General features: G+C 32.0%; 5 protein-coding genes across 6 annotated transcripts; 4 read left to right on the forward strand and 1 right to left on the reverse strand.

The window, feature by feature from the left end:
* Positions 1-11,707: 11,707 nt before the first annotated feature.
* On the forward strand, positions 11,708-16,089 carry LOC129291174 (jasmonoyl--L-amino acid synthetase JAR4-like). Of its 2 annotated transcripts, none has more exons than XM_054928406.1 (5): positions 11,708-11,812; positions 13,276-13,594; positions 13,675-13,776; positions 13,994-14,793; positions 15,474-16,089. In XM_054928406.1, exons 2-5 carry the CDS (start codon positions 13,302-13,304, stop codon positions 16,013-16,015), a joined length of 1,737 nt encoding a protein of 578 aa, XP_054784381.1. In that variant the 5' UTR covers positions 11,708-11,812; positions 13,276-13,301; the 3' UTR covers positions 16,016-16,089. The 2 variants fall into 2 exon arrangements, with proteins under 2 accessions (XP_054784381.1, XP_054784382.1); XM_054928407.1 differs by lacking the exon at positions 11,708-11,812 and adding an exon at positions 11,862-12,063.
* A 12,310-nt stretch (positions 16,090-28,399) lies between these two features.
* LOC129291598 (jasmonoyl--L-amino acid synthetase JAR4-like) lies at positions 28,400-30,731 on the reverse strand. The gene is made up of 4 exons (XM_054929055.1): positions 30,371-30,731; positions 30,186-30,287; positions 29,263-30,074; positions 28,400-29,169 (listed from the first exon to the last, which is right to left on the reverse strand). Exons 1-4 carry the CDS (start codon positions 30,667-30,669, stop codon positions 28,628-28,630), a joined length of 1,755 nt encoding a protein of 584 aa, XP_054785030.1. The 5' UTR covers positions 30,670-30,731; the 3' UTR covers positions 28,400-28,627.
* Positions 30,732-51,840: 21,109 nt separating this feature from the next.
* LOC129291075 (protein ENHANCED DISEASE RESISTANCE 4-like) lies at positions 51,841-56,796 on the forward strand. Its single transcript, XM_054928198.1, has 5 exons — positions 51,841-52,533; positions 53,062-55,303; positions 55,511-55,571; positions 56,061-56,284; positions 56,373-56,796. Exons 1-5 carry the CDS (start codon positions 52,419-52,421, stop codon positions 56,425-56,427), a joined length of 2,697 nt encoding a protein of 898 aa, XP_054784173.1. The 5' UTR covers positions 51,841-52,418; the 3' UTR covers positions 56,428-56,796.
* Positions 56,797-58,120: 1,324 nt separating this feature from the next.
* Positions 58,121-61,338, forward strand: LOC129289771 (protein trichome birefringence-like 25). Its single transcript, XM_054926527.1, has 3 exons — positions 58,121-58,428; positions 59,299-59,576; positions 60,251-61,338. The coding sequence occupies exons 1-3, from the start codon at positions 58,161-58,163 to the stop codon at positions 61,043-61,045; spliced, it is 1,341 nt and encodes a 446-aa protein (XP_054782502.1). The 5' UTR covers positions 58,121-58,160; the 3' UTR covers positions 61,046-61,338.
* Positions 61,339-67,129: 5,791 nt separating this feature from the next.
* On the forward strand, positions 67,130-68,887 carry LOC129291317 (hydroquinone glucosyltransferase). The gene is given in 5 exon segments (XM_054928605.1): positions 67,130-67,456; positions 67,458-67,568; positions 67,570-68,290; positions 68,359-68,582; positions 68,584-68,887. Coding segments are annotated over 5 exon segments (1,425 nt in total). The 5' UTR covers positions 67,130-67,255; the 3' UTR covers positions 68,752-68,887.
* Positions 68,888-72,089: the final 3,202 nt, after the last annotated feature.

Below are 72,089 nucleotides of genomic sequence, written 5' to 3' on the forward strand. Positions count from 1 at the left end.
CTGCACTCATTTAACACACATGCTTGAGATGCGACTTTTAGCTAATTAGTAATTACTAAATTATAAGACGATCTTTTCTTTCTTCTTCTTCTTCTTTTTTTAAAGCAATTGTATTAACACAAGTAAAAAAGTCTATAAATAGAGGTTAAAGTTTGATTAACAATATGATTTTTTTCTTTCTAATTATTGTTCATTTATAAGCAAAATAATTTGTCAAAAAACTTAAAAACAAATAGAGTCTTTGAACGTTTCAAAAAAAAATATTCTCTTTAATTTGATAAAAAATTGTTAAATCTTTCCAAAATTACTCATTGAATTGTAACCATTTTAATATCTCATAATTAAAAAGTCTTTTTATTTGATAAAAAATTATTAAATCTTTCTAGAATTACTCATGGTTTTCATTTTAATTAAATTTAATTTTATTTAATATTAATCCTAAAGAAAATCAACAGTTTTAATTAAATATGCATATCTTTACTATTTTTAATTTATTCTTTATTTTTTATCACGACATATGTTCTGCAATTTCCCTTACTGCATGTAGACCTATGCGCTTGATTTATTAATTTAATTTAATTGAAAAAAAAACATGAATAAGAATGAAATAATATATGGACGCAGGAATAGCAATTGCCTTGTGAAAAGGAAGCTGGATTTATTTTCTTTATTAGTTTAATGTTGAACTTAAAGAAATATATTTTAAAATAAATTAATCACATTAGTTATATCATATATATCACTTAATTAATATATATTTATATAAATACGTGTGTGTATATCACTACAATTGCAGCAATAATCAAAGTAGCAGCCAAGAATATTCAACCAACAGTGAAAAAGTTACCACAGAAAAGAAAATTTGTTATCATTGAAAGTTCAGAACCTTGTTATCATAGAAACTACACATTAGCAGCGACCTTTGTCGCCATAGAAACTATCAATCAAAAGCCATCGTTGAAAAATAATGCTAGTTTGCCTAGCCATATGGTGCCACATCACCTTTCACGTGACACCCATATCACCTTTCACTTGAAGCCATGTTACCGTTCATGTATCACTCTCACCTTATGCTACGCGTTATCGTGTCACCAATTTATATTTTCATTTTACAAATTACTTTTTTAAGGTTTGAATTCATGATCTCTTCCTTTTGTGTTGCATTATTTTGCCATTAACATGAAATAAATCAACAATTTATTATTGCATAATTAAATATATATTATTAAACTAAAGAAACACACACATATATTAAATATTAAATATTATAAAATATCATTATTATCATTAAATACTTCAATTTAATTCTTTTAATTTATTAAAATTACAAATCATATTATATATTTTGTCTAAAGTAAACTATAAATATAATTGATACAATATCATTTATATTATTTATTTTAGTTTTTTTACTTCTCGAGGTCATTGTATTAAAAATTATACACTATATGTCTAATTTTTTTTATATTTATTTCTCAAGATAGCATAAAAAAATTATATAGCATCACATATATAGATATATTTATGTAAAAGTTAAAAGTAAAATTGTAAAATATCTTACTTCTCTTCCTTTCATCTTTCCTTTTCCTATCAATAGCCATCAAATTGGAAACATCTAAATCAGAATCAAGCTTTAAAATTTATCGGTATTAAATGTAGAATTTGAATTGAAAATTAAATTAGATGAAATATCATTCTATAAATGAATAAATTTAACTACTACATGTCTAATTATTATAAACAAGTAGGGGTATTATTTAAAATATTAATTTAATTAAAAAATATTTAAAAATAGAAACTTATTACCATATTATATGCATTACAAATTAAAATATCAAACATTATGTTTTTTAATGAATTTATAACTTTACATAGGGATATGCATTGGTCAATTCAGTATAAATTTATCAAAACCAATTAACCAAACTAGCTTAAATAGTTGCACTGAATCAAATCAAATATTACTTGATAACAAAAATTGACATAAAATAATACGGTTTAACTTAATTCTTAAGTTGAGCTCATTAGCATTAAATAATACATTAAATTTATCTTAAAATAATTTTATTATTTTAAAGTTATAATTTAATCATAAAATATATTAAATGAAAACTCAATATATTATTTTATATATTATTATAAAATTACAATAATACAATAAAATTAATGTCTTAAAAAATTAAATATTGAATTAAACAAAAAAATAAAAAATTTGATAATGATATGAAAGTCAAACTTTCAATGGCAACATTTAAAGTTGCCGTTGATTGTGAACTTTCAGCGATAACTTATATGTTGCCATTGAAAGTTTAACAATTAGCAGCGGCCATATATTGTTGTTGCAAAAAGTCATCCTTTCAATGGTGACTTTGATTATCACCACATAAAGTTAAACTTTCAGCAACAATTCTTATTGTTGTTACAAATTGTTTATTTTTAATGGTAATATTTTAGAATCATCGTTGAAAATCATTACTTTTGTAGTGTAAGTATATATTATGATCATTATCCCAGCTAGAGCTATTTTATTCCCCACGGCCTTCCTTACCCTATAACAACCCACAAGCTACCCTTAACTAACAAAGAGAGGGTTATATTATCATTATGGAGCATCGTCAATAAGTTATTGATATCATGCAGCCACAAGATAGGAACTTGAATCAAGACTCTACTCAATAAGTTATTGATATCATCCAGCCATAAGGACTTTCGGAATGGAGTTTTGATGTAAGTTTATTCTTTGTTTAATCATTTGTTTTCACTCCTCTTTCACTAACTCAAAAATATTGAAATTGTTGCAACATCTTCTCCTTCGCTCACTACATATAATTAAATTGGTTTAAATTTGTATTTGACATGCAATCATTATAACGCGTACTTGTTAATCGTGCTGTTTTGTCACATTGTGGCTCCTGGAATTGGGGTTTGCATGCTTAAATAGCGAGGTGATATAAGTTATTTATCCTTAATGATTAAAATATTGAGATTGTCTTGTGTTCGTAAAAAACAAATAATTAAGGCGTGGTGTCGCGAGGCGTGCCAGAGACGTGGGGTCTTAAGAGGATGAAAGAACTTGACTTCCAATCAAATGCGGGGAACCCAGGCTCCGTTACCACAAGATGTGAAAATGCGAAATGAAAAACACTAATGTAGATATAGAAAAGCAGAGAAGCATTAATTAAAGAAAAAGAGTGGCGGGCTATACCGGCCATACAATGAAAAATAAAGACTAAAGTTACATGATAAAAAGAAAAATAAAGTAACAGACGTAAAGTTTGAGACTGGTAATTTGTTAATACTGATGATGATTGTTGAGAGAGAGCTCATCTATTTATAGATGATCCTGGCTTGTTGCTCAAGTTCCATGATTGTCACTTTTCTTGAATTTAAAAAGTACTTCCTCCATCATGTTTATTCATCATGGGTGATGGTCTTAATTTAATGGCTAAGATTTCATAAATATTCTTTTTTATATAATTATTTTAAAGTTAATTAAATTGAGTTGAACTAGGACCTTCATGTTCATAATTTGAGTGCAAACATTTTGTAATTAAGGCTTTATTTTTTCAGGTTCCACCATGCCCATTCTAACAAATGTTGTGATGAGTTTGGATGAGTTATTTTGCTTATTTGGGTTGCTTGTCTCTTCAAAAAGCTAATTGATTATCCTAATCGCCTAGAGCTTCGGAGTCATACTATCTTTTACTCTATCGTTGTGATTTTATTAAAAATGTCCAAATATTCTATCATATATGCCAAAGTCAACTACGAAACCAGTACATTATATATACTTAGGCGCGTGCAAACCTGAAAAGTAATAAAATATAATTAATCAGGCAATGAAAGGTGGCTAAGAGGATTAGAGTAGGTTTATTTAATTAAATTAAATATATAATACTTCAGTTTAAAAATATAAGTCATCTTTAATCAAATTATACTCCTCAATAAATTAATTAATAATTTTTAAATTAATATTATATTTTCATATTCACTCTTTGTTAATATGACATCTCACTTAAGAGTAAAGGGTTGAATGACTTACTCTCCCCAATTCAAAATATAGGTAGTTTTTTTTTTTAAACCTACAAATTAATAAAGCCTTAATTCTCATAAAAATATACATTATCTTTTCTTTTTACCTTTAGTTCTAATTATCAATGTATGAATGAGATATAATTTTCCACCAAGATTGGGTTAATAAGTATAAAGGTTAATGCCTTAATGGAGGATTTTTTGTTTACGTATACTAAATTATTTATATTTTAAATTAAGATTAATTAAGAAAACGTATTTATATTTTAGATCAAAGGAGGAAATATTTATTAAGAATATTTTTAAAATTTTTTATTAATTATATATTTAAAAATTAAAAATATTTTATATTTTTAACAAAAATTTAAAAAAATATTTTATATTTTTAAATAGAGCCGGTATAAAGTAATAAAGCGTATATATAAGTGCGCGTGTCCAACTTCTCCAAACGTCACATCCAAGCAATCTCATATCAATCATGCATCTGTAATTTCTGTGTTTGTTTCGTTCTTAGCTCTCTAATATTTTTGGTTAATTATTGTTTCGCATTGTTGGAACGACGTTCGTTTGATCTGAACTATGTTTACTTCACCTACAACTGTACATGATATAATGTTATAATTAATTTATGTCTTGTCATTTTTGATCCAACTTAAACTAGATTAATTTTGAACATGAAAAGGTGTGGGTGTGTTGATTATTTTAACGTTAAGATGTTTTTTTTATATACATTATTATGACGCACTGAGACATTTAAACTTAATAAAGACTTGAGAAAAAGTTATGGAACGCATCCAATTTATAGAAAGTTGTCATTCGGAAACCTTGACTTTCAGTGATGTTTTCCGCTGATTTGCTATTCCTATCCTCTTCTTAACGTAACGTTTAAAATATTTACGTCACTTTAATGTCGCTGTCCGTAATTCGATATCGATGAAATAACAACAGGACGCATTCATTAATTTAAGCCTAATACACGCGATATAAAATATAACATTTATATAAAGACTATATTCATGAGTCAAGATATAACTCATTTCTCTAATATAATGTATGGGGAAAAAGTCTAGTTAATTATATCGATAATATGCAAGAATCAAATATATATCAAATGAAAAAAACAATCGGAGTTTTAATTAGTTATGGAGCAGCTTATAATTCACTATATTACGATTTTATCGAAAACTAGTCTTCATGGTAAGGGGGAAATGGAGGCGAAAATTTAATTTTTTATAATTTAAAAAATTTATGATCAGATCGGGTGTTTTTTATTATCATAATCAGCCACTTTTTTCAACATATATACATATACATATAGGGAGGGAGGGATGTATAGGGAGGGAGGGAGGGAGGGAGGGAAGGGGAGAAAATAAAGTAATTTGCGTCATTTATGACTTAGAAAAAACGATATGATTTGCTGTAGATTATATATTGGTATGTGATGTTGATAGGTATGTACTTTTTTTGCCAAAAACATATATAAAATATCATTGAAAATAAAGAGTTTATTTATAAAGTGGAACAAAGAAAACACAAAATAAGATAAACAATATAACAACAACAACAACCCTAAATTTAATACACAATGTTAACATACAATGATATAAAGAAAGAAAAGAAACGATTCAGGACTATCCTAAGTTTTTTAAAAAAATATAGAAAGTAAGAAGTGTCATTTTTGCCGTGAAAACTTCAAAAAATTAGAAGTCATGTAGAAAAATAGGGATGTGAATTTATAGAACAATCCTAATAGTTACATTCTTATGTAAACAATAAATGTTATCTAAACAATATATTTATCACTTGCATCATATTCTACAAAGAAAGAACCAAAATCACCAACAGTTACAACAAATCAGTTACTAGCATCACAAAAAGTACCTTATCTCTATTGCAAACTAACGCCTATCAAATTGAGAGGTCTAAGCCAAGACCCCTATTAACAAATCAAAATCATCGAGATTCATTTTGAAAAGGCCTCATAGCTCTTTAGTTTGTAAGAAGAAGTCACAAAATTCATGATTAACCATTGTGTAAATTATCATTCCTTCAAATAGACAACCTCTAGCTCCTTGGTGCCAATTGAACTCCCATTCCCTTTTCAACAACTCAGATCGAAAAAAAAAAAACAATACACAACACCGACAAAAAGAAATGAAAAACCAACACACACCAACACCCCCACCCATACTAGAAGCTCCTCTCAAAGTAGAAGCCAGCGAAAGGGGCATCACAGAACAAAGACCATAGAAAACAATTCCTACTTTTAGAGAGAGAGAGAGAGAGAGAGAGAGAGAGATTCCGTATATATGTTTTTTAAGCAAAGCTTTATACGTATATATGTTATTCTCTTATGTTTTCCAGTTTTTGTTTATTTGGTTTTCTTCTATGGCGGAAAGAGGTGAAGAAATACGTATAAATTCTTTTGTCATGTCATTTCTAAAACAAGGCATGTCTTATCCCTTCATGAATTAATATTAATATAATTAAGTATACTTTTCTTACAATTCGGAGATATTCTTTTCAACACAGTACGGGATTCTCACATTACTTGTTAATTTGGAACTCCCTCGGACGTGACTAGAATATTTTCAGAGCAAATAGATTTGACACCATGCTCATTTTGAGATAAAAATCCAACACGATTAAGAGTCAATTGTGATACATCATTTATTTTGATCCAACATTTTCGTTGAGCATCGCCGTTGTTGACCAGACGTTAATTATTAATTAATAGATAGAAGCCTATTACATGTTATAATTTCATTAAATAATTAAATAATAAAAACAAAGAAGTATGCATAATTTTAATTAGCAAATAAATGGTTGGTGAGTTGGTATATACTTGTAATCTGGCGGGACGGAATTCTGAGTCCTGCCCGCGTCACAGGTTCTGTTTGATATCATTTTTTTCCTTATTCTGATGATCGGATGCTTAGTTTTTAAGTTTATCACTTAATTATGAATTGTTAGACTGTTTTCATTTTTAAAGGTCAAAGATCCATCAATCACTTATCTTCCCCCCACAGCACTTCTTTTTAAATAATTTTTTATTATAAAATTAAGGCTAAAATCCATAGACCTCCCCTCAACTTCAGATGAAGTGCAGATAGCACCTCTAACTTTTAAAACCTAATCAAATACTTCCCTGACCTTTTATTTATATGCACAACCCCTCCTTGTCTTAGCAGAACTAACGGATGTTGCCACACCAATTTTTTTTTTTTTGTGATTTTCCTACAATAAGTTTAGTTAAATGACATGTCTGGCATGGCTTAGGGAAGATAAATGAATGTTACGTTCCAAAATAATCTTCAATCTTTTCCTCATTTCCATGCAAATTCCTCAAACCTTTTTAGACCAACAAAAAAAAAAAAAGAGTATGGATCCACATCATAACTAGCCCCCACATACAAACACCTAGGTGCAGCTGACAACAACTTGGAGTTAAGGATGCAAAATTATATGCTTTAGCAACATAGTGGTAGGAGACTCCTTTGAACCTAAAATCTCGGCATCAGATTTGGCCAAGCTTTGAACTCATTGTGACGTTAATGAGTAATTTGTCACCTACAGATCTACTAGGGTTTGTGAGGGATTTTACAAAGTCTCAAGAATGGCCAAGAGGGTTCAATGACAATGTGGAATTGGCCATTGTAGAAAGTTTATGAACCTGAATAGAAATTATGGAGGTTGAGAATTTGATATATAATTGAGGAGTTTATAAGCTTCTATCTAGGCAATGATTAATATTTGGAAATCATGGTCTAGAAGAAAGATTTGGGAATACAGAATCATTTTAATGAAAAATTAGGCACAAGTACCTGATTTTTATATCTCTATCTTTAAGAAGTCCATTAATGTTGATGCACCTTAGCTATGTGTGATGGGAGAGTTTAATTTGGAGATATACTTGGTTGGTTTTTGAATGCTGTAAACCATATTCCCCATTTGTTGATGTTATTATGAAGGTCGGAGAAACTAATGTTAAGAGAAATTGAAGGGTTTCCATGACAAAGGTACAAGGATATCCGATTAGGTGCATGGATAAGTGCAAATTAAAGGGCTGATTCATTTACATTCATAGAATAACGTAACATAAATGCTGACCAAGCCATTTCACATGACATATCAACAAGATGTGGCAATATTCATACAATGTGGCAAAATATGTTAATGGTTTAACTGTTAATGAAAGAGCTTTTATGCATAAAAATAAAGATAAGGAAGGTCTTTAATCAAGTTTTAATGATAAGAGGTGTTAGGTGCACTTGATTTAAAGTTGATGGGTGTTTTATAAATTTTAGCCTAAAATTAAAAGTTACACATCTATAAATCATATGACTCTACATGTCATGATATATTCTTATTATGAAAAATTCAAGACACTCCATTCGAATGTTATATTATAATTATAACTAAAACTATTTTTATAATTTTGTTTAAATACGGCAACCATCTTTTTTGAACTTGTCACTTGATTGGTGAAACTAATTAAAATGCCCCCACCATCCACGTGAAAATTCCAATGCTTAAATAAATACATTTAAGTCGTCTGAACATTTTAAAATCTGTTTCTTAAGAAATTATTTTCTTAAAAGCAGTAAAAATATTATTAACAAATGTTAAATACAACAATTAAAAATAATTATTTGGAGCACTAATATGTTATTAAATAAGTATTTAATCAATACAACACTTACAAGTTACAATCTAAGATGAAATAAGAATCTAGTAAGTAATCAAGCCCGTATCTTCTGGCATAAAATGAATAACATCAAAAATTAAAGATGAGCTTATATATACTTGACATATCAATTTAATATTAATACTTTTGAAGACAGTTAGGTTTTAATTACGACAAATATCCACAAGCATGATTTTTTTTTTGTTAAATTCGCAAAGTTTAATCTTTAAACTCAAAACTTTTCAATTGTCTAAGTACTATTTTTCCTAATTATTATTGCAAGCTCTAGATGAAATTTTAAACGCATGGATTATTATGCCACGAAATGGATCTGGAATAATCTTTGAAAACTATACAGGGTGAAGTACAAAATCCGTTAAATGATAAAGTTGAAATCCATTATAAAGATTTTTCTCCCAATAGTTGTAAATGACTGTAGTATATTTTGTATTTATTATATGGCATCGAAAATAATATATCATATATAATATAGCTATGAAAATTAAATGATCATAGTCGGAAAATCAATTTGGTCCGTTCAATATGCATTTGATTTCATTTTTGGTGTGAAAAGGATCGGCTGGTCGGCGATATAGAAAAAGTCATAAAGTTTAAAGCCTCTGGTAAGTGTAAACCATATACTCCCTCCGTTTCACAAATACGAATTAATGATCGACCGTCAATGCGAGAATGACTTTCATTTTTTATCTTGGTTATTCAATTCTAGGCTAGCTAGTGTGTGTGTTCTCTTCCAAATTTAGAAATCTTTTTAAACAAATTAATTTATTTACAGTTTCACACAAGCTTATTGTTTGTTTCCATTGGCTTTTTTTTTTTTTTCGTTTGGTGGTTCAATTTGAGTCGAGTTTCCACGCGCGATTCGAGTTTCAATTTGAGTCGAGTTTAATTAATCTCTTATGAATTTCCACGCATTTTTATTAAAAAAAAGTGAAAAAAAAAATGATTGGAGCGAGTGTGAAGTGGGGAGGGCAAAAAAAAAAAAAAAACCCTCAAAAATCAAAGTCCTAACGTTTTCCAAAGGTGGGGTCCAGTTCTGGGCTCTGACGCAGACCTCACCTTATCTTCCTTCTTCGTGCGCCGACGATGATCCCCCCACCTCGCCGAAACTGTCTTTCCCTTGTAAATCTTACCGATTGTCAAGGCTAAAATCGTCTTTCTAGCCTTCCAAATATTTCTCTGACTATCTTTTATTCATTTATTTATTTTTTGATGAACAAGGATATCAGACAACAAAACTCTACTCTCTTTTATTTTATTGCCGCTGAAATATGCAGATTAACCAATGTTGGACCGCTTGGACCAACTAATCTCCGAATTAAAATTGAGTATAATAAATATATTAATTTAAATGTGCAAGTTTTTTTCTTTTTGCATAAAAAAATTTTCAAAGGAAATTGAATGCCAATTACTCTGTTGGTTAAAAAATATAAAATATTTTTTAAAGAGTTAGATATTTAAAAATGTAGTGTATTTTTAATCTTTTGATATATAATTATTATCTTTTTTTTAAAATATCTCTATTAATGAATAACTTTATATTATTATAGGATGTTTAATAGAAGTGAATATAAAAGATAGAGTTAATTTAAAAATAGTTAACTATTTTATTAAAAATAAAATTTTACTAAAAATAACTTACATTTTTAAAGAAGTAACTATTAAACAATGCATCAGTGTAAAAATAAGCACGTGCTATTGTCTTATGGCTGTACCAAGGATCCCAAACTGCATTAATGAGGATAGTAATTTGTATTTAAAATATAACAAATATATAGAATGTTAAATCATTACATGAAAAAGGAAAAATATTTAGCCATCCTACTTTATTTTATACTTTAATTTTAATTTAAGAGGACTGTTCACCTTTTATTTTCAATTTTAAAAAGACGTAAGGAAGTTTTTATTTTTTTATTTTGTAAAATCACTGAAAATCTACAATAAAACTAAAATTAAAGTTGCATCTCTTACGGCTGTTTTTTGCCAGCAAAACATTTTCTCTTATCAACAAAAAAAATGCATTGCTGCTGTATTTATCCCTTCGGTATTATAAAGAAGTTTTTGATAAGTACTATGAACTATCAACTATCAAGTTTAATGATATGCGTTAGTTTAAGTTTTTAAAATTCATTCATGGTAAAAAAAATGTAATTAATATATTGTCTTTTAAAATGTCTTTAATTAGTCATATAGTTATTGATTTTTTTAACTGAGATAATGTACTAAATAAATATAAATATAAAGAAGGAAAACAATATATAGTAAAAGAGCCTCTTTTTTATTTTTTGAAATTCCAGTGAGTCGATTAAGGGAATAAATAAGTTTCCAAAGATAACGTTATAGGTGCAATGCAATGTAAATGCCTGTAGCATCCTGTATAGGGATATAAGCAATGGCGGTGCCTCATGTAAATGAAGGTGGGCAAATGCCTTTATTTGAAAAAAATTACATATAATAAGTATTTAATTTTAATTATTTTACCCCTTTTTTTATATATTTTGCAACCCTTTTTTAATATTTTAAATATTAAATTTATTTTCATTCTTTCTTTAAATTTCAATCCAAAATATTCAACTTTTAAACTCAAAATATATCAATATAATAAATCTATATAATTGATTTTCCAATTATTAAATTATTTTAAATTATTAATTTTTTTGAGAGGAAATTACTTCTCTAAATCCTGGGTTCGCTGCTCAATATGAGGAGTGAATAGAATTGGCAAGACTGTAGCAAAAATACGTAGTAAGAGGACTGAATTTGTGCTAAAACTCAGGCCTCACTAATTGATCAGAATGTAAATTAGTTAAAAATGTTTTATCGGATCGATCAGAAGAAGATAAAGAACAGACGGCGCACTAATGTAATTTCAACCAAAATGCAGGGGCAAAATCGTCGATTTGACGTTAGGCAAGTGGACGGCGTTCGGTAATGGCCCTATATAATCAGATGCGATCCCGGTGGAGAATCATAGTCCCCGCCTTCCTGTTCTTCCTCAACGCACACCCCAGTAGTGGGAAGTCAGAGACAGACCGTTTTACGAAGACTCTCTCTCTCTCAAGGGCCCAAAAACAAGTAAGCAACTTTCATTTCACGTCTCTTTGAGCTGAGAAGGTCGTGTACAGCTTCGTCTTTCACCCCCCGTTTCTTCTCCCTCTCTCACTCGTAGCTTCTTGAGATCCCGCGTTTATTTCTTTTCCTTCATTCTATCTGTTTGCTGCCTCCTTAAAAGTACCTCTCCTTTTTCTGTCTCTTCTCTCTCTCTGACTGAGGAAGCTTCATTTTGTCGCCCATACCTGAAATACACCAGGATATCGTTGTCTGGGGTATTGTATTTCAATTCTCATGTTTCTGACTTTCGATTTTCTTTCATTTTTTCTTATCTTGAAAGATTCTAGTTTGCTTCGGTTTGCTCTTGAGAAGTTCTTTACGCAGTCCTGGTGGTTATCGTCGTCGTTTCTGTTGAAATTGAAGCAAACCCAGATGAATTCTGCTGCCTTTTCTTGTGTTTTGTATCAACTTTACTGTGAACCAAACAGGGCATGATTCCGTTGACTTTTTCTTTCTTTTCTTTTTTCTTTGTTTTTTAAACAGAATTTTCTCAAGCAACTGGAGAAGTCCTTGTTCTTCTATTCCGAGTTCTCTCTGTTCTCTATCTAAACCAATACTGCTAATTATCTCTAAATAGGCCTTGATTTGCTATCTCAAAATCTCATCTTTATAGATTACTTTCTGTCGTCGTCTTCTTTTCTTACGGACCACTTTTTTTTTTTTTGCCCTTTTTTACATCTTGCTTTTTTGTGTCTCTACAGTTTGCTTAGTCATTAAATTTGATCACTGTGCTCTATTTCCTGTCAATTCTCACTCTTATTGTAGAAATTCATCGGTTCGATATAATTTCAAAGAATTGGCTCCTCCCTCCTTCTGTGTGTGTGTGAAAGTTGTGTTGACTTTCCTGACTTTCGTCAAAGCAAGAAGAAACGAAACTATCAAAACTGGGTGATGTTATCTAATTTTTTTTTTGGATCATCCTCCTCTGGGTTTGTCTGAATTCTTACTTCATCACCTTCTAGGCTTCTGAATTGGTTTTTTCCCTTTCGCTCTCTATTCCTGTGGGCTGCAATTTTTTTTTCCCCTTCTCTTTGCTCCTTTCAGAGGTTCATTGTACACGTAGAATGTTAATTTCTCTTCGTTCTTGCAGAGTTAAAAATGGACCTCTGTTTTCTGGAGTACTACTCATCTTGGTCCATTAGCGAGGAAAAATGGGCGGCAAGAAAAAGTTAAAAAAAAAAATATCCACAAATGAATCTAACTGTTTGGCTGTTTGGTTTTTATCCTGCTTTTATCTTTTCTGATGCAATGTATGTTTAATATGTTTTGGCTTTTTCTGCCATCACTCTCAATATACTTTGACTTTTTCCCCACTTCACTCTTTCCTATTCGGACTTTTATTTGACGAGTCTGAACGAAACAAGAAAAATAATTGTTCGGTTCATTGTCTATTTAACTCTGATTGCTTTCTTTGCTTTCTGATATAGCGGCGCTTGAAGGTGTGTGAATAAAAATGTTGGAAAAGGTGGAAGAATTCAACATGGACAAAGTGATTGACGAGTTTGAGGAACTCACCAAGGATGCTGAAAGGGTTCAGAGGGAGACGCTTAGAAGGATCTTGGAAGACAATGCTTCAGCTGAATACTTGCAGAATCTCGGTCTTCATGGAAGAACCGATCCTGAGAGTTTCAAGGCTCACGTCCCTCTGGTTACCCACAAGGAATTGGAGCCTTATATCATCAGAATCATTGAGGGCGATGCCTCTTCCATTCTCACTGGAAAGCCAATCACAACAATGTCTTTAAGGTCAGGCTCCCCCCCCCCCCCCCCCCAAACCATTTCAACGGCTATTAGTTGAGTAGAATCTTATAGAGACGCTCTTGCAGTTCTGGAACTACACAGGGGAAGCCAAAGTACGTACCCTGGAACGATGAATTATTTGAAACCACAATGCAGATATATCGGACCTCTTTTGCCTTTAGGAACAGGTATTCAAGTTTATTTTTCCCTGTGGCTTCATTTGTTTAGTATGAAAATATTTTCAAGAGAGGATTTTCTTGCAACAATTGTTTAATAGAAAAAGTTTCTGCTTCCTTGACTTCCATAGTTGCTGCGAAGGTTGGACAAAATACTTTTTCTTCTCTTGTTGCTTCTCTTCACAAAGCTTTTCCTGGGAGCTGTATCTGACATAATCTTATTACGCAGAGAGTTCCCAATAAAAAATGGTAAAGCCTTGAGCTTTATATATAGCAGCAAGCAGTTCAAAACAAAAGGTGGTCTGGCGGCTGGAACTGCCACAACCAATGTGTTCCGAAATGCGCAGTATAAACATGCAATGAAGGCACTTCAGTCCCAATGTTGCAGCCCAGATGAAGTAATATTTGGTCCAGATTTTCATCAATCATTGTACTGCCATCTGTTGTGTGGCTTACTTTTCCGTGAGGAGGTCCAGCTGGTGTCTTCTACATTTGCACATAGCATTGTCCATGCATTTAGAACCTTTGAGCAAGTTTGGGAAGAGCTCTGCAGTGACATCAGAGAAGGGGTCCTCACAAGCAGAGTCACCGTTCCATCCATTCGAATGGCCATGTCTAAACTTCTTAACCCAAACCCGGAGTTAGCTAACCTGATTGGAAAGAAATGTATGGGACTGAGCAACTGGTATGGGCTAATACCGGAGCTTTTTCCCAATACTAAGTACATCTATGGGATCATGACCGGGTCAATGGAGCCTTATTTGGAAAAGTTGAAGCACTATGCTGGGGATTTGCCTTTATTGACTGCTGACTATGGGTCTTCTGAAGGATGGATTGCAGCAAATGTGAACCCAAAACTACCCCCTGAATTGGCCACTTATGCGGTGCTTCCTCATATTGGTTACTTTGAGTTCATCCCTCTCACTGAGCTGGAGCAAACCAATTTCCTCGGTGTTGATCCTCAACTGGTGGGCCTGACTGAGGTGAAGGTTGGTGAGGAATATGAGATTGTTATCACCAATCCAGCAGGTACTGAATTTTTCTCTAGCTATTTATTTCTTTTAGGTGTTAAATCAGGATACGCATTACATGCTTCATTGATGTTGTAATGAATTAATTAATTATTTAAGAATTTGACCTGGAAAATGAAACTCCTTCACATATTCTTTTAGAAAAGTGGCCTGCTGGGATTTTATCTAATTTTCTTTCTTCTATTTTGTCTGTTCCCTATGGGTCGAAAGAAGTGGGTGATGCTCATATTTATTACATGCCCTTCATGGGACCTACTGGGCTTGTTTTTCTCTTGCTGTCTACCTAATCAGATGAATATCACACATAGCATAGTCTTGCAAGGCAGGTGTTTGTTAGTTATTGGCCACTAATATTGGATTCGCACGTGCTCTGTCTTATGCAATGAGATTTTGTACCTTGATCTTATCTTCTTGTCATTTGAGCTTTTCACTTTCAGCATGGTTCAAGCCATTTTTGAACTCATTCTTTAGGCTTTAATTGCAGAAAAGGCACGCTTACAGGATCCTTACTTATTCGTACTTGATATATTTTTTGCAAACTTTCTGGACATATAAGCTGAGTAATTTTACCAAACATGGCAGAGCAAGATTGTGCTGATGACTTGTATTATCCATATATTGGAAGTATAGCTAGTCAATATTGGTCATTATTCTTACAACTTCTGAGACAATGTACAGGTCTGTATCGGTATCGGCTTGGGGACGTGGTCAAGGTCATGGGGTTCCATAACTCAACCCCAGAGCTCAAGTTTGTTCGTCGTAGCAGCCTTCTGCTTACGATTAACATTGACAAGAACACTGAGAAAGATCTGCAGTTGGCTGTAGAGGCAGCAGCCAAACTAGTAGCAGGAGACAAACTGGAAGTTATTGACTACACAAGCCATGTGGATTTATCCACTGAGCCAGGGCACTATGTGATCTTCTGGGAGATCAATGGTGAAGCTAGTGAAGAACTACTTAGTGAATGCTGCAACTGTCTGGACAGGTCTTTCGTTGATGCAGGCTACACCAGCTCTCGCAAGGTTAACTGCATTGGGGCCCTCGAACTCCGAGTTGTCAGGAGGGGAACATTCCAAAAGATATTAGACCACTTCCTAGGATTAGGAGCTGCTGTCAGCCAATACAAGACACCAAGGTGTGTAGGCCCCACGCATGGCAAAGTGTTGCAAATCTTGAGTGAGAATGTTGTGAAGAGCTATCTCAGTACTGCTTTCAATTGATGAAATCACTGTAGAAAAAAATATTGCAATTTGCAAAACTTTCTTAATCTATCAAATCCCACAACTATCTTCAACCTTTTGTCTCGGGACAAAATTTAGGTGCAGTTCTTATAGTAATTGCCATCAGCTTTCCCAGTAAAAATACGCCATCTAGATATTCTTCATCGTTTAAACATTACATGTGGCCATATATATTCAAAAGAGAAGTCATAACAAATGTCCAAAGAACTGTATGAGTCTTGTCCAGAAGCTTTTCGCCATATCCATTTCTCTTTGCTCTGCTTCAAGTCTCTGTCTTTGTGTCAATGGCGTCGTATGCTACAGATATCCGACAACAGATTCCTTCTTGCCGCCCTTATCATCTCTGTTTCTCCCTCTGCAAATGCCAACTATTATTATAAATTATGGGAGACCATTTTGGATAGAAATCCACATGTAATGTTGGTGACGAGAAATTAATGTTGGATCTCTATCCATAACTGTCTGATATGAGGTGAAATACTGGAATATAATATGAATATCGATCTAGTTGTCTCTGAACATACTGAAAAAGAACCCAACAAGTTGGATAGAATAATTCTAGGTAGATTTCCATTTACAAGCAATGAGTAGATTCATTTAATTAATAGTGGCAATATGCGTGTACTCATGAATCATAACTAACCTGTGCTTTTTATCATTGAAAAACCAGGTCAGGCTTCTAGTTAAAAAAAATGTCGGGTTAAATTCACACGTGGGATAATGATGTAAAAACCACCATGTAAACAGCTCAAAAGCCAAAGGAAATATTAAGTACATAATATTAAAGCTGAAGGGCATAAGGGTGACTTAAAATAAACGATTCAAGCAAGCAATCATTTAGTCAGAAACAACTAACAAGTCAAACAATCAAGAAAGCAATCATATTCTTGGAGAGAGAGATAAAAATGAATTAAATTGAAGGATATGGTGCTAAAAGAAGAGGTTGAATAAACAAATGATTGCCAAGTTTTTCCAACTTGCTGCAGAGAGTGGAAGACAAAAAGCAAGGGACAAAGCTAACTTAGCCGAAGTACTAGAAAAATACTGCTTGCGCGTGCCTAGCTATCCTTTTAATTGTGCTCAACGCTCCTAGGACTAACGATGAACCATTCATAGTAACACACGGCAAACGACTAGAACAAAAGACAAATAAGCTTTCACCATCGTGATTCTTCTGCGTAGCTATCCGCTTTGACGTGTGTGCGTGTGTGTGAGAGAGAGAGAAGAACTGCGATTAGAAGGCCAATTAAAAATTCCAAAGCAGTCAAGTGGATGTTACAATGAGCTAGTGTGTGTAGGAGTGGTTGCGTTGTAGTAGACTCTAGAACGGAACAAGTCCTCATCTGCAAAAGTGATGCCTTCATTATTGTTTCCAAGGTGAAAGTTCAGAGGGACAGGCCAATTTATGGCTCTTCTGTTGGCTAAGGCAAAAAAGTTTGAATCTATTAGAAGTTCGAGTTTTGTGGATAAGGGTAAACTTTGTCAATGAAGAATCTCCATACTTTCGCTAGATCTTCCGTGTACTTTCATGAAAACTTCTTTTTCGAATATAGGATTAATAAATAATACTCTGAGAAAATCACATATAAAAAGATATGATAATAAATTTTTACTATAAGAATTAATAACAAACTCCAAAAAAAATTTCATATTTTTATTTTAATAATAATTTATTTTATATTAATCTTTATTTATAGATAAATTTTTCATCAGGTCCTTGAACGTTCCTACTTGCTGGTACTTTTACCATATCAATCATATGAAGGTAAAGACTTACGATGAAAGAGAAAAAATATTGCTTATTCCCCCCCCCCCCCCAAAAAGAATCCTTCTTTTTGCTATAAAAAAAACTCTTGTTTAATTTTTGGTTAACCATAATATTTCCTGCAAATATTGGAAAATTTTTTTGCATAAAAGATGATAACATAATAAAAAATATTACATAATTACTCAAAAAAAGATTACATGAGGTTTCTCGTATTGAGCATATATCTTTTCCTTTCATCTTCAAATATTGAAATTGAAAAATACTCATTGAACGATAATTCACTTTTATTTAACTACTACTTTTGTGAATTACAATATAATATATTTTTTAAAAGTTTTACTTGATTCAAAATATAAGATATTAGATAATTTTTATAATTATTTTTTTAATTATACCCCTACTTTAGTTATTACTTATTTTAAAAAAATGATGGATTAAAATTTTAATTATCTTATCAAAGCATTTATATAGGATATTTAATGAGGGTAAAATATAAAATATGTGAATTTTTTTAAGAAATTAATATTTTAACTAATAATTTTTATAAAATGTGAATTAGTTAATAATGCATTATATTTTAGTCTGGAAGGAGTATGTTAGATTGTTTAAGTTTCTATTTTTTGATTGATTTAAAAATCAAATTTTACATTTGATTTTTCTTAATTTCCAGTTGTTAGAAAATGTAGGATTGAATTTTTTTAAAAAATAATAAGAATAATTTTAGATGGAAATTCTAATAACGCACTGTGCAAATTTTACCCATTGACTTTTTCAAATTTCCAGTTGTTAGAAAATGGAGGATTGAATTTGTTAAAAAATAAAATAAAATAATTTTAGATGAAAGGTAAATGTCCAAATTTGGCTCTCAATTATTTTTTTAAGAGTATTGGATAGCATCTAATATTCTCCGTTAATTTTAATTTAACAAACATTAACTTTTCATGTGGGCCCCATAAATTTTTGATTGAAATGACATGTGACACTCCGCCTCAACAAATAAAGATACTAATCTAGGTATTAACTATTTTTTAAAGAATACTAGGTAGCTTTTACTATAAAAAATAGACCATCCATTACATTCCCATCAATTTTGACCAAATGTCATTTTTTTTGAACTTATGATACCCACAACGCGTCAATATCTTCAGTCTTCTTACGTTTATTCTCAATCCCAACTCAAAAAGAAGAGGCTCAAGGAGTACTTATACAAAAACATTCACAAGGATAATGCCAATAAAAAAAAAAGAAGAAGAAGAAGAGAAGGTTTTGTTTAAATCTTTATAGCAATTCAAGCGAAATAGCAATTTGAATTACAATGCTATTACGTATGGGAGAAGCTTGATTCAATAGCTTCATTTTTTATAAAAATAATTCATGGCTAAATCAAACTTGAATCAAGCTTCTCCCAAGAGTAAAAGCACTGTAATTCAAATTTTATCGAGTTGAGATTGAGAATGAAAGAAAAAAAATTGAAGAAATTGACATGTTGTGGGTCATATAAATTTAAAAATAAATGACATTTGGTCAAAGTTGACAGGAAGGTTTTAGACAGTCCGTTTTTTAAAGTTGGTAATTTTCTTTGCACCATCCAATAGTGGTAACTACCCAATGCTCTTCGAAAAATAATTCAGGATTAAATTTGCACTTTTACCCATCCTAAAGTGGATTGTCGTGTGTCATTTTTAGTCAAATTTTATAGGCCCAACTTAACATTCATCAAGTGAAATTAACAGTGGGCACTAAATGCTCCATTTGTAAAAATTAAAAAAATTATTTTATACCACCTCATAGTATAAGCCATCTAATGTTTTTAAAAAAATAGTTGGTGATCAAATTTTTATCTTTACCCTTGATGAAAGTTCTAATAACATATTGTAGATAAATGAAAACATGTCCTATGCCATGGGGCCGTGAAAAATGAAAGAGACATCTTAATTAAAAAGATTGCATAGCTGAAAATAATGATATATGTATTTATTTATTTATTTATTGAATTCTACAATACTCAAGACATGTACTTATATTTTTTATTATTAAACAAATGGTTTAATAAGCATTTTAGATCTTGAAGTGTTACGTAAAAAGCATTTTAAACTTTAAAATATTAAAATATGTAAAATGGATCATAAATTTTTAAATTCTTAGCAAATCACTCCTCACCGTAGCAAATCACTCCTCACCATTAACTTATATTTAACGCCATTATTATTCATCATTGTTATTCACTATGAGGCCCAGTCAAATACTGATGTGACAGTCTCTTACTGATATGTCATCTATTAAGAGTACTATAGACCTTAAATTATTGTGTGAGTAACTTCTTAGATCTTGAACTTTAAAATTCAAAGCAAATTACCTCCACTATTTATGTATAGAACATTAACTATTGTATAAATGAAATTAGCCTCAACATGGTCCGTCACGATGAACGACCCAAAATTTTGTGAAATGACTTTTTGGCCCTTTTTTTACAATGTTTTTAAATAATTGATATCTTATACTTCTATATACTCTATAACTTTGATTTAGTCTTATTTTGAATAATCTTTATTTATTTAATGGTGAAAACTGATGATCTCATTTAAAAAGAAATTTAAGTATCTTAGAATTTTAATTAACTGGTTAATTTGGGTTTGAAATTCGTAATGAAATTGTTGACTTTTGCAATCCATTGTCTATAAAATTCTCTAATATTTAAACATTTTTTTACATGGGATCTCAAGTTTTTACCATTAAATAAATAAATATTATTCAAAATAAAATTAAATCAGAGTTATAGAATATATAGAAGTATGGGATACCAATCGTTTGGAAAATATTGAAAAAAAAGAGGCAAAAAAGGTCATTTTACATAATTATGGTCCGTTTACCGAAGCTAAAGATGTGTTCACCACAGCAAATCACGCTGAGGCTATTTTGGTCCATATAATAGTTAACATTTTATACATAAATCATAGGGTAATTTGTTTAGGGTGCCTACTCATACAATAGTTTAGTATCTACGGTACTCATTAACCAATTAATGACACATTAAAGGAATTACCACATCAACATTTGACTAACGCACATTAACAAATTAACGACGTTAAGTATAAGTTAATGGTGGGGGTTAATTTGCTATGAGTTTAGAAGTTTAATGCCTATTTTACATATTTTAGGAGTTCAAAGTCCATTATACTTTTTGTGTAATATTTCAGGGTCCGAAATGCTTATTAACTCTAAACAAATTACCAATTGTATCCTTATAAATAGTCAAATAAATATTGGAAAATAAAGCAGATAATAAATGAACTGGCAAGTTTGACTTGAAATGAATTTCACTAGCTAAATGATAATCAACAATGATTTAGTACTACAGATGCGCTTCATTTTTAAAAAATCTCTTAATTTCAAAGCATTCATTGTATTGTTTGTTAGTTTCATCACTTACTTAAAAGAAACATTTATAAATTGCTAGTTGCAATCTAATTCTACAAAGACCTGATGGATTATTTGCTCAATGCGATCTTAACCCAATATTTAAAGCCAATTGATCTGTCATATTCCCAGACAAACCAAAGGCAATTATTTGTAAAGGAAAAACCCTTCCAGATTCTGATGGTCATCCAACACATGCCAAACTCTGGAATCTCAGGAATTGTTAATCTGCTTTGTCCTATTGGATGGCGCATCTAAACTTAAAACGACCAAGACTTTGAGAAACTCCCAGCATTCGCATGCGGAGATTACAGAAGATGACAAGAACTTATGAGAAAGAAGAATCAGGTTTCCCCATATGGGACTGTGGGAGTCCATTATATGATTCTTATGAATTGGTGTCTCTCACTCATCTGATAGAGAGACACATGATGGCTTTACCATCTCCTGGAGGATCAAGGCTGATCAACAGAGAGTTTTGTGATGCAGCGGATTTGAGATCTTCAGGGAAGGCTGGAGGTTCTTCCGTGGCGAATAGAGTCGGTGGGTTTTTGGTGAATTGGGTGTGGAAGAGGAAGAGGAAGAAGGAAAAGCACAGGAAAGTGAGAACCGGGTTTTCTGGGATCTGTGACACGATTGCTTGGTGGAAGAAATAGGAAGGAATGATGCAACTCTTTCTCATTTTTCATTTCGGATCTATTATATCTTGTGTTTTGTTGTGGTTTGTTACTTAGTGTATTACTGTTTATTGAAGCACAATCACTGTTTGTAGCTATCGAGCTTCTATGTAAGCACCAAAAGCGATGGTACGTCCGAAATGGATTAAGGTTTGATTAGCATGTAACTGTAAACATCCCACAGGGTACTGATTCCATCTTGCTCCATCTTCTCTAAGAATAGGATATAACGGTATGCGAATGTTTGGGAATAGGAAAGCAGTCGATTTCTCGGAAGCAATTTTGAGAGATTTAAGTGGGTTGATTTTTTTTTTTTTTTTCCAAGGCAAAAGTTTCGATAATTGAATAGCTCACTAAAGATATTGTTGTTTATGGGTCAAAGAATTGTTACAGTATTACTTACATATCATTTGTTAATAAAGTCTTTATATTAACAGCGAGATTTGAACAGATGATCTTATAAATTATAAATTAAATTTTTATTAACTGAATTAATTTTTATTGGTCGACTCTTGAATCTTTGTACAAGAGTGAGCTTCCAGTCTGGAAGTCGCTATCAGTAAATTGTGGGAGGCAATTTCCGTTACTATCTCCTTAGTCCTTTTTGTGTGAATGACGTTAACTAAATGGGCTGGTGACAGCCCAAGACACTTCGACAAATGTCCAAGTGTAGTTGACTCGGGTTACATATTGGCCCTCAATGAAGGAGAGAGAAAAGAGCCCATAATTTTGTCCACGATATAATCTATGGAAAGCCCCTAACAGTGATGAGTTTAAGAATGACAATAACATCTAAGATTTTACCAAACAAAAACAATTAAGGACCAAATTATCCTGTTCACTGTCGTTTACATCACATCCAACATTTAGATGATTAATAAAATGGGGTGGACTCTAATAATTGTAATTCTACAATAATTTATTTCATCTTTTATTTAAATCGAATCAATTATATTAATAAATTAGCCTTTATGGTTGCTTGTCACTGTTAAATTATGATGAGAGTGAGTGATTGAGTGAATGGGACTGCTTTGTTTAGATTTAAATTTGGTAACTATAAACATTGAATGTCTATATCATTTAAGTTGTTGAAATTCAGATCAATTGTTTAAATAAACTTATCTATTTATTAATCTCAAATAAAATACAAATTTATAATTATTGATTTAAATTTTAACTATTTAAATGTTACATGTTGCTTGTATCAAGTACATTCAGTGAATAAAATTCACTTTATTCTGACTTCTAGCCATTACGCCTAACCCAATAACAATACAGTTCTATAGTGTTCACTGCACTGGATAATGCTCGCCACTCCCTAGCCAATGAAATTAGAACATCAGTGAAAGAGACTTGGGCTTTAAACAGCCCATTAAGTAGAACATCATCCATTAAAAGATAAGGGACATTGTCACCCCGTCCTTTTGGGTTTAAAATTGAAAAAATCATTAAAAAATTACTTTAAAGTCCCTCACAATCTATTTAAATGCTAGAAGATCTATTGATAATTTGGTGAAGCAAAATAAAAACTAAAAGTGTTGTCATTTTTATTTGCAAAATTGTTAGTAAACCTTCTGATATTTAAATGGACTGTTGGGGACTTGGGAATAATTCCCCCAAAAATCATACTAGCTGCCTGCTCATGTAGTCACATGTATGATAGCTAGGGGTGTAATTTTGCATAAATTGGATCAAGCATTCATCATGAGATTCAATATATGACCAAGCTAGAATAGATAATCATCCCTTCCTGCTTTAAAAGCTTTATCTTCTCACGTAACGATCCGAAACCTGACAAATGTATATAGTTGACCACCCTTTTGAAATTAAATTAGATTAAAACTGCAGCCACTCTTTGAATAATATACCCCCACTATCAATCATCATGTGCATGTTATTGGTTGAACCATTTCAAAGCATTAAAAAGGATAACACACTGAATGCGTCCCCTTTTTCCCCTTTTGTTTTTCTCGTGCTTTGATACTCTCTTCAAAATAAACATCATGTTGATGTCAGGTCATTTCAAGATCTCATGAATGATGTATCCTTGGATATATTCAATTCCACGATTTCTGAAACCCCATCTATCACGCATCAACTGCCATTTGTTTGTTTTTCATAACATTTTTTTTTGTGTTCAAACTTTCTTCCTAATCATATCGCATACTGCTTTAATTTTCCAATCAACGTGAATCGGGAAGCAGATCACATTGGAGCCTCAACCAGGTCAACGTTCGCGCCTCGTTTGCAAGCTGAGCCACGCGGATACAGTAACAGTGCCAAGTGTTAATTTCTTGGCTTGCATTAGAACTTTAATTTCCTCTCGTGTGTAGATCACAAGAGGAAAATGAAAGTATAAAAACAACATAAATATCTTATAACTGCAATCGACGACTGCATAGAATTATACATTGGTACGTGACTTCTCTGCTTATCTGTCTTATTCATGTATACGCACGCACGCACACCATACACATGCACGCAGTTACAAAATGAACCTCTTTATATCACAGAGTTGCATCACAGGCATGCATTCCCTTAGGCTATAAGCAGAGCATATTTTAAGTATTCACAAAATTCTCTCATGCTTCTCCATGCAAAAGTCCTTTTCATTTAAGCGTGCACAAAATTTGCAACTGTAGCTAGGTTTTACCACTTGATCATGAGACTTATATTTGCTCCATTATACCCGCATCTCTCATTGAGGAATTTTCAATATCTACCAACACAACGAAAGATGCCTTTTTCCCTGCACATTTAGTATCCAGGGTTTATCCCATATCAAGCTAATGAGGAACATTGCACGACCTTTTTGGGTAGCTAACCTTGACATCGAGTTTTAACGTTACATTCTAGGGCTTGAACCTTAAATCATTGGTTAGGTTGAAACATGAAATAAAGATAACGGATAAGCAGTGTATTGGTGTTCCTCCCCTTTCATCACTCTTTTCCTTCCTTTTGAATTGATGTGATAGTACATGAAAGATGTATTGTAGTGTATAACAATGATTCACTCACAATGTTTATCCTTATCCAAAGATAGACAGAGGAATTTGGCTTCAATGCTCATCAAGTAGTGCTCTGCTCACTTGATGAACAATCTAGGCTGTCTAGATTTTTAATCTCGACAGCCTAGATTTTAACATTTTATATTTATAATTTTATAAAAAAATTAGAAAATTTTAATAAATTTATTTTATTATCAATTTAAACAATACATATTTTATTTAGATGATCTAATGTAATATAAATTTTTTTTATAATTTTTATAAATTGACTATCCAAATGTATTCTAAGCAGTTTGAATTTAAAAATTTTAAGTTGTAATATTTTTTAAGTTTTTTAAAGTTTCAGTTTGGAGATTATCTTTATTTTTATTTTTTAATATTATATTTACTAAAATAAAAATTCTAAAAAAGTTTATTGTTAAATTCAAATAGTTCAAAATATATCTGGATAATTAATTTATAAAAATTATAAAAAATTAATATTAAATTAAATCTGTATTTTCCATATTAATGATAAGATAGGTTTGTTAAAATATTATAATTTTTATAATAAATATAAAATAAAAATCTTAAAATAAAATCTTAAAATTTGGACCGTACGAAGTTAGCACCAAAACCGGACTCCAAACAGAGCGTATAAAAGATTCAAACCAGTGTTTTCAGAACCGGATCGGACATTGAACCGGAAAAGTCAGCGGTTCAGGGTTCGCATGGTTCAACCGGTTGGACCATTCGTAATAATTAAATTAAAAAAAATTATATATGTATATAATAATTTAAATATAAGAAATACATATGAAATTGCTATTTAACTTAAAAAACTTAAATATTTTAAGTTTATCACGACTTAACAAGCTATATGATACACTATAATATCAAATAATTAAAAAAATTAGTCATTTTTTAAAAAAATTTGATAAAAAATAAAAAAAGTTTTTTTTGAACAGTCCGGTTTTTGAAAACTGGATCCGGTTCCCGGTCCGACCGCCGGTTCAACCCGGCTCAACTCTGAAAACGATTTTTTCCTTTGAACCAGACCGAAAACCAGACCGATCGACGGTCCGACCGGCCGGTCCAGTCCGATTTTCAAAACAGTAATTCAAACTCGATTGCTGAACTTGCGGAAGAACCCATATTGAGCATTGAATCTCTTTCATTTTAGAAATAATGAATGTATGACTTGTGCTAGCAACAGTGCAAGGTAGCCCACCACTATTGTAACAACCACTTAACGCACTCTTGGAATCGTGCAACTTTTCAAGTTTGGTGTCTTAAAATTGTGAGTAGGGAAATGAAATCAGATATAAAATTATCTAATTAATTTATTTAGTATGTTAGAATTGTTTTTTTTTGAAGGAATCTGATTCCATCAAAATTGATGGAATTTAATTTTATTATAAAAGCCCTGAAATTGATAAACTAAATATAAAATTGACTTATATATCATTAAAAAAAATAAAATAAAGAGTATTTTAAGTTTTAAAAGTATAATCTTTATTTTTTAATTGCTAAGCTTTTTATCAAATAAAATAAAATAAAGGTTGTTTTAATTTTTTTATTCTAAATATATATACTTATTAAAATTATATCATGATTTTATTTTTATATTAATATATTTTTAAAACTCAATTTAATTTTACTTTTGATTTTAATTCTATTAAAAATTCTTTTATTATATCAAACGGGCCCGCACTGTTTGCCTTGTAATCACAATTCAACTATAGCACGCGCAGACAGCATATTAGTCCTACTCCTTTGGCAGAGGCCTAAGCCAGTTGCGTCGCTGATTTTTGTCTTCCACTCTCTGCAACGATATGGAAAGCCCAGCAGTAATCAAGTGCATCGTGACCTGCGAGAGTTGGAGTCCATTGCCAATAGCTACTCCCTTCGTCTGTGCATATAAGATTTTTTATAACTAAATTTGACATATTAATAAAAGTGTATTATTTAGATCAAATCACATAAAATTACAATAATTTTTTATTTTACCTTTAATAATGTCACAATTAATAGCATAATAATAATGAACAAAGCACACAATTAATATCTTACCTATTTTTTAAAATAAAGATAAAATTATTTAATTATTTAAAAATATCATGCCCCCTTATATTTAGAGATAAAATAAATTTTTAAAAAATATCTTATATATAAAAATAAAGAGAGTACATTACATGAGAAAGATACTCAAGAAACAAGAAATGAATCTTGAATGAAAAACTCTACTTTGATAGATATTCTGTGCTATGACTCTCTTCAAGAATAAAATTATACTCCCTTCGTATTTTTATTATTAGAAAAACTATCACATTTGACTTGCATATTTTTATAAGAAAAATCATCAATTTTAATAATCATTTATTACATATTTCTTAAATCACTCCTCATAATTTACATTAATAAAAAATAATTAATGTATAATTTTGTTAATTAACATAGGAAATTTTGGTCATTTTTTATTTTCAGACATAATTATTATAATTAAGTGATTTTTTTAAATGGTGTGACGTAGTTTTTTTTTATATATAAAAATGAAGGGAGTATGTTATTATTTATTAATTATTTTAAAATCTCTAAATGTGAGTGGATTTAAATTAATGTGAGAATTCATATATTACATAGAGTTACAAATAATATATTCTTCTAATTTTATTTATAAGTCACTTCTAACATATTTCACAAAAATTGAGAAAAACATTAAAACCCATTATCTTTGTCTTACAATTTAACAAGTTCTTAAATTTGTTCTTATTAAATATATATATTTTAAAAACATATTTTTTCTCTTCAACATTTAATGAAAAGTTGAAAAAAATTATGTCAAAAATTTAATAAGATGACTTATAAATAGGAGAAAAAAATATTATCTCTATTCTATATAAACAGGAGTATAGGGAGTATATAAATATGGAAGGATTAAAAAAAATAAAACTTTAAAGCATTGAATTAGTTAGTTATACTATCTTTCGGCTACCATTGATGTTCTAATTTTATTTCAAAATTATAGCTACCTTAAAATTTTAATAAAATATTAATATTAATTTTTTTATATCATTTTACCTTTTACCATTGAAAATAAAAATAGGTATAGGTAAATAGTTCTACAGTATGGCTAGATTTTAGATATTTTAATATTGGAATATTCTATTTAAATACCATTAAATTTATTATAGCCAAGGCTATCTAATAATTTTCTTCATTGGTGTACATTCTTAAATGATAATTATTAGCAAATGGAGTTAATACTTATTTTCTCATATGCTTTTTGAGGAGTTCGTAATTCAAATGTTAGTATTGTAATATAATTATCCCAAGTGTGAATTTAACGCGAGACATTTTTAACTTTCAAAAGACTGACTTATTTAATAAAATATTAATATATAGCCCGTTTAATTAAGATTCATAGAAACACATACCGCCACATAATTAAATGAGTCTACAGATTGTGTGTGAATGGATTTCTACTCTCAATGATAAACCGTTTCCTGTAATAATTTGCATTTGCAGAGATGAAAAGAAAAACAGAGTTGAAGAGAGTGGCAGGAACGAATCTGCTCTGGGATAACCGTTACAATACCAAACCATAAGCACAGACAAACGTGAGGTGTAAACAAGAAGGAATACCTTAGAGACAAAAGGTTCAACAAAGTGGCACGATTTGATGAACAAAACTAAGGAAGCTTTTCAAATTGCTTTATTTCCCATAGACCACAGCACTTCATCAATTGAAAGCGGAACTGAGATAGCTCCTCACAACATCCTCACTCAAGATTTGCAACACTTTACTGTGTGAAGCAGCCACACACCTTGGGGTCTTGTACTGGCTAGCAGCAGCTCCTAATCCTAGGAAGTGCTCTAGAATCTTCTGGAATGTTCCACTCCTGACAACCCGGAGTTCGAGGGGCCCAATGCAGCTGGTTTTGCGAGAGCTAATGTAGCCTGCGTCCACAAAAGACTTGTCCAGACAGTTGCAACACTCACCAAGTAGCTCTTCACTTGCTTCCCCATTCATCTCCCAGAAGATCACATAGTGCCCTGGTTCAGTGGATGAGTCAACATGGCTCGTGTAGTCAACGACTTCCAAGTTCTCTGCTGCTACTAGTTTCGCTGCTGCCTCTACAGCTAACTGCAGATCATTCTCGGTGTTCTTGTCAATGTTAATCGTTAGCAGAAGGCTGCTACGACGAACAAACTTGAGCTCTGGGGTCGAGTTATGGAACCCCATGACCTTGAACACATCCCCCAGCCTATACCGATACAGACCTGTAAATTGCTCATGAAGTTGTAAGAACAACAGCCAGTGCTATTGACTAGCCATGTATACATACAATAACATATCATCTATATCTCTCCTACCTGCTGGGTTGGTGGTAACGATCTCATACTCTTCACCAACCTTCACCTCAGTCAAGCCCACTGTATGAGGATCAACACGATGGAAATTGGGCCCACAATTGGTTTGCTCCAACTCACTGAGAGGGATGAATTCAAAATAACCAAGATGAGGAAGCACGGCATAAGTGGCCAATTCAGGGGGCAGTTTTGGGTTCACATTCGCAGCAATACATCCTTCAGAGGCTCCATAGTCAGCAGTCACCAAAGGAAGCTCCCTAGCATAATGCTTCAACTTCTTCACATAAGGCTCCATGGACCCTGTCATGATCCCATGAATGTACTTAATGTTGGGGAAGAGCTCTGGTATTAACCCGTACCAGTTGTTCAGTCCCATGCATTTCTTTTCAATCAGGTTAGCTAACTCCGGATTTGGTTTGAGAAGTTTGGACATGGCCGTTCGAATGGATGGAACTGTGATTTTGCCTGTGAGGACCCCTTCTCGGATATCAGTGCAGAGCTCTTCCCAGACTTGTTCAAAGGTTCTAAATGCGTGGACTATGCTGTGTGCAAATGTAGAAGACACCAGCTGAACTTCCTCACGGAAAATTAAGCCACACAGGAGGTGGCAGTACAAGGATTGATGAAAATCAGGACCGAATATTACTTCATCCGGGCTGCAACATTGGGACTGAAGTGCTTTCATCGTGCATTTGTACTTTTCGTGTCTGAACAAATTTGTTGTAGAAGTTCCAGCCGTGAGACCCCCTTTTGTTTTGAACTGCTTGCTGCTATATATAAAGCTCAACGCTTTCCCATTTTTTATTGGAAACTCTCTGCGTCAGAAGATTGTGTGTGTGACAACTTACAAGATTTGTGAAGAGGGGCAAGAACGGACATGGAAAATGTGATTCCCTGAGGTTAAGAGAAAAAAAAAATTAGAATACCTGTTCCTGAAGGCAAAAGAGGTCTGATTCATGTGCACAGAAGTTTCAAACAATTCGTCATTCCATGGTAAATATTTGGGCTTCCCCTGAGTAGTTCCAGAACTGCAAGAACATGTCTGTCAGATTCAACTCCACTAATGGCTGCTGAAATGGGAGTATAACCAAAATGAAACAAAAAGCCAGACCTTAAAGACACTGTTGTGATTGGCTTTCCAGTGAGAATGGAAGAGGCATCGCCATCAATGATTCTGATGATATAAGGCTCCAATTCCTTGTGGGTAACAAGAGGGACATGGGCCTTGAAACTCTCAGGATCGGTTCTTCCATGAAGACCCAGATTCTGCAAGTACTCAGCTGAAGCATTGTCTTCCAAGATCCTTCTAAGCGTCTCCCTCTGAACCCTTTCAGCATCCTTGGTGAGTTCCTCAAACTTGTCAATCACTTTGTCCATGTTGAATTCTTCCACTTTCTCCAACATTTTCATTCACACCTTCAAGTGCAGCTATATCAGAAAGCAAAGAAAAAGCGCTCTTTTATATAGACAATAAGCCAAACAATTGGCGTCTATGCTTAGTGCACTTCTTTATGCTAAGAAAGACTACTCGTTTTAAAATATCTTCGTTACTTTTTTTTTTAAGAAAAAAAATTTATCATAGCATAATTTAAAGAAAGGACACGTGGTGAGGAAGCCATAGGGATTTATTTGTACACAACAATTTATCTTTGTCAATTTGTTGTATGTTTTAAGCTCACAGCTGTAATGAACACTCCATATAAACACGCCTCGTCATATGATAGCATGAAAAGATGCAGAGATTCGGTCAAAAAATGAAGAGCTGCAGAGAAATTAGGGATTTATTGGGGCTAATTTGGTAAATGTAAATTATTTTAATAAAAACATTAATTGGTAAAAGGAAGAATATGAGCTAAGGATCCCTAAATAATTTAATATACAAGAAGGATTTCTAATTAGTAAACATTAACATTAACAAATTAATAAGTGAAATTATTATTTTAATAAGTACATAATTTGTCTAGGGTCCTTATCAAATATTAAAATTTTTCAGAGATCTTTCATTAATATTCTTTCTTGGCAAAAAAATGTTTTAGTATGTTTTTAACCAAGTTCAGTGTATGCTACTCAATCTGATAATTTAAAAAAGAGGTAATATTATATTGCTTGCTTGGTTGGCATGGTAGGGTAGTTAAAGTTATTCAAATAGATTAATTTAATTCTATGCAAGCATTTTTAGTCAAGAAAAGTAGAAAATTAGGTGTTAAACAAGGTGAATCTTTTCATTCTGCAAATGAAAGGATCAAAATAAGTTTAGTAAAATCCTTCAAGCGCCATTCCATAGTTTGATTTCTTGATGTGTGTATGGAGAGTATGGTTTGAAAGAAAATAACCTCTTAAATAACACTTATATTCTTTAATAAATTAGTTTTATGATTGCGGAATGTGATGATACTTTAGGAAAATAAAAAAATTGATAAAGTAAAAGGATGAAATTAAGACTCAAAATATATTATCTTTTTTTCAAAAAAATCTATTAGATCAAATCAAAGAATCAAACAGTTGGTTTGATGGGATTTGAAAAAACGATATTTATCTTTCTTTTTTTTTTTTGTTTCCTTTTAACGTTTTTAAGAAAAGATTGTTAATGCTTAATACCTTTTCAAGAACAAAAAATGTCAAGAAGTCATGAAATTAAATTACTAATAAACGAGGGGTGAAAAAGAAGAGGACAGATAGAGAGTAATTGTGTGATTAAATGAAAGGCAGCATCTTCATCTCCCACCTTATTGTCTCAATGCGATGAATGATGATAGGTTATGTTTCTTAACTTTAGACTAAATTGTTTGTATATCTCTTGATGCTTTGTTCCCTTTTATATGCTAAAAAAAAAAAAAGGCAGACATTTTTATATGGCAATGCAAGTTGCGCGATGACGATATTAGTTATTTCAGCACTTGCTGACGTCATTAATACCGGTGACTAGCTCAAGCGTTGACCCAGAGACTTGCTCTCTCCCCTCTCTGCACGTCTCGGTTTTTATACAACATAAAAGTTTTTAAGAAATTTGGAATAATAAATAAAAAAAGACTTGAGAATGGGAAACCAAGATTAAAAATAAAAAAGACAGAAAAAGAGGTCTTTTATAAAACCATGGTGTATGTCTGGCACGAATAACAAATTATGTCAACATAAAAAAATTTTAAAAATAAATGGCAAAAATATTTTTTATTAAAATAGTATCCCAACAGCAAGGTTATTTCTATCGTTCACATTATGGTTTTCAAAAGATTGGACTTTTTTTTTTTTAAAGTATATTGATGCAATGAATGACACAAATACATTTTTATTAAAATGTTATCCGAACAGCAAGGTTTTTCATTATTCACGTGATGGTTTTCAAAAGATTTGACTCTTTTTAGGGACTTCCTACCAATCAATTTAGGAGATATTTTTAACAAAATTACACATACTAATTTCATTTATTAAATATAGTTTATAATCTTAATTTTTTTTATAAACTTTTAAAAATACCCTTCATTAATAATAGAAAGGGAGGAAATTAAATTTATTTAAGGAGTAAAATAATGATAATATTAGAATAATTAACATTAATGAAATCTTTTTTTAAATATTTTATATTCTGAGGCACTAAATCATATTATGAGATTTAGGGACTATATATATATATATATATATATTGGAATATGATTCAGGGACTACTATGTTGATACAAGGGACCTTCCCATGTTCGATAAAAGCAAGCTATTTGGCTTTTTTTAAGAGAACTATTATAGGTGTGGGTGTTTTTGGCTTGAGTGATTCGGCGCATATTTCAAAGCTTCCCCTTAAGTTTGGATCAGGAGTACCAATATAAGTACCTCTCTCTCTCTCTCTCTCTCACACACACATATAATGAAAGAAAATAAAACTGGAAAACGTTTTCCTGATCATACGGCATTAGAAATGTAAATGGAATCATTCAATTTTAACCCAGTAAAAAATCAGGATATGTAAGACTCTTTATATCAAATATATATATATATACACACACACACATATACGCATGCCCTGCTTACTACAATGTGCAGGTTATTGGGTTATCAATTTATAACGTAATCTTATACGATATGTTTTCTTCGTGTATGTCTTTTTTTTTTTTAATGACCCAACTAGTTCTAATATGAGGCTCAGCCCAAAATTTAATTCCTTGTTTCCGAGCCCAACCATGGAAAACGACATGGCGAAACTGGACAATTAAGGATCACATAAGATTATTAATCACAATCAAAAACCTTGAATTATTGATGTCCCAATAATGAATCATGGTCCTTGATAACTTAGAATTAAAACATATATGAGTTTATAAAATTGACTTGAGTACTAAAATTATTATTATAAGTTGAGAATATTGTTAATTTCGATTGGAAAAAACTAAGATCCATACTTAAGAATATGATTAACAATATATAGTCTCAACCCTCAATAGTAATTTCAATAATTCTAATTTATAATAGTAATTTCAATAGTCCAACTATAACACTTGGGATCTTGATTTTTTTAATTGAGATTGATAATAGTTTCAATCCATGATAGTAATTTCAATTGTATCTTTTTCTTTTTATCTTCCAAGTGATTTAATTACCTGCATATTGACAAGCATAAAAATTGACTTCATATTTAAAAGTGATTTTGGTAAATTTTAAAGTAACCATTGTATATTTACAATTACTTTTATAAAGTTTCATAAGTGAATTTTAATTTCATACTAAGAAACAACATATCCTAAGTATGAATCTTAGTTTTTTTAACTAAAATTAACAATAGTCCCAACTCATTATAGTAATTTTAGTAGTGTTTTTTTTACATTTACTTGAGGGAAATTATGTAAATTCATAAATATTTTTAATGTCAAGCAAGGACAATGGTCCATTATTAAAATTTTAATAATTTAGAGTCCCTAATTATAATCAATGGTCTTATAGAATCTTTAATTGTTATTTCTCTAAAAAAATATTTTCTTGTGTTTGAGAAAAAAAAAGCCAACTAATTCTTCTTATAAAAATATATATTTGACAGAACTCTTAAAAGAGAAGTCTTTGCTCGATCTGTGGATATTGATCAACAAAGATGTTGAATCCTTGTGATTATAGGTGGAAATAGGCTAGGTTAAGTTAAATTTTAACCAAATAGGCCTGAGCCTATATGGTAAATTAGATGATTGAGCTTGACTTGATATTTATATAAAACTTTTTTCACAATTCAAGCCCGAGACTATCTAAAGCTTAGCCTCGTTTAAGAGCTTATTTAAAAGCTTACTTAAAAGCAAGCCTGGTAAATAATTTTACATTTTAATTTTAAATATCTCAAATATTTGGAAACTATTAATATAACATGTAATCTGATTTATCAATTATAATATATAATAATTAAAAGAATTTACCAACTACAATACTATATAATAACATAATAATATTAAAATTAATATATAAGTCCACTTTGATTGAAAATGTGAATAAAAAAAAAAAAGATTGATTAAAAATTAAATTGTGAAATTGATTGATGTGTGTGAGATATATTACATTGTGTGTGTATAAATAGGCTGACTTGTTATGCTTTATTTTGCAGACTAAAGGCAAATTTTGAAAAACTAGACCTTAAATAAGTCTAATTAAAGGCATGAATATGACTTGAACTTATTTTATAAATAGGTTAGTTAGATATGAAATAAGCCAGCGCATAGGCCCTTGATAAGGGTTTATTCTATTTTCATCTTTATTTATGATAGAGACGGATCGATATCAGGTACACATTGCTTAAACAGTTATCAAAAGACTGCAATGAATCTCTACGCATGGGGTTACGCAGCCCAAGTGATTACAAAGGAACTTGCTTGCTTAAGCATTAAGTTGATAATATATTTTATCAAAAAAAAAGTCGAAAATATAATAATAAACCAATAAGGTGATTAAAATTCCATGCACGTTCACATTCAACGAAAAATGAATAAGAGAGTTCAATTTCGCAGGCAGCGCCGCTCGAATCCAGTAAGGATTCTTGATCTTTACCCATAAATGAAGAGGCATTCGAGGTCATCAAAGCACCCCTTTTTTGGGGAACTTCTGATAATTATTCTAAGTAATTTCCCTACAAAGCCATTCCTAACATATTTCTCCTAACACAGTAAGAATAATAAAGTTTTTTTTTAATTTTGGTGAAATATGTTGGGAATAACTTATAATTTAATATATATTTTTTAAAAATAAAATATTATAACATTTAATAACCTTATCAAAATTTAATAAAAAACGACAGAGTAAAAAATAAATGCAATAATCATTGAAATATCTTATTTATAAAACTAGCTAAACAAATACTTATATATCTATCCTATAAATAGGATTAAAAGAGCATATGCATGCATAATTATTCTATGTTGATTGGTTTCAATTCACTTCCTATTTTTTGGCCTATCATCTGTTTCATATTCATTTATTGATGTAGTTAAGCCTTGAATAATACACATAATGATATGGTTTCTGGAAATTCTTTGTTACTTGGCTTTGTAACATTCACAACCTACTTAGCTTTATTACCAAAACTACAAAGGGCAGGATTGATGCTCAAACGTGAACGTACAGCCTCAAGCAAGCTAGCTAGTTTTTTGACACTAGTAATCTCACAAAAAAAAAATATAATAAAACCACCCAGCTCAAACATGAATGATATGCTATGTTTTATTGGTGAAAAACATATATACTCTTTTAGTTAAAAAAATGTAAGACATTTTTAATTAGATTTTGCCTTCCAATAAAATAATTAATTATCTTTAAATTAATACTATCTTTTTATATTTACTGTTTTATAATAAGATGTTTTACTTTAATATAAGGATAAAGAGATTTATTTATTATGGGCACTTTTAACAAAAGTATAATAATTATATTTTAAAATATTAAAATACTTTACGTTTTTTAACACAAAAAAGTATTGGTTACAAGTCAAGAGTCATTTGTATGTATGAATTCAAATGTTTAAAAATGTCTCATAGGATTTTGAAGGTTAATATTAAAAAATATATATATCAAGAGATCAAGGATTTGAAGTTCAAAAAACAAGAGGCTTTTGCAGATATAGTCCATGTTATAAGACCAAATCAAACAAATAATACAACATTTATTATATTTTATATCATGATTGATTTATTATATTTGTCAATAATATACTGTTGTATATAAATGATGAATCCCTTGTAAGTTTTCAAATTTTTAATGATAAACTCCATGTATAATAATGATAAACCCCTTGTATATCAATGTAAACTAATTATACCCCAAATTTTCAAAAATTTGATCCATATTTTTGGGTACAAATTTTTTTTAGCTAGTAAGCCAATTTAACCAAAAAAAAACTTGTAATTGATCAACCTTAAAAATTCACCAACGAGCTATGGTGTCCCCAGTGAAACAATCAGCATGAAGCAATTAAAATGTTATCTTGTTCTGAAAATAATTGTCCAATCTAATATAATAAGCAAGCATCTGGACATGGAAATGCATAGAAAATGATACATGTGTGTGAGCGTAGAGGGAGAGAAAACTTAAATGGTATTAAAAAAATGTATCCCCTGCGTTTATTAAATAATGCTGGCGTTTCCTTACAGTTTATCAATAATGGAAATTATTATATAAATTCAAAGACTTCAAGTTTAAGCGAGGCGTGTGTGCATTAAAAAATACTTTGCTATAAATTATGAATTAAAAATAAATATAACTGAATGAAGTGATAGCATGGGATATGGCAATTGGCTTTCTACATAGCTTATTTGCATTTGAAATAAATGAAGAGAAAAAGATGTACAGTAATTAATTGATTTGCATTTGAAGTTGAAGGTTTTTGTTGCTGGCAAGGCACATGGCAGATCTGGTTGGGGGTGCAGTTGTAGGAGCCGTGTATGGAGAATTTGTGAGTGAAGTTTTGAAAGTGAAGGAGCGTGTGAAGGAGTTCAGACACAAAATGAATGAACCGCAAGAAACAGTACTGCTGGCTTTGGCGCCAGCAACACAGGAGATACAAGAGTTAAACACGCGATTGAATCGAAAGAAGCAGAGTGAAATATAATACTTGAAATCACTGATGCAAGAGAGCAAGAGCCTGGTTCATAGGATAGTGGAACATTCTCAAAAAGGTGATGGTGATGGAGGAGGCTGTGATGCTCGAAACAGATCAAAATCAGGCACAGGAAATAGAAACGCTCAGCGCAAGGTGTTGAGGCTACTATTATTTTAATCTTATTTATAAATTATTTTTAGCATGTTTCATCAAAATTAAAAAAACTTTAAACTTCATTAACTTCATTTTAAAATTTAAAAAGTTTTTACCTTTATCTCTAATAAATGTTCTTAAATATCATTAGTATTATTTTTATTCAAAGCATTTAATAAGAACAAAAATGTAAAAATAAACATTAAGAATTGACAAGCGTCCTATAAATAAGATTAATTTTTTTTTTCTTTGCCTTGAAAGTAGGACAAGAGGAGTATACTATATTCATATACATAAGCCAATCGGCTACAAATCAACAAATACAAATGATACATGTGTAAAGTAAATCTGCAAGGAATATTACAACAATTCAGCTGTACAACAATCCAAACTGTACTGTAACGAACTACACTATTAACAATAATCTCATTCTCTAACAGAAACCACGTCTCAACAGCTGGAAGCTACGATTATAGAGCAGATCTGCAAATTAAAGTAAAAAGGGAAGCGCCAGGAGATTGATGGATGAGGGTAAGAAGCTGGTTAGCGAATGCTCCAACATTGCATGGTGGAACTTTCTGGACAAGTGGCGTTACCAGAAGAAGCTGGCCGACCTAGATAACAAATTCTTGAGGTTCCATTGCCTTCTGCTGCAATCTCGCATGGCAGCTCATCAAACATCAAGTATTGGCTCACAAGAGCATCAGAATTAATGTCTCTTAAAAAGGTAAACACAACATCCGGAATTCTGCAGTACTGTGCTCTTCTTTAAGCCCAGGGCTTGTTTGGATTGCATTATATATTTTAATTTGCCCGGACCACAACTCTCTGATGCTAATCCGTTGAAGTTTTGTGCATAAACAATGACGAGATTAAGAGCCCAACAACAAACAGCAGCTCATGTGTAGTGTGATTAAGCCTTTTGAACACATTTGGGTCTAAGAACCAAACATTTAATTTCTCTCTTATTAGAGCGTGTGCTTCTTCGCAGTTATATAAAAATATTGCAAGTCTTTCATGGGAGTAGTCCCAGTGTCTTTCATTCAACGGATATAAAATTCATCTCTCAGAGTGTGAGTTCACAAAAATTAGAACATTATTATTAGATCAACAAATATAAATATAAATTCCAGATAGTTATTAACCGCCGGCAGAATATCACAATCATTGATGTATATGCAAATAATTTAATATCAATATAAAACGTTTAATTCTGCAGAGGTCAAACTCTAATTAAGGTACTGAGAAATTGATTATGCATATAAAACTGTTGGAATTAAAAGCCATAATTGCATTTTGGTCTGTTGAGTCATGAATGGCGTGCCTTCTGATTGTATATATGTTTGTCACTTTCTTCTTGTCAACGACTATTAATTCCAAAAATCATTTAAAAACAATATTATGTTCAGTTACATGCATTAATCCTCAATTACTGCAATTCAAATAGTCAAGGAGCTATACAGTCACACAGAACATACATATGCTTTGCATATATATATATATATATATAGGAAAGTTAAACTCTCAGAATTCACAACCAGAGACTGCATATACATAGTCAGAAAAGTCAAAACCAAAGAGATGGCAGATTTGAGGGTAAGACCAGAAGAAGAAGAATCAGTGAAGGGGAATGAAAAAATGAGTGACATGAAATCTGCAGACACAAGAGTGACGAAGAAAAAGACAGCACCAAAGTCTATGTGGGATTGTGGGAGCCCTTTGTATGATTCGTATGAACTGGTCTCTGTCACTCACGTTATTGAGAGGCATTGGATGATATTCCCAGCTCATCAAGCTCCCCTCACCAACAGCCAATCTCAGGAAATCGGACTCAAATCCGTGTCGTCGGAGAAAATGGTGATGAAGAAGATCGTGCAGACGACGGATAAGAAGGAGCAGAACGGTGAAGCAAGAAAGAAGAAGAAGGAAACCACAAGTGGGTTTGCTAGGTTTTGTTGTTTCTGGATGAACTGATATAATCTCATTATCCTCAAGCACTGCTGTCTTTTCGTTTCGCGTATTTAATTTTCAGCTTGCCGTGTCCCTTCCTTTGTTAATTATTCGATTGCACATCTTAATTTGAAGCTTATTTGACTAATTAATCTCAATGTGATTTAGTTTTTCACTATATTCACCTTTCAATCCCTCTTACGAAAGAATCCAATCTTTCATATGGAGCTAATTATATACATGAACCTCGAAAGAGCTTCCTATATATTAGGCATATCACTAAAGACTATTCAATATCACCTAACAAACATCAAATGTACAACAAATCTAATCAATGAAAATTTAGATTAAATAATAAATATTAGCAGCCATAACTTGTTCATGACTCATTTTGATCCTATGCATACTCTCCTCTTTTAAAAGATCTCTCCATACATAATTTTATCTGTCAATTTAATTATCCATTTGATTTATTGGCCGTATATCAATTATCATTATTTAAATGTTTTTTAAAATAACCTCATAATACCTCTTTATGATAATAATTAAATAATATATTTAGTTTAATGTTGTAATTAAAATTTATACCATTAAACTAAATGAATAATTAAATAGACAGATCTAATTGTGAATTATATAAATTTTGAGAAAAAGTATCGAGAGAATCTAAATCCATTCAAATGAAATATATGAATGGTTACCATTTGTCATCCAGCCATATAAAAATGCTTAGATAAATTCTATACACCACAGTATTTATGATCCATCTAATAAAAATATTACATTCAGATGGCATATATCAAATATAAATTAATGCTAACATTAATGAAAATGGCAAGAGAAATGAAAGGAAATTAAATAGACATTCTATAATAAAAATAAAATGATTAAAAATAATGATAAATAATATTTTATTTAATTAAACTAGTGTAATTTTATTAAATAGACGATGAATGACATGATGCATTGAGTTTGTCTGACAATTTCTCGTTTATAAATAGCATGCGTTGTATAAATTTATATATTGATTACATAAATGAAATACATGTAATACATTGGATCTGAAAAAATTGAAAAAGAATATTGTTTACAGCTTGTGAATATTATACTTGATGTACATTTTATATGGATGGATATTGACATGTTAACTGTCAAAATATTTATTAGGTAATTACGACTTATAGAATTTATGTGATATAAATATCGATGTTGATATTAACTTTTTTAAGAACATGATATGATAAAGTATTGAGCACTTGCTCGACCGTGTGGCTGCCCCACCAGATCTAAGGAGTGGGGATTAATTAAAAAAGAGATTATCATGGGTTTGGTGGCCCTCAATAGTCTCTTTGGCCCATTTTTTCCCCGGCAAATTTCTTTTTAAAAGATAAATATTTTGCACACATCTTGACTAATTTCTGCCAAACAAAAAAACAGCAGATCATAATATATATATATATATACACACACACACACACACACATATACATGCAAACATATGGAAAAATGACAGAAAGTTACAAAAGGTCTAATTAATTTAAATTATTTTTTAAATGTTAAATTTTAAAAATTTGCAACTCAATCTTTCAATTTTGCAATTTCGCTATGATAAATTTACAGCTTGTATTTTAAATTTTAATAAAAAAATAATTTTTTTATTTTTAATCATGTTAAAATTTAAAAAATAAGTTATAAATTCATCACAATATAATTATAAAATTAAAAGATTAAGTTATAAATTTTTAAAAGTTTAACATTTGAAATTTAATTTAAATTAATTAATTTTTTAAATTTTTTTATTATTTTTCCTATAATATATATATATATATATATATTGCAGAAAAGAAACAAAAGGTTGATACTTTTGATTCAGGCCATGACAAAGGTCAAATCCATACAGTCCAGAATGCCATTATAATATGCTACGCCTCTCACATTTAATATGGAAAGTGTAGTTCATAATTCCATTAGCACAACTAAATTATTTAAGTCCAATACTTTCTCTTATTCTTTCTTAACCTTTTAAATGTGGAGAAAAATAGGAAACATTTCCATTTCAAGTATAGTATAATTATTTATGGCGCTGTTAATTGATTAAGAACATTTGTAAATTCAACTGTCTAAAATAAATAAAATAATTTCTTCCCCACTTTGTTTTGAATAGCGTAATTAACCAACAAAAAAAGTGAAAGAAAAATCATATCTAATTGTTTGGCCTAGAATATGCATGAGATGACTTCGACCATTTCATGCCAACACTAATATAAACATTTAAATTATATAATGTGATAAGCACTTGTCGTTGATATCTTAAATAAAGTGAACAACCTAGGTTGAATTCTTTTAGTGAATTAGAATTAAATAAAGTTAGAATGATGTTAAAAATGTGATAAACAGTAACAAAGAGGTTGGTTGAATTATCTAAGTAGTCACTAAAATAAAATCATTCTAATATTTGTGAATTTTTCAAATTTATGAACGAAATAAAAATAAATTAGTATTTGTAATCAATGTGTATGGGATTTTTCGGAGTGAGAGCTAAAGCCTATTCTAGCCAAATTAAACTGTCAAGTCACCTCAATTCATTGGTCAAAGCCTAAGCAATCACTCAAGCTTGACAAAAAAGCTTTGCAAAAATTCTTAGTATCCTAGGTGGATTAATGGTAGTTCTATTTAATCAATTAATACCACCAATGTGCAATAAACACAATGAGATCAAGTATGGCTGATGTACTGCAAGAAATTTAGTTGGAAAATGAGTTTCAATTAGACAAAGCAAGTTCCAAACATCCAAAGTGATGGCAACATAATATTAGTGTAATAACAACCAATATAGTGTCAACAATCACAATATAACATAAAGTTTGAATTATGTCAAGGGGCCAAAAGGAAATTCCAGCAAGCAAAACCAATACTCAATGTGTCATTACAAAGTATCAACTAAGTATTTCATCAAACACATAGCCTACATTAGTCACAAACTCTAAATTCTAATCAAGAAATAGAAATTGTAGCTAGAATCAAGATACAGGTGACTTGGTCTCTTTCAATGCTTGGCTCAAGTGCTTCTCATCTTCTCCGAAGGATCACAAGCCTCTTAGCCCCTCAAAGACATCTTCAAGACACCTCCAAGCTTGAAGAAATTTAGAATCATCGCTGCCATGGAGAGCTCAAAATTGCAAAAGTAGAGGAGAGGCAAACTGGAGTGAATTCGGTATGGTTTTGTAGAAGGAGATGAGAGGAATGTCTGAATCAGTTTGTATTTTGATTTGGTGGAGAATATCTGCTGGGAATTGAAGAGAAAGGGACGAAGAATGAAACTGGAAATGGAGGAGAAAAAGAACGAAATAGAATTGGTAAGAAGAAGAAAGATGATAGCGCGCAGGAATTCTCCACTGCCAGTGAACGTGAGTGCTCAATTTTTAATTGGATGCAAAATCAATGTGTATTCAAGTGGCGAGCACATGAGTTATTGAATGGAAAGAACAATTCGGTGGTGAGGGGAATAATGGAATTGCCGTATGAATGTGGAGTAAATGAGAAAAATAGAAAACCAAGGATGCACCTGGATTTTTAATTTATTTTTAAAGATATTCATTTATTTTTTTCAAATATGGAAATTTATGAAAAAGAAAGCGGAAAATAAATGGGAAAGGAATTAGAAAAGATTAATTAAGAAAGGGAGGACAAATGTGAGAAAGGAAATTTCCCAATTTATCACCTGACTTCTTCTCTTTTTCATGTAGCCACCTACACCACAAAATGAAAGAATATAATAAAAAAAATGTATTTTAGGGATTAACAATAATATTCAATAAAATCTGAAAAAATATGCAATAAATCCCAACAATTTTTTAAAAATATTTCTTTGCCTCTTAATTACAATTATTAACCAAATAAACCCTAATAGTTCAAAAAAAAAGTGCTAAAAGCTAGGGAAAAATGGGATAAAAATATGTAAAATATGTGAACCATCATTGTGCCACTTGACTACTTATATGTAAATGTGAACTTTTCCTAGTAAAAACAAGATTTTTCTGTGCATTGAACTAGATAAATAAAAACTTGTTGAAACATTTTGATAACGATTTAGCAAATTTTTGGGCCAGGAATTTAAAATTCAAAACGAAGACAGAATAATATGGGAATAAAATAGCAACAGAATAAAGATATGCACGTGGCCTAATACAAACTGCATCGTTCAAGGCAAGCAACACCGAAAACTTAGGCTAAGGCCCAAATATGTTTGCAGTGAGACCCGGCCCAAAATACATAAAGTGGCAAACAAGGCTTACATTCTCTGATTGTTATGCGGCGCACATTGTACACCCATGCCCAAGAGGAAGAGAAAATGTATGATCTATCATCTATGGGTTTAAAAAAAAATTGAAAATCGTGGTTTGACAAATAATTTAATTGGTTCGCGTTTTTATTTCTAGTCCTAAAGTTTGTTTAACTCGATATTTTTTTTCCACCAAAAGAAAAATATGTGTGCATGGATTATGCTGCTGAAAATTTTTTAACAGCATTTTTTGTATTTCATTTTTCCCCGAACGTCATTATTATTTTTCATCGCGTGTGTTATTTAGTACTACAGTCAAACATGAGAAAAGTCAAAGGTAAAAGAATTCTAAATCAGAAACAAGGGAAAAAAGTTCACTCTCTCCTTTTTAACTTTGGTAATAAAATTCAATTCTAAATTGTTGCGTTCATTTTACCGAGTTAGTGACAGCTTTGACATTTTCCAATGTTTACAGTTTCAAAACTTGTAACAAAATATAAGGTACCTGGCACTTGTTAGTCAAATAATTTAAAAACAAAGGGAGATAGCAACTCCTATATGCTTGTATGAATATTCTTATGCTTTTAAGGGAAATAGATGTTAAGTTCTTCTTCACATGGAATAATTTGGTCGATTTATAAAATTGATGTACCTGAGTTTCTCTCCTTCTTTTTTAATTAGTCAGAGTATATTGACCAAACGACACAGACTCATCAGGACCTTATCTTCCAGCTTGTCTGTTCGTCTCGTATTTTTGCGCTAAACTATATAAAACTCGAGACCAAAAAATGTGAGGACAATAACCGATGGTCTCTTAATTGATTGGTTACAAAAATCTGAATACGCGTTTTATCAATAATAATAATAATTGATTGATTGATTTTTTTGGGGCCAGCAACAATAATTGCTTGTCTTTTAGTATAATGCGAAGTATCAGCCATTATCAGTTGTCGGATTACTTGTGTCTATTAATTTTAATTAGTTTTATGGGGTGTTTGGATTATTAAAAACTTGCATTGAGATTTGAATCAAATTTTTTATTTAAATACGCAAAAAATTGTTAATTTAGATTTGATTTGAATTTAAATTCATTTTAAATTTCTTTGTTACTTTAAATTAACTTTATATTCTAATTGTTTAAAATTTTAGTCATTTTAAATATTTTATTTTTCTCACATTTTCACTGTTAATGCTCATACGAGTCTAGTATATTTTTTCATCCCTTGTAAATTAAAAATAAAAATAAAATCATCATTTTTTATTTTTGCTTTGAATATTAGTTTATTTCTCTCATTCATTTAAAATTTTTTAAACTAGTTAAATAAAGATTTTTTTATTGCAAAAAAAAAAATAAATGTGAGATTTTAAATCCGGAGACGCTACCTTAGTTCATAGTTGATAATAATATGAACTTTATTTATTTTAATGGACACATGGTTTGTTCTGCGCGATTAAATTAATTTATAGATTTTCAAATGGATGTAAACAACATTTTAAAACTCGTAGGCTTTATATATTAGGTGTAATACATTTTTTAGAATTTAAATATATATAATTATAACAATCACATGTTATTTAGTATTATTGACTAGTGACTAACGTAAATTTGAGCATTATGAACCTGTAAATAAGAGATATTAACGTCATTTCTAAAATTTACAAGGCTCTGCTTTGTCTTCTCAACTCAACCATAATTATTAATTGCATTATATGTTTTAATAAGAGATATTAACGTCATTTCGTTGACCATGAGATGAGAACCTTTATTTGCTTTGGATCTTAAAACATAAGGAATTGGCCGTAAGATCCTTCCGTAGTGTCTGTGCCACTCCAAACTGATTATTAACAAATTAAGCATGTGGTTTTATAATAATACTGGTTTTACTTTTTTAGTGTTTATTTACATTCGCGTAACATAAATTCAGAGTTGACCAAACCTTATATATATAATCCAATTCCCAGGCTAGAAGGTTCTAATGGCAACGACTGAGCATCACGTTGGACTGACCTTGCAGATTATACCAGAAAAGTAATCAATTGGTCGCGAACTTACTTTAGAATAACTCTAGATGTCAACTGGGTAAAATATGTGCCAAGTAGATCAATACTATACGAGAAAATAGCAATCAAAATCTTTATATAAAATTTATTAATTAAGAATCAATTATATCAAAATTTAAATAAAAAATAAGTTTGAATGTACTGTTGTTAATTTAAAATAAAGAGTTGTTAAAACTTGAATGTATATTTGTTAATAAAAAACTAATCCAAATAAATAAATATCCATATAAATTTTGGCAATAAATAATTCTTGACTAATAAAATTTAATACAAAAATTGTTAATTGTTATCTTCTCTAATTATACAAAAATGTCATTTCAATAGTAAATCAATCCAACATTAAAGTGTGTGTGTGTGTTTTTTTTCTTTACCATCTAACCTTTAGTTTTGTGAACTTATTTTATTTAGCTGACATTTGGCTCAATTATAATTATATTATTTAATTATCAGCTGCCGAGGTCTATGTGACCTAGTGGCGTTGGAGTCCCTCCTCTAACGAGGAAGTTGTATGCTCAATCCTCAGGTTAGAAAGACGTAAAGGGTGTATGTTCCTATTTATTTGAGGTAGGAGGAATGTATAGATGAGTGGGTGTGAATATTACAGGTACTTGTGCCTTACCAAAAAAAAAGTGAAAATAACTATGATCTATTTTTAATGGGCTCGTGATTTTTTTTTTTGAAACATAAAGCTATGGTAAAACAATGCAAAAAGATCATAAACAAAAATCATGTTATGTTAGAAGTCAAAAGGTTACTACAGTCTACAAGTGATTTGTCAAAAAAAGTAATATCAAAATGGTTTTTTGAAGCCTTGTGAATTAGAAGATCGGCACATCAGTTGCTTTTATAAATATGATCAATGGTGATTTCCAATTTCTCATAATGAGATTCTGATATTCTTAATAGTTGCTGAAAGATGATGACTAAGATCGATGTTATTATCAACGAGGGACAAAACTTCTATAAAGTCAATGTAAACATTTACTCTGTAAATCTTTACATCTCAACACGTGTTAAGTTCTTCTAAAATTCTTATAAGTTTGGCCGTTGTGTTAGGTTGGTAATCCAAAATTTTGGAGAAATCCTTAATCCAGCTACACTTTTCATCTCTAATAAGCCCTCCACAAGTAACCACACATTACATTTAATTGAGCCATCAATATTTAGTTTAGCCCATCCAAAATTAGAAGGATTTCATCTAGCTTTATACTTGATGTCAATTTTACTCAAAGGATCAAGTTTGGATTGAAATCTTATGTTATTGATAATTTGGCGTGTGCTGGAGAACGAATATGGAATACTATAATATTCAAAATGATAATAATGACTGCAACTTGTTATATTATATTTGAGTTTTGATATATAAAATACTAACAATTTGTGGTTATTTTTTCTTTCTTTCAAAATAAAAAGTACATTAAGCAGTGGAAGTCAATCGAGTAAAATTTAAGAAACGTGTTTTTTTCTTTCTTTTGAAGATTTTCCTTGAAAGGATAAATATTAAACTCAATATAATTCACTTCAATGCAGAAATAACGCATTTAAATTTAAAGTTTGAACCCGAAAGAAAGTTAACACCGACGTACTGAGGAAATAAGCCATGGTATGATATGTTATCGGTGAAGCAACATGTCAGTTAAAACTTAGAAGTCAAAGGAACCATTTGCACGTATAAATTCAAATGTCCGGCTCGACATCAATAAATTCAAATGTTTCGTAAGATTTTGAAGGTTAAAATATTAAAAAAAAAAAAGCATCCAAAGATGATTTATAGTTCAAAGGAAATACTTGCAAGTTATAGTTCAAAGAAAATACTTGCAAGTCGAACTTAAAAATTCAACAATAAGCTCTTTTTTTTTTTTGGCCCCCAGTGGAATGCTAAGCTTCAAACAAATAAATACTCTATCTAAACCATAATATAGGACGTGTTTAAAAAACCCTATTTGGTCCTAAATATACAAGGTATGATTCATATATTTTTATCAATTACTCTTATATCTTACTTTATTATAGTTCATCTGAGTAATTAATGAATGTGTATTAAATAAGTAAAATGTTATATTTATTTCACCAAAGAGTATGATTGAAAATATATAAACAAATTTTTAAAAAATTGAATAATTTTTTTAAAAATAAATTAGTTAACAAGATGTGAAAAAAGTATACGGAATTGAGCACTTTAATGAAACAATGAACAATTAATTGGAAGTATTAAAATTTAGATATACTTAATGATGAAGCTAGAGTTCTGAATCTGCCTAATAAAGAGGATCTGCACTGGAAATTCTGCCAATTAAGTGGGGGTACTAAAGTTGATTCTGTAAGCTAAACCTTAAATTAAAAAAAATTAAAATTTTAAGATACACAGGTCATTTTTATATGTTATTCATAACTTGTCTCATCCAAAAAAAAAAATTAAAAATTCATTAAATTTTTTTAAAATTTATTGAGATTTGAACTTTGTTTTTTTAAATATATGTATATATATTTTTAATAACGCACAATCTTCTACCAATATTTAATGTGAGAAAGAAAGAAAAGTTTATGATAAAATTCTAATGAGATAACTTGTAAATAAAAGAAAAAATTTATCTCTTTATTTTATAAATAGAATTAGAGAATTAACGTAATAGAATTTAAAAGTTAAAAATGTTTATGATATCATGGTTTGTTGGAGTCAAACAAGTGATTACCCTAAATGAATGTAGTTATACAGAGTATAATGCTTCCTCCTTTCAAATTTATAAAATGTTTTGGGTGAGATTGATGTTTTAAAATACAAGAGACAATTTAACATATATTAATAATATTTTTAATATTACCATTTTTATATATTCTTTCTGTTTAATATTATTTAATAGATGAAGTCTTGAATGATAAACAATTTTAAAAGTTTAGATTTTTTTTTAAAAAAAAAGTTATAAAATATATTTAATATATTCTATTGTTATATATAATTTTATTAAAAATATTTTATAAATTAAAAGGAAAAAAGTATAAAGAATTTAAAATAAAAAGCGTGCAAGAAAAAGTCATGAAGAAGTGCATTTATGGATGGGGGGGTTGGGGCATGGGGAGATGAATGAAACGTAGTTTTCAGGCCATCACCGTCGTTTAATGTTGAGAATACTGACATTTGCGTCTTCCCAATTTTACGCTTTGTATTCCTTCCATTCTCCTCCTCGTTTTTTACTTCTTATTTATTTTTTAAGCTAAAGACGTCTTTTGCCCTTTGGTTCTGTTTTCCTTTTGTTTGGTAACTGTTGTTGTTATTCCCTGTCCTTTAAAAAAAAAAAATTGGTCTAGTTTATTTGTCCATTTCTTCAATAAATAATCGATGGCTTTTACCTAAATCTAGGAAACTGTAAAGTAAGATTCTTTATAGAAAGGTCTTATTTCCTCATATACTCTGCTTGATTCTAGGGGTGAGCTGACACCCGTGCCCGTTTATAGGTCCTCACTCAGTCGCTCATACTCGGACTAAATGGGTAAACCGGAGGATTGATTGTACAGCTAGCCCATGTTTAATTACCTATCAAGATACTTGCACCATCCCGTTTATAGGCTCATGTTTAAAAAAAAAATAGTGTCTTCTTATATGCCGTGTGCTTCTCTCATTTTTGCCTCCCTACAAAAAAAAAAAAAAAAAACAGCCCTCATTCACTTCAAGTCTCTTGCCACTCGCACTCATCTCTCACTCTGTCTCTCATTGTGGCCACCGCTCGCACTCGTCTCTCACTCATTCACCTTATGTCTCTATCTTTGCTTCTTCAAATCCTCAGTGAAGACCTTCATCACCCACTGTCTTGTGATTGTAAGTGTGGGTTGCTATCAAGTATTACTCTCACTCGCTATCTTGCGAGCCTCCCTCCCTCATGATTGAAGCCTAGAGACTAAAGCTCTTGGGAGTCGTGATTCAATGTCTCCCTACGAATCACAATCTGAAGAGAAGATGAAAGTTAAATGTTGCCAGAGCTGGGGCCTCAATCCTTCTAATGACCCGTTCACATCTCTCTCTCTCTCTCTTGCATCACGATTCGAGGTTTGTAATTGCTTAAGCCTCACGTCTCCCGCTCCAAATTAGCAATCCATAAAGTCTTGTTTCGCTTCTTTGGGCAAATTGCTCAAATTTATTGGCCTTTGCCTGAATTTGCAAATCTATTGGTTAGGTTCTAAATTACAAGTTGAATTTCCTCCTCCTTGTTCCTAGTTTTTTTTTTCTATAAATGTGTTGCAATTTTGAAAATTTGCAAGTAAAAATTAGCTAATCAAAATCCACCTAACTATTACAAGTTAGTCTAACCCTTTTTAAACATGTTAAAATGCATTAGCTTTAGATACGGGATAGTCGACACCCATTTTTCTTATATGGGCAAGTTATGAGTAGCTCTTTAAACTAGCTTGTTTCGCTTGTTACTCAATCTTATTTGATTCAACCTCAAACAGTAATACATTTTTTTAATATTATTGTGTTGCATAGGATAAACTTTTAAACTCCTATTCAATATTAAATTGGATGTACTTGTTAATAATTTTAAAGTCATATTTCATCTCTATCTTTTAAACAGTAAATTAAAAGTTAATTGATCCAAGTAGAAGGAACTAAAGCCACTTAAACATAGGTCTTGAATTCAAATTCATGAAAATATAAAAAAATATCTATAAAAAACTACCCTTAACTAGACCTAATAAAACTCAAAATACAATCCAATCAGATATCTACGTGGAAAAACATGGAAGGTGAATAATAAAGGAACAAGTTGAGATTTGAGAATAGTGAAATAGGAAAAGAGGGGAACGTCCAAAAGTCAAAAGACAAGGGAGGGGGGCCACGCGCCAGGGGAGCGTGTGGGACCAATGAAAAGGGGTGTCGACGAAGAAACAAGAAGCCAAAGAAGCGAAGTGATCAAACAGAAACGCCAATTCAGACACCCAGACTTTGTCAGGCTCTCTCTCTACCCCCTCATCTTAACATGTTCCATCACGCAAATGAAGCTCCCCGTAATTAAAATGCAATCCCTGGTCAAATTTGTCCCTTGATTGTATACACCAAAAATATCATTATTCTCACCCCCCATTCATTCTACTGTACATTCACATTCTATTCTTATTCGTATCCTAACCTATTTCACGTATAAATTTGTCATAGCCTGTATGAATCTCAACAGCTTTCAAAAAATTAACTTATCCTAGGGTTCCTTCCAATATGTTTCTTTGTTACTAAAAAAAAATTTAATATTCATTAACTATGCTCATAAATTGAGTAAATTGGTCTAATGCTCATGAAAAATATATTAACCAAAAATTATGGAAAAGTTTTTGAAAATTCTGAAAGATAGCCCATTTAAAATCAGTTGGGGTGTGATAAAAGCAAAATTCCTATAACCAAACGATCACAATCGAAGTTTATTTATAACTATATATCATTTTAATATTTGAACAATTTTAAATGCTTCACTATCAACTTAGATGGTATAATATATTTCATGTCTGAGAATGAGAGTAAGATTTTAAATTTAAGGAGAAGGAGTGTTTTTATCATTTTAATTTAATTTAAATATTAATTGTCATATTACAAAATATTTAAAATGTTATGATTTTATCTTTGTTTGATCTTATTAAATGGGTTATATGGGTAAAAATTTTAAAATTCCTTATAAATTTAACAAATTTTTTATTTTATCATGTGAAAAATAAACATATTTTAATAATATGTTATTTCTTGTTAGCACTTAATGAAGAATTAAAAAACTTGTGATGCAAAAATTAATTACATAATTTATAAGTAGCATAAAAAAAAAATTTCTTTCGACCTTGAAAGGAAAGAAAAAACAAGTGAATCATAAAAGCAGTGATACGAACCAATGAAGCATCGTTCTGAGAGTTCCATACTTCCTGGGAACTGTGAAAGAGCATTGTCATTCAGAAAGAAACCTCATTGTTCACTCCTCACAACGAGTCGACTCACCACTGAAAGATGCCATCCATTAAGCACCAACCACCCGTTTGACCTTTTTCGCTTTTACACCACACTCCCATCGAACGACGTCGCTTCATACCCCTCCTCCGGCCCTCCTTCATAACCGTGCCAATTATTTGGTTCCCTTCCCTTCCTCTTCCTTGTCCTGCCGAGATCACTCCCTCGGGAACCGATCCCCCTTCACTTATAAACAATAAAGTTGGGATTTTTCTGTAATTCTGGATAAATTGTGAGATTCCCAGCGAAATTTGTCCCCACTTTGATTCTCCCTTTTCTTCTTCCCCCCTTTTATTTTTATTGCTGGTCTAAGATTTCTGAGAAAATTCTACGGTGCCCAGAAAAAAGAGCGAAGAAGAAGAAGCAGGGACAGTACAGCAAAAGAAAAGCAGAAAAGAGCTCCCTCTCTCTGCTTCTCTTTCTCTTCCTCTTTCTCTTTCTGAATCTCTTATTCTGCGTCTTTTCTGAACCAAAGCTCCTGTTAACGGCACCCCACCGCCAGTACCACTACCTCCGTTCCTTCGTTTTCTAACGTCGTTGCTTACGAGACGCCGAGCCTTCTCTTTTGACGAAGAAGGGGAAAAAAAAAACTCATTTCTTTTTTACTTTGAAAGTCCTGCCTTGGAGGTTTCTTCTTCGTTGTTCGATGGTCATGGTGTTTGAATAGTCCTCTGTTTCTGTGCAATGTCGGCATCGGCCAAGGTTCGGTTGGTTCGCTGTCCCAAGTGCGATAATCTCCTTCCCGAGCTCGCTGATTACTCTGTTTATCAATGTGGTGGTTGTGGCGCCGTTCTTCGAGGTTCCCTTGCTTCTTTTTCTTCTTCTTCTTGTATATGTTTCGTGTTCTTTTGCTTCAAGAATTTTGCGGAGTGGTTTCAATTAAAGAAAAAAATGGCCTTTTTTTTTTATTTCTAGCTTCACGACTAGCAAAAATACTTCATCCCCAGAATGTGGATTTTTTCCCCCGTATAGTCAGTCAATAGAAATAAATCGGCTGCTTCTTCTTCTTTCTATTTCTGCTCTATATGTTATGGTTTTAGCCTTCACAATTTTTGCAAGAGTTGAATTGAAGGGACATAAATTCGCCTTTTTGATTCTAGCTTCGTGATTAGGCAGATTTTTTGTTATTGACCTTTTTTTATATATATTCGATTAGCATGAGATAAATCAGCAAACTATTGAAATGTAAGGATGAAGTCAAGCTAGAATAATTTTCTAATCTAAGAATTAAAACATGAGAAGTGGTTTGAATGGATTGGATATTATGTTGTCTTATAGTAGTTTATACATCTCTCTCTCTGTTTTTTTTTTTTAAATTTATTTGCAGCTAAGCATAAAGGTAATGAAAGTGGTAGCTTGTCGGAGAAATCTGACGAGGGGAAGATTGTAGGAGAATGTGCTAAATCAGAAAATTCTTCAGATTTTGATGTCAAGTCCAATAGTGACTCGCCAAGGCATATTAAGCCAAAGGATTCGGACAAAGAGAATAATAAGGGACACGAGAGATTATTGAGCCAATCCAAGGATTCCATTGAGAAAGGAGACTCAGAGAATGGTCTTGGCGTGAACAGGAAAAAAGAGGAAGCAGGTAAAGCGATAGGAAGAGAGCAAGAAGAGTCTAATTCTCATAACACAGATTCTGAAACCCGGTCCAAATTTTCTGGGAGGATGTCTGATGGGCAGAATGGGGAGAGATGGGGAAACGAGGGATTTTGGAGAAAGCTGAGAGCTGATGTTGAAGGAGTGAGATTTTCCGCTTCAAACTATCCTGATGAGGGCACTTCAAACAACTATTCCAATTTCTCCTTTGGGGATCAATGGAGGAACCACAAGGACATGAATGCCATGGACGCAGTTCAGCACCTTGAGCAAGACCGAGCTGAGCTTCTCAGGAAACTTGATGAGCTCAAGGATCAGCTTACTCAGTCTTGTGAAGTTTCTAACAACCCAAAAGAGAAGATCGGTGTAGATGGAAGGATGGGTCCTCCAGATCCTTATGGTGGCTCTGATGCTTGGTTTCCTGATGCAGCATCTGGGTTAAACAGAACTTCTAGGCAATTTCTTGGCCCCGATAAACACATGGCAGGCCCTTCTTATTTCAACTATCTTCGTGATCCGTTTGCCTATTCAAATGGGCAAGACATGATGGGCATGCCCAACTTCCATCCTTCAATGCATAATCCAAATCATATTTCTGGATATGGGGATCCTTATGCCTCTCAAATGCTGAGAAGAGGTCCACATAATTTATCCCATCAGTTCCCACAACAACCATTGCATCCTCACTTCCCCAGACATTATGCGGACTCCAATCCTGATTCATATGACCCATATATGCATAACACAATGCTTCACCCGGCTTCTTGCTCCTGTTTTTGTTGCTATGAGAACAAACGAAAAGCTTCAGTGCCAGTACCACCTGCTGCATATATCAATGGCAGATACCCTGATAACATGAATGATCCTATGTTATACCGTCATGAGATCCTAGGTACGTATGGTCCACATGTGCATAATTCTAGACCCACCATTCCTCCAGTGAGTTTCCATGAGTCACAACCACATCCAAGATGGCCTAGCGATTTAAACCCTGAAATGGGTGGGTTTGCCCGAGGCCGCCCTCGAAAAGTAATGTTAGCTACTGGTAGTCGGCGTTGCCATCCTATAGCAGGTGGTTCTCCATTCATCACATGTTATAACTGCTTTGAGCTTCTGCAGCTGCCTAAGAAAGTATTGGTGAAAAATCATCAGCAGAAAGTGCAGTGTGGAGCATGCTCTTCTGAAATCAGCTTTGCTGTCATCAACAAGAAACTAGTTATTTCTCCTCATTCAGAAACGAAAGGAATACCTGCTGGGGTTGATGATGGCATGAATGTGGTTGCAAGTAGCCGGGTGTCACATTCTCACGGTGCAAACTTCTCATCTGATGATTATTCTGGTTATGATTTTCACTCAGTGGATAGAGAACCTGTTTCTTCTTTGCCTGCAGACCCAAGCTCCAACTCTAGCAAGCCTCAAGAGATGCACAGTTATCATTCTTCATCTCCGAGTACGTCTGAAGATGAAAATAGTCCTGAGGCCATGATTGCTCCCATAGAGATTACCAAGTCCATTCAACCTAAAACTTCATTGTCTACCCCACCTGCTGGCTCACCTCTTCAGGAGTATTTTGATTATTCTAATAATAATCATACAGTAAACCGGTTTGGAAAAGGAAACCGAAGTAGTCGCTCAGAGCAAGAGAAGGTGAAATCAGACAAGACTACATCGCGACAAAATTCTCTGAAAGAAACAGCAACTGCAACTGAGATGGATGTTCATGATTACTCCAACACTGGGGTGTCCCAGGACTCAGGTGATGCAAGCCGAGAGCATGATCATTCAAGATCTAAAAAGGGAGGTGAATCATTTTTTGCAAATATCAAGAAAAGCTTCCGGGATTTCTCCAGATCTAATCAAACAGATAATCGAAATAGTAGCAGTGTTACTGTAAATGGGCATCCTATACCTGATCGTGTGATTAAGAAGGCTGAAAAGCTTGCTGGACCAATCCAGCCTGGGAATTATTGGTTAGTATGATTTACCTGCAGAATGCAATCATTTGTCTGTTTATTGACAACCTGATCATCAAAACACATTTCATATGTTTTCTCGTATAAAAAGCTGTACATGAGCTGTATTGCATCTGTAACCTTGCTTTTGGTATATTAGGAAGTTCATGCAGATGGCATATATAGTGCGCTAATTTCTTTTCCCTCATGCAATTTTTTCAATAGGTACGACTTTCATGCTGGATTTTGGGGTGTCATGGGTGGTCCTTGTCTTGGAATAATCATGGTAAGTTCTAGTATTCTGGCATACTCAAGAGTTAGGATTCCATGTAGTTCTTTGGTGAAAAATTCATATATAAACCGACAAGAATAAGTTGGATCAGTTGGTCATTTATACACTTCCAGTCTCTCTGTTGCTATCTTTCTTAATTCCACAAGAATTTAATGATGAAGAACTCTGAAAGATGCTATCATGATGCATGACGCTTGCCAAAATGTAGAGTATAAAATGAAGAAAGAAAACAACTCTTCTTTATTATGTTGAATCTGAATTACATGTTGGTACATCTATCGTATTTATTGAAGTATATGGAGACGGATAGCAGTGACGCGTGTACATGAAACAGATTAACTAAGACTTGAAACTGAATAACAGAAACTACACAATGATAACAGATAACTGATATAGCTATATGACTAATAACACTCATTTTTTATTTTTCATATGCTTATGGTTGGATCAAAGATAATTTGAATAAATGGAGTTCTGTTGCAGCCATCTATCGAAGAATTCAATCATCCCATGCCAGAAAATTGTGCTGGTGGAACAACGGGCGTGTTTGTGAATGATAGAGAGCTTCACCAGAAGGATTTGGATTTGCTTGCCAGCAGAGGGCTTCCCCTTGACCGAGATAGATCGTACATCATCGACATTTCTGGGAGAGTCCGAGATGATGACACCGGCGAAGAGCTAGATAGCCTCGGCAAACTTGCACCAACGTAAGTATATAGATATCTGAATGTTTTTCTTCCTCTTCACCAGCGAATGTCTACCCTTTTCTTGATAATGTCTTGATAATTTTAACAGAGTGGAGAAGGTGAAGCATGGATTTGGCATGAAAACGCCCAGAGCTGCTTCGTGATGGAAGTGTAGGAGTAAGTTGTTTGCATTAAAAAGGTGAAGTATGGATTTTGTTCCATGTTTGTGCTGGTTTGTGGAAAAATTTTGCACAGCCTGTGCCTGAGATGACTCTGCGTGCATGGGCTTGCTCTTGGAACGGACGTGTAAAATGTGTAAATTTATCATTTTGACATTGCTGATAAGGGAAGAAGAAAACTTATTAGGAAGTTTCGGGGTTGATTCTATCCGGTAGCTCTATGAAAACGTAAAAGCAACTCGTGTGTTAGGTTAACTGTTATTTGATCTATAAAAAATTGTAAATCAATTTGATCATCGTGTTGTGTTGTATATTGTTTTACATGAAAAGAAAAGAGTGAGATTTGTCCGGTAATTAAGCTCAATTCATCATTGTTGTTATTACAAGTGAAAGGTCCTAAAGATTGAAGACGTCAAAATCCTTTCTTTGACCAAAGTGGCTTACTGCCTGTGCTTCATTAATTTATATCCATCAACGTTCGCCATGCAAATTTAGAAAGCACAACCTTCGAGACATTACTCTGTTTTCCCCCCTTAATAATAACGAGCAGATTAAACTTGTAATCTTCCATTTATAAAGAGTCGTTCATAATCACAACGGCATTAAACTCTTAATATCTGCTATTCGATGCTTACGTACATACAACATAAAGAAATTAAAAAAAAAAAAGTCAAGTGATGATTCTTGAAAGAAAGCAGTTTAAGAATATTTTTATCTATTGATGACAAGACTAAGGTATTGGAACTTTGTAAATAATTTAGATGCATGAAATTTCTCCATTATGATTATGATAACAGGTGTTATAAAATGGAGGCTCTTAATTTTATATAAGATAGACATTTTAGAGAACTACACTATTCATGAATTGTTCAGAAAAGGACTTGTAATTTTTCTGATGGGAATATATGCATGTATATTAAAAATCCTGATTCCTGAGGACATAGCACATGGGATTGATTTGATATTGGGTTGAGTTCACGAGAAATGAAATAGCAGTCACAGAGGTATGTATGTCTATTTTGTTGGATTCGTCCCTTCCGACATTTATTCTCGATTCCCTCTGCCCAGGGCAGGCATCTACCTAGCGACGCAAAATGCCTCCTTTTCAACTTTTCAAGTAATCCTTCTATCTCAATTTACAAACAACATTTTACTAGTAATTTGGTTTCTTCAAAATTGAATAAAATTTATTCCAATATCACGCTTCTCTTTCTATTACGTTTTCTCTTTTTAATATTTCATAATAAAATTATATTAAATTAAGAATATTTTTAAAAAATTATATTTGTCTTTTTTAAAAAAAATTGTAAAATATATTTAATAAATTCTATTAAAAAATATCTTATAATTGAAAGGGAGGAAATATTTGTTTGAACAATCACGTTTATTATCTATTCTACATTTGTTCATGGTCCTACACGTGAGATTCAATCATTATGTGCTATTGACTTGTTGATGAAGATTACTGCTAACTCTTCTCTCATAAATTGATAATCCATCCACTGGTCTTCCACATTATCGCCATCACAATACATTAAGAGCAATGAAAAAAAAAAAAAAATACTCGAGCGCATCGTTTAGGTAGTTAAGAAAAACTGAAAAAGTGAAAAACTGCAAATAGATTTGGAAAAACAAAAAAAAAAAATTGTTATCGCCTCTATTTTCTTTCTTTCTTCCTGGTCCTTTCTCTGATTTTCTGGATCGCCAAACACCCCCAGATGGTGAAGGGAATGAGGTCTGGTTCGAACCCATTTTCTGTTCATAAACACAATCAAGTTTTAGTTAAGTTGGTTGTTTCGCTTCTCCTTGTGGGTCTCGCTTTTCGTCTTCTCGTTTCTGACTCCGTCTCATCATCATCACTTATGGTTATGGAGACGCCTACTATTGCCTCCCAGGAAAAAGCACAGCCCCCTGGGAATTCTTTTCCTCTTCAGACCCATGACGCTGCAAATTTTCCCGCAAATGAAGGCCAAACAGCTGATAATGGTGAGGAAAATTTTTAAGATTTTTTTGTTCATTGAAGGCGTGCATGAATGAGAAATGCGATTTTTAGCGGCAAAAGTAGTCCCATTCCTCGTTTTCAACAATTATTATAGAAAATAATATTGCCCCATTACTTCTTGTTCATATTTGGGATTTTGGTTTTCAGTTTTGAAAACTGATTTTCTTTCTCCGTTGGATTTCCAAATATGTCTGAAGATGGAAATATAATTAAAGTATCTTATTACTACATTGTTTTTGGTCAATCTACTGATTGTCATGTCCATTTTCTAATTTTGAAATCTAGCGAGCCTGACATTATGCAATTTAGATTGTTCTCCAGCCAAAGCATTTTTAGCAACTACCTCTTAGCACACTCATTTGTTGTATTTTGACAACACAAATTGATTTATTTGTATGTTTGATTCTGCATTCAATGAGGAACTTTAGCTGATGGCCACTCTCTAAATTAGCACTCCATGGAATCTCACTCGATTGTAAAGTTATTGCAGACTTTTTTTTTTTTAAAAAAAGAGTAATACAGAACATATAAATTTGTATGGGACCCATTTCTTTTTAATTTAATTTTTTTAATCTCCAGTCTCATTAAAAACTTCATGATTAGCTCTGACCTTTGTCATCTCTGGCCAGTTCTGTATTTGTCTCTTGTAATTAAATCTTTCCTCATACCCTCCCCTTTTTCTCAGACACCAACATCTGAAGAAAGTATTCTCAGTGTTTGATTGTCATAACGATGCTGCCTTTCTTTCTCGTTTTTCTCCTGCACAATCAGTCCTGAAATGCATTAACAAAGATGTGAAATTGTAGCTTTTTGTTGCTGAACTTAAGAGTTCCCTTTATAAAATTTGGATGCAGCAAAATGTGCTCTTTTTGTGGGACAGTGGGTACCAAACCCATATGGTCCAGCTTACACTAATGAGAGCTGCCATGTTATTGAAGATCATCAAAATTGCATGAAGAATGGAAGACCCGATATGGATTATCTTTACTGGCGCTGGAGGCCACATGATTGTGAATTACCAAAGTTCAACCCCCAGAAATTTCTCAATCTTATGAGGGACAAATCATGGGCCTTCATCGGCGATTCCATCTCTCGCAACCATGTTCAATCCATGCTTTGCATTCTCTCCGAGGTACAGCTAGTCCCTACTGCATTGAAAGATTTCTTTGTCGTATCAAGTTTTGTATTCGCTTCTTCATTTTTTCCCAGTTATCTACTTCATTTTCTAGTCTTAGGAAGTTCAGAGAAACCTGTTTGAATCCACTAGGAGAAGCTTAGATTCAGAAACAAAGTAGTTCAAGTTCTTACAGATTGCATAGTCTAAATACACTGAACCTGGAGAATGGCCATCCCTATTCTGCAAAACTTGTTTTATATTACAGTTCTTTTGTTGGTATTAGTGTCCCAATTTCAGGTGTGGAAGACAGATTGTGCTGTCATGGTTTGGAAATTGGGTTCTTTAATATTGTTTATGCTTTTATATATTTAAAGAGAGAAAACGATGTGGATCTCACATTTTATAGCCATCATATCCTCTCTCTAGATGCACTATATGCATTTACTTTTACAAAATCATCTGATAGTTAGTACAAACCAGACCTTAAAGAATATTGAAATGATCCTAATCATGAATGAACACCATGAATACATGCATTACACTATATTGGCATTTGTTCTTAGTTTCATAACTCTAGTAGTGTACGATGCTAAACTGATGTTGATGCTCTAACGTTGAATTGCTTCTCGCACACTTTCATTCTTGATCAAGTACTTGATTCATGCTTCATCAGTGATTTTGTCTGGCAGGTGGAACCAGCTGTCCAGGTCTGCCACGATGAGGAATTCAAAAACAGAGTATGGAAATTCCCAGCTCACAACTTCACAGTCTCAGCAATTTGGGCTCCTTTTCTGGTCAAAGCAGATATATTTGAGGACATCAATGGAGTTTCCTCTGCCGAAGCACAGCTCTACCTCGACGTTCTCGAGAGCAAATGGATTAATCGGTATGAAAGTTTTGATTACGTCGTGACTTCTGGTGGCAAGTGGTTTCTCAGAACTGCAGTGTACCTTGAGAATGGTGCAGTCACAGGCTGCCATTACTGCGCCAACAAGAGCATAAAAGAGCTAGGATTTGAGTATGCATACCGAAAAGCACTACAGGTAGCTTTCAACTTCTTCATAAACTCCAACCACAAACCCGTTGTTATCTTCAGAACCACCACACCAGATCACTTTGAGAATGCAGAATGGTACAATGGAGGGTACTGTAACAGGACAATGCCCTTCAAAGAGGGTCAAATAGGCCTGAGAGATCTGGATATTATCCTGAGAAGTATTGAACTCAGAGAGTTTCAAAAGGCCAAGGTCAAGGCTGAGGCATCCCCAGGATCCAAACATGGTGCTACAAGTTTGAATCTTTTGGACCTGACCGGCCTCTCCCTGCTAAGACCAGATGGTCATCCGGGACCATACCGGCACTTTCAACCATTTGCCAAGGACAGAAATGCCAGAGTTCAGAATGACTGTTTGCATTGGTGCTTGCCAGGGCCAATTGACTCTTGGAATGATCTGGTAATGCAAATAGTTGTCAATGGCAGATAATCTGGGAGATCAGACTATCAGTGTTTTGTGGGTTTTTTTTTTTTCTTTTTTTCTTTTGGGCATCCGCAGGGTCTGTGAATTCTTCAGTTTGGGATGCTACTGATGATTGCTTCTTCGTGAACTTGCATTCAGCCTGGAAGTTTTATAGCCAATGCTGGTAGGGAAGAAGAGATTGTAACGTTAACATGCATTAAACTGTATACGTGACCAAAGCCAAAGCTTGCAAATTACAGGTTTGTTACAGAACAACAAAAGAAACAACACTACCACAGTTTCAAGGTTTTGAGGTGAGATATTTGTTTCCTGAATTCTTTCGTCTGTCTCTTGGTTTTTTGGAATTATATCCAAGAGAATCTCGTTATAACTCTCAGTAAAACATTATTCTTGGAATAAATTTAAAAATAAAAAAATCAATTTCCCTGCATGCATGTTTATTTTTTATATCTTAAATTAACTAAACGTGGCATCATGAATGTAAAGGAATCATGCCCAAACACTGACATCGATCATGTACAGAGTACAATGATATTAGATTAACTTATACTTGAAATACTTTCAATCAAGAATTTGAGCAAAAAAGTCAAATGTTGTATCTAAATTCAAAGCCTGCATGCGATGGCATATTAAAAATTAAAAAAGAAAAAAGAAAAGTGCTTTGCGTCTTTTCCATGAGGCTTCTCAGATCATCAAGACCAATTTCTTTTGGGCTTCTGCCCATATGGTAGGTGCATGGATCCGACACACCATATTTATATATTATTTTAGGAGCCGTCTGATTGAATAAACAATTTATATTTTGTTCGTACAACAAAAGAATACATTTTTTTAGTTTACTTGTTTAACTTTAATTTTAGAATTATTAGAATGCGTAATAACATATAATAATGATAGTTTGAAAACTACCAAATGATAAGAAAAATGAGGATTTAAATAAACAAATGTAAAGGAATAATACGAAAAGATTTGGGTTGTTGATATAGAAATCAGAAAGGCATCGAAGATAAATGTAAATCAAACCCCACAGGGTAGATAGAACAGAAGTTTGAAAGGTGAATGTGCAAAAAAAAACTCTTAAAAGTAGTGATACAATCAGTCTCCATATTTGAGCATTCTAATTCCATGCCATAAGCATGTCTGCATGCATGCACTAATATTAGTTTGAATAATGCATCCAAATTTGAATTTTAATTTGCAGGAATCTAGACTGCAATATATAACTACTTAATGAATTTTCCTAGCCTGGAATTATATTGTTTTCTCGGGCTTTTCAAAATGATATATAGTATACGAATTGATTTCAATCATTTAGAAATATGTTGTATTGAGATAATTTTTCACGGGCATAACTTGATGTGAAAAATGATCCATCGAGTAAGGATATACGGGCAATGTCATGATTTCAAGTCATAATTTTTTACATTGTACTTGAACTTGAAGAATCTTAATAGAAGGATCTCATTTATGATTTATTAAATTTTTTAAAATGCACACAAATTTAAAACAGTAATTCACAATAGAATAGATTTATTAAATTATTCTGCTTTTATCATAAAATTAGAGGGAGAGATCGTTCCTTGTCATGCGTTGGACGAAAATTATGTTGTCTTTTATTGTCTGGAATTTGTAAATGGGTTTTACTGATCATGTTTAGCACTCCACTAAGGGCGATGGAAAACGGGGTAAAATAATTTTGTCGTTACTCAATTAGACAGTGACACCATATCTACTCCATCAAGATGCCATCTTAATTCTTAATTACCCCTTTGTCGTCACTTGAAATTAATATCATAATTATCCATCTCATTATGTGTCTTAGCCATTCCTCTGTGGATCCCTCACACTTGTTACCATTTATAATTTTATATACAACTCTGTATTTAATATATTGCTTTTCTTTACATCATTCTATCATCATCGTACCGTGTATGCTTTTTTAAAAAGTATATATATGATCATTATTACATACGTAGAGTAATTTATGAAACAATCACTAATATTTTCTGATTGCGTCACAATTTTTAAGTATATCTATATCATTGTAAAGTACCTAGGGTATACATTTTTTATGTTAGTACTTTTAAATTTATAATAATTTTATACTGCATTAGTGAAAATCAGTGGTCACTTTAGGCTATAGATTTTTGATTTTGAACCTAGATATATATATAATGAATATATGATCCATAAGCAAAGATAAATGATAGGAAGAATTTGAAATGTGAGAACTTCGTGTGACACGTGTTGATCTACTTTTCAAAAAGGTTACGTGAGGTTAATGATTGATGGATTGGGCTAACATAAGAGCCACAAAAAACACAGTCAAGTTCAGAATTAATGCAAGGGCCAATAAAATAGAGTACACCAAAATTAACAAAAAGGTGCGTGAGTGTAAGTGTGAGTGTGTGTGAGATAATAGACACACACAGACACATAGGACAGTGTATGTGGGGCTGTAAAATGAAAAGATGAATCCTAGGGCAAGGCTTTAGAGATTTCAAGCTACCATATGAAAACTGTCTGGATAATTATCAAAGCTATTAAAGTACAATTATTTTGGTTTGTATATCTGGCTTTACACCAATCGATGAACAAGAAAAGTAGTAATAATTGTAGCTTTCAATTATTCTTTGCATCATCACAGGTTTATTTTCATCCTCTGTTATCAACTTTATGGAGTGAATTATTTTCTCCCTATCAATTTATAAAATATTTTTTAAAAAAATTAATACCCCAAAAATATAAAATACTTAAAAAAATAAAATTTTATTATTAATTTTTTTAATATTATTTTTTTCATTATATCATATCTCTTTAATATTCTTTCATAAATAGAATATTAAATAAAAAATATTTTTAAAAGTTTATATTTTGTTTTAAAAATATAAACTTATAAAGTATATTTTATGAATTTTATTGATATACATCATCTTGTCTAAAAGTATCTTTTAAATTGGGTTTGAGAAAGTATTAATTAGTTTATTCAACAATATAAGACATTTTTTAGGTTAAATGTTAAAAAATATAAGAGATTTTTAATTTTTCAATACATAGTTAATGAGTTTTTTAATAAATATATAAATCAACCATTCACTTTTAAGCGAAACAAACTACTCCCTCCATTTAAAAATATAAGACAGTTGAACATTTTGAAAAGTTGAACATTCAAATTTTGAGATGTAAGGCATATTTAGTATTTTGAGATGTAATCCTTTTTTTTTAAAGTATTCCTATTGATGAATAACTTTATATTTATTGTAGGATGTTTAATGGGGATAAATATAAAAAGATATGGTTAGTTTAAATGTATGTAATTACTTTATCGGAGGGTAAGATTTGATTAAAAATACCTCATATTTTTTAACAGAGGGAGTATTAAATAAGAGCAAACATGAAAAAATGGTATAAGTTTAAAGATAATAAACTAAAGGGTGGGACTTATATATTTAATATACTTATATCTAATCAAATTATAATAAGTGAATTTTAATGTATTAATTAAAGCAATAACAAGAATTTATTATAAAAAATAATTTTATAATGTCACATTAAACATGTAAATTTAAGTATATAAATTTTTTCCTAAACTAAATTACTAGGAGTTATTCAATTAAAAAAGTTTTATATTTTTGGGGGGGGGGGGTTATGTTTTTTTGTAACAGATTATCATGCTTAGTGTTGCTACCATTCCGAGCGTATTATCTGTTTCACAAGGTAAATAATAAATATGATGAAAAACGAAATAACAAAATATACATAAATAGTTTTCTAATTAAAAATAACTCCAATTTTATAAAGTCAAATCTGAATTGATAAATTTAGATTTAAATTTAAAATCTCAATTCTAAATATCATATTTAAAATTTATGTATTTAAAATCTATTATTTGATTAGCTTTAAAAAGTTCAAATGAAAAAGAGATATGACTTAAAATCTAAAATAAACATAAAAATAAAAATAATAAATTTATATATATGTTTCAAACGATGAGAGATGAAACTAAAAATAAAATAAGATATAAGGTTATAGATGTACAAATAGTAAAACGAAAAAATAATATGTTTAAAATTACTCAAATTTTAATTGACTAGAGTATAAAAAAATAAAATTTCTAGAAAAATATAATAAGAAATAAATTTAGGCCCCATAAATAAATTTGAAACAATCAAGAGTGCACACATAGTATTATATGTATAATTAAAAATAAAATTGAGAAAAAAAGAACAATAAATTCGATGTTTTACCTATTTCAAACTTTAGTCCCTGACCTTTAATGCTAACTTTATCCTTTAAAATTTTATTTTTTAAAATATACATGGGAAAACATTTTTAAATAGATAAAATTATAAATATTAAGCTGTAAGGGTCAAAGTTTATGTCTTAATTTTTGAAGTCAGAAATTTAGATCAAGTTCAATGAATCAGTGCAAATAAATTCAAAAAAATTAAAACTAAGCTTAACAAAATATTATATTTTTAAGGTTTGGACCTATTTCAATTAGGTTTAAAAAAGCCTGAATTTATCTTAAGAATATGTTTGGGCCTTTTGAGACTCAGTTTGCTTTAATTATCAATTTTATTGAATTAAAATTATGATGAATGAGTTGCATTAAATTAAAATTTAATAATAATATTTTAATTGAGTTAAAATTATGTGAATTAGATGATTATTTAAAAAAAAAGCATGAAAGAGGATAAAAGATTATTATGAACAATGGGAATGGCAAAAAAGGGCGGTAAAGAAAGAAAAAAGAAAAGTAATGATGGGAAGAATCTAAAAACAGCATGAAGGTTTGAGAAAGTAGGAATGAGAGAGGAATTATCAAAGGAGCACAGAGCGTGGAGAATATCCTCAACAGTAAACGCCACTTGCTGGGGTTGGTTGGAGAAACGAAGAGGGAGGTTCCTGATGACATAAGCATCACGTTGAAGTGACGTCATCACCCACAAATCTTAAATAAATAATACTGCCAACTTTTATTTATTGCTTCTAGATACATTGCCCACTCTCATCTCCTCTGTTCCCAATTATTGAAAATGTCCACTCTCTCTCCCCCCCTCCCCACGCACACACACACACATTCATATGTTTCCAAGCATCTTTTTCCAACCCAATAATATTCAAACCCATTCATATGCCTCCTCTCGCAACTACCATCTATTCCTTCCTTTCGTTTTCTCATCGATGCGCCATGTTCCACTTCTTTAACATTAACCTTATACTATTCCTAATTTCTAAATACTTTACTTTTTTTTAGCCAAATATTCTAAATACTGTACTTTATTACACTTCTTCTTCTTTGTATTGATTTAATTTTCTATTCTTTTCCCATTGTTTTCTTTAGGAAATCTTTACTATTCAATTTGTTTGATTGCATTAAAACAAAAAATCCTTCAAATAATTCAAATATATCAACCAAATAGCTAAATTTCGTTCAAAATATCATTCTTTTTTTTTAACTTTCAGGTCTTCTCTAATGAGAAATTTATTATATATAACATTATGGAAAAAATATTAAAAAAGTTGATATGCACGTAGATATAAAATTATAATGAATGTACGTGATAAAAAAAAATAACGAATCTGCTCCCATACACTTCTTTTGTTTTTTTTTAATCACTCCCATGCAATCTGACAAAAGAAAGTGTTAAACTCATCCATATGGCACCATCTAACCTTTCACAACCAAAAGCTCTTGCTTTACCAAACATCCAGACTAAAATCTTGGACAATGTTCATGAATAATGATCGTTTTCTTCGTACGTGAAAAAAATATCTAACCCGGACAAAATCGAAATACTTCCTTCATTTCCTCTTTCCCGTTTTAATTTGCTTTTTTACTCGGTTCGTTAATATATATCCTGTTCCAAATTTTAAAGTATAATTATTACTAGTTTCCAATAATACCCGTCTCGCGTTACAGCGTACATACATTTTGTTTCTACCGGCTTCATTCATGTTTTGTCGTATAAAGAGAAGGAAATACGTACGAGATTTGTATTCATTGTGCAACATATATTGGGAAATAATTATCCACTAAAATACATGCACACACGGACCAATCATTCAAAAGCCAACCCGCCACCACAAGTCTCTTATTATATAAACGCCTCTCTTCTCTATCTTCATTCTTCCACAGAAATCCTCAATCTTCAATATCAAAGCCCACATCGAATAGCTTAGTATTTTTTTGCCTCCCGGGTGATAACTTCCATGGAGTCCTCTCAATCTCTGATTCCGAAGCCCCCCACGGTGGTTATGATTCCGAGCCCAGGCATGGGCCATCTCATTCCCATGATAGAGTTCGCAAAACGACTCGTCGTTCACGATCTCTGCGTCGCCTTTGTCATCCCCTCAGACGGCCCTCCCTCTAAGCCCCAGAGGACCGTCTTCCTCGGCCTCCCACCTTCTATCCCCCCACACCTTTCTTCCTCCGGTTTCGCTCTCTGAACTCCCCGACACCTCCAGGATCGAAACGATCATCTCCCTCACCGTTGCCCGCTCCCTCCCTTTTCTCCGCGACGCCCTTCCGCTTGCTCTCGGAGTCTCATCGCCTCACCGCCGTCGCCGTCGACCTCTTTGGCACCGACGCATTCGACGTCGCCCGAGAATTCGGTGTTTCTCCTTTCATCTTCTTCCCTTCTACCGCCATGGCCCTGTCCCTGTTCCTCTACCTTCCTCAATTAGACGAAGAGGTTCAATGCGAGTACAGGGAGCTCGAAGAACCGGTGAGAATCCCAGGGTGCATCCCGGTCCACGGGAGAGATCTCCTGGACCCGGTCCAGGACAGGAAAAACGATGCCTACAAATGGCTCCTCCACCACAGCAAACGGTACCACCTTGCCGAGGGAATCATAGAGAACAGCTTCACGGAGCTCGAACCGGGGGCCATCAAGACGTTCCAGAAGAACGAACCGGGTTCCCATAAGCCTCCTCTTTATCCGGTCGGTCCGCTGGTGAACATGGACAATGCTCACAGTGAAATCGACGGGTCCGGGTGCCTGAAGTGGCTGGACGACCAGCCACACGGCAGCGTCCTATTCATCTCCTTCGGCAGCGGTGGGGCCCTCTCGACGGCTCAAATCAACGAGCTCGCTCTGGGGCTAGAAATGAGCGAGCAAAGATTCTTGTGGGTGGTGAGAAGCCCCAATGACGGAACCGCAAACGCGAATTACTTCAACGCGGAGAGCGAAGCAGACCCTTTCGGCTTTCTCCCCAAAGGGTTCGTCGGAAGGACCAAAGGCCGAGGCTTCTTGGTGCCGTCGTGGGCCCGCAGGCTCAAGTCCTGAGACACGCTCGACCGGCGGGTTCCTGAGGCTTCTTGGTGCCGTCGTGGGCCCCGCAGGCTCAAGTCCTGAGACACGGCTCGACCGGCGGGTTCCTGACCCACTGTGGCTGGAACTCCATCTTGGAAAGCGTGGTGAACGGCGTGCCACTGGTGGCCTGGCCTCTGTACGCGGAACAGAGGATGAACGCGGTGATGGTGACGCAGGACGTGAAGGTGGCACTGAGGCCCAAGGCGAGCGAGGGGGTTGCTGGAGAGGCACGAGGTCGCCAAGGTGGTGAAGGACTTGATGGAAGGCGAAGAAGGCAAGAAGCTTCGTTACAGAATGAAGGATCTGAAGGAAGCTGCCGACAAGGCTCTTTCGGAGAATGGAAGCTCCACCAAGTACATCTCAGAGCTAGCCACCGTATGGAAGAACAAATAATTAATTACGTCCACCTATGCCAGTTGTTGATGAATTTAGGTGCAAGCCAAACAGGCCCTAGTGAATTTGTTATTGGGAACTGTGGTGTTAATTAAATTCAAAACATAAATACATGCCCAGAACTTTGATGGCTTGATATGCTTACTGTATACATGAATTTGTGTTGGCAAGATACATAGTTGGAGTGTGGGGAGATTTTGTTGATAGGGTAGATGAGAAAGAGACATGGTCGAAATGAGTGGTGAAGGGAGGAATGTTGTTTCATTTATATGGCGAGATGGAGGGAGGTGAGAGAATGAAGAGCAGCACACGAGAGAGTGGACGTGGGTCCTACGTCTGAACACGAAATTTGTGAAGACACAATTTAAAGGTGGCAGAAACTCTGATCTTTTGGCCGGCCGGCCGGCTTTGGTCATTTTGCATGACCCCGCCTGTAACACATGCCCTCCTGTAATTCAACTTGGGTTTAGTAAGTGCAATAGGAAAATCAGGAGAGCCGTAATTGAATACTCCCTCAAATTCAAGCACATTTTAAAATATTTATTTAATTATATTTATAAATTACAGTGTGATTTTTTAAATAATATTTAAAATATATTTTTAAAATTTTTTTATAAAGAAGAAAAGTAATATGACATTGTTTTTTTAATTTTTATATAGAAGTATATTTAAAATTTTATATACTTTTATTCCTTATTTTTTTTACATTAATATTGATGAAATTGATAAAAATAATTTATAAAAAAAAAGAATATAGGATAATTAATCCTAACCACTCTTGTTTTGGTTTTTTTTTTTTCCTTTGCATAGTCCTCATTAGCCTATCTTCCTTGTTAGTTCCTTTTATCTATACTCCCTCCAGCTCTTTTTATAAATAACTCCTAGCATTTTTTCTAAAACTAAGGAAAAGCTTTTAGCTTACTAACTTGAGTTTAAAATGAAAAAAAGCAACAAATGTTAAAAGAAAGGGTAGCATTAAAAAGTAAATTGATTTTTATGATTTGTAATTTTTGTAATATAAATGCTTCATGTCAAAAACGTTTAAAAAATATGCCTGACAAAATTTTAAATAACATCAAATTTGATGTGTTAAATAATAAGGTTAAAAAATACTCCTTCTGTTTCTATATACAAGAAAAAAAATTATATTAAACAATTTAAAAAGTTAATTATCATAATAATTATGTCTAAAAATAAAAAAATAGACTCAAATGTCTTATGTTATTCAACATAAGTATGCATTAATTATTTTCATTAGTGTATATTATGAGGGGTGATTTAAAAAATATGTAATAAATTATTGAAATGTGTGATTTTGCTCGTAAAAAAAAAAAGTAATAGTTTGTCTTAAAAATAGAAGCAAAATAATAAGATTTTGATATATTGGACAAAAGTATATAAACAGTTCAATATACATTAATAATAAAAATTAACATTGTTAACTAATCCCTTTATAATGCCTTATGCTAGTTACAACAATTTTTAGAATTTTTTATTGAAAACTGAAATGTTTTAATTTGATGCATGAAAACATAACCAATTTCTTTTTTATAAAAAATAGGCGTAGTATAGTCATATCAAAAATTAAGGTATCATGCTTCAAAAGCTTCCCAAATCAAGTTGAGCAAATCCACTTTGGGTGTCAATTGATTCTAAAAATCATTTTGGACAAAAATTTATCATTCGAAGTGCTGGAGCAATGTAAAATGTGGAGGAACCGAACAGATTATAGCTTTTGGTTTGTTTTTCATTTGTGTTACCATTTGAATAATTGTGTGGTTAGATGTGACACGAATTCGGAGAAAATAATTTGTTTCTTGATGTCCAATGATCCCACGTACACGTGGCGACAAATTCAATAGAGTTGTAAAACACTTGGCCTTGCCAAAACACAAAAAGATTAGACGTGACAGGTTGAATTTTGTCGCCTTCTCTTTTCGAATCCTATGTGAGTTCAAGAAATTAAAATCGTGTTTCATTTAATGACATGACATTATCAAAAGCATTTTACTTATTTTTGATGCATGAAAGATCACGATAACATGGAGTTCAGGTTACCATCCTCACCCTACTTTATATTCTTTTAATATTATTATAATTTACTTTAATATATATTTTATTAAAATTAAAAAAAATTAAAAGTCATTAATTATATCTAAAAATTTAATAAATTTTTAATTTTATTTTTATTGAATATATCGATTTTAACAACAGGTAAAAAATGTGTGATAAAAAATTATTAATATGATTTATAAATAAAATAAAATAATATTTTTTGTCTACTTTATAAATAGATGAGGGAGAATGGTTCCCATGCGCAGGAAATGGACCACTCCGCAGATCTGGTATGTGTGTTTGTAGTTATGGAATCATAATTTTTACAAAATCTTGATTTCATAAAAATAGTTGAATTAGATTCTTTGTTTAAAGCCATGAATCAAGGGCAATCCCATAGAATTGTGACTTTTAAGACACCTTTATCCTTATAAAAATTTTAGAAAGATAATTTTGCCCTAAAAACATATAACCCTAATCACACTCAGAAATGACCATTAGATGTGACAGACCGAGCAAAGACGAGAGAGCAGTGGGAAGATCGACGACAAGAAGGACGACAGACAACGACCAATGCAATTGAAAATTAAAATGTGAAAATTAATATTTTATTTATATACTAAATATATGAGGAAATTAAAATGTTTTTTTGTAAATATTTTACTTATATATAATATTTATCATCTATATAATATTTCATTAACATATAAATATATAAGAAAATTGAAACACAATTAAGCTTTTATTATGTTTTATTTTAATTTTTATATAGGAGTATTTTTGTCTTTTAAGTATAATTCCATTTTCATGTCTTATGTACCAAACAAAAGTAATATAAAAATTTCATCTAATTTTTCTGACATACCAAACATATTTTTGTAATTCAATTTTATTTCGATTCTGATTCCAATTTCAATTTCAATTCTGATTCCGATTTCATTAAAAACTATTAATCATACCAAACGAGACCTTAGAGAGTTAATAGCAGCACCATCAAGAACAGGGAAATTGCATTTTTTGGATAATTTCCCATTGCCAGCTAGCTATTATTATATTTAGTTTCCAACAGACTTGACTTTTTTAACTAATAACTAAGGTTGGGCAATTTGGTTACTGAAAAATTACGCTGAGAGACTTATTTCCTAATTAATTAGATGAAAATATCTCATGTGATAATAAAATGCACCGTCTACTTGATCAAATGAGGAAATTAAATAAGAGGGGAAAAGGGATAGATACCAAAGAGATGACGAAATCTAAAGCTATTCTATTCAAAGGTTGGC

This window comes from Prosopis cineraria, unplaced genomic scaffold, assembly GCF_029017545.1.
Source record: "Prosopis cineraria cultivar Desert tree isolate PC_DT_omini unplaced genomic scaffold, ASM2901754v1 PC13, whole genome shotgun sequence".
Lineage (NCBI taxonomy): Eukaryota > Viridiplantae > Streptophyta > Magnoliopsida > Fabales > Fabaceae > Prosopis > Prosopis cineraria.

Coding starts and splice junctions, on each gene's coding strand:
- LOC129291174 (XM_054928406.1), top strand. CDS start 13,302: ATGTTGGAAAAGGTGGAAGAATTCAACATGGACAAAGTGATTGACGAG. Junction 13,777..13,993: donor TCTTTTGCCTTTAGGAACAG/GTATTCAAGTTT, acceptor CTTATTACGCAG/AGAGTTCCCAATAAAAAATG. Junction 14,794..15,473: donor TGTTATCACCAATCCAGCAG/GTACTGAATTTT, acceptor GACAATGTACAG/GTCTGTATCGGTATCGGCTT.
- LOC129291598 (XM_054929055.1), bottom strand. CDS start 30,669: ATGAAAATGTTGGAGAAAGTGGAAGAATTCAACATGGACAAAGTGATT. Junction 30,288..30,370: donor ATCACAACAGTGTCTTTAAG/GTCTGGCTTTTT, acceptor ATGTTCTTGCAG/TTCTGGAACTACTCAGGGGA. Junction 30,075..30,185: donor TCTTTTGCCTTCAGGAACAG/GTATTCTAATTT, acceptor CTTCTGACGCAG/AGAGTTTCCAATAAAAAATG.
- LOC129289771 (XM_054926527.1), top strand. CDS start 58,161: ATGGTGAAGGGAATGAGGTCTGGTTCGAACCCATTTTCTGTTCATAAA. Junction 58,429..59,298: donor AGGCCAAACAGCTGATAATG/GTGAGGAAAATT, acceptor ATTTGGATGCAG/CAAAATGTGCTCTTTTTGTG. Junction 59,577..60,250: donor TGCTTTGCATTCTCTCCGAG/GTACAGCTAGTC, acceptor TTTGTCTGGCAG/GTGGAACCAGCTGTCCAGGT.
- LOC129291075 (XM_054928198.1), top strand. CDS start 52,419: ATGTCGGCATCGGCCAAGGTTCGGTTGGTTCGCTGTCCCAAGTGCGAT. Junction 52,534..53,061: donor TTGTGGCGCCGTTCTTCGAG/GTTCCCTTGCTT, acceptor ATTTATTTGCAG/CTAAGCATAAAGGTAATGAA. Junction 56,285..56,372: donor CTCGGCAAACTTGCACCAAC/GTAAGTATATAG, acceptor TAATTTTAACAG/AGTGGAGAAGGTGAAGCATG.